Genomic DNA, 56,778 nt, shown 5'->3' with positions numbered 1-56,778 from the left:
TTGTAAATAATTGCTATATTATTGGACATATATTAGAGCTAGAGAAACTGTGGATATGATTTGCTTGTTCTTATTGTCCAGGGGGATTATTAATAGCACCACATTTCAAGTCCGAACTGTTCCTGTTTGGATGGTTAAGTTGTATGGTCATCCAGTATAGCTACTGTCAAGTCAACAACAACCCTTGAAAATTCTCTCCCATCGGCACCTCTGAACTGAAACGCATCACAGTACAGACTGGGGGTGTTACTTGAATCAAAGCATTCAGAGCCGTCTGCAAGCTGAAAATTCAAAACTTTTTCACATTTTTCAAGTTGTTCAGAATCAGATTCTCGCTTTTGACCATCCCACCACAGTCCTACAGTATTACATGAAGTGTGAACTGAGCAATATCTTTTAAAAATATTTTGATCCTATTTTCTAATTTTGTTATTACTTTATTGGTTATCCATACAAGTAAAATGAAATTAATTTTAACAGCCTTTGAGATATAATTTACATACCACGAAATCCTTTCATTTGAAGTGTTTTTTCTTTTTAGTAAATTCAGTGTCGTACAATATTATAATAGCTGGATTAATTGTATTTATATAATAGAAATCATTTCTAACTTGAGTTTCCTGTAACATGAATGATTTAATGCACATACACAATAACATCCCCAAACACACAATCCCTTTCTCTCTCTCAGTCTCTCTCTTTCAATTTTGTAATAATTTATATGTCTCAGGAAATGACTTCATCTAAACTCTTAAAAATGTAAATGGAAGTTATAAAATAATTATATTCTCAAATATGACAGTAATTTAGTATTTTTTTTTTCAGGACACACTCCATCTTATATTTTCTTGAAAAGGGAGAAAATATGTTCACAGATGAGATTGCTCTCTCCTTACAATGCAAGAGAAAAATGATACCTGATATGTGATGATTTAATTACACAGCCTGGCCCAGCAGAGTTCTGCCTCCAAGGTTTCTCTTATCACTCTCCCTCAGGCATTGTGCTTCATCAGCCAACTACTCAAGCTTTGTGGTTGTTACTAAGTAGACATCCTACCTTGTCATTTAAAGTCATTTTCTATGGATTATAAGAGAAGAAAACCCATGCAGCTGCTGGGACTGTAATAGGCCTTGTTTTCCCATAGACCCCTTTGGTATTTGCCACAGCTCAACATTCTAGATGAGGATTCTGGGCTGAAATTTGCTGGTCAATTTCTCCTTCATTACAGAACCCAAAAAGGACACTATCATGGCTTGCCCTGAAATTACTACCACCATGTTCTAATAGATTTAACTTATAATTAAATACCTACTTACTAATATAAGTGGAATTTCTAATATCAATGAGACAAAAAAAATTTTTTTAAAAACCAAATTAATGGCAACAAATGTTAAATACTAACTTCTCATCAGGCTTAATGTCCTAGATCACAGGCCACAGTCTATGTTCAAAATCAATGATAGAAAGCAGTACCTGGAAGAAAGTAAAAGTTAGAGACTTTTCTAGAACCATTTAGCAGAAAGCTATAGACACAGAGTTTCTGATCTCAGAATTCAAGGAGTAATTTCCAAACTTTTCTATTTCCAGGAAGACCTATAATTCTTCAAAAATATTGGGAATTTGGAGAAATGATACGTTTAGAGTATGGCATATTTTCCCAAATAAGAATATCCTTATTATTTTAAAAAGAAAGATTATTATTTGAACACCCCCAAACATTCTCAAAATAAATGACTATAAGTTATTTCAATTTCGTTTTACTTAAAACTTACTATGCCTACCTATTTTTCTCAAATAAGAGCATATCCTCATTCAAAATGGCATGGTCTATCATATAGGCAATGGACTGAGAAAAAATTTCCTAATTCTTTACCTAACTCAAAATATTGATGAAAACAATCCCAAACTGAATACTAGAATTTAGACAATAAAATATGATGCAATGTTCTAAGGAACTTCAGAGAGTCTATGTTCTTATTTTGTCCCCCACTCTTAATTTGTTTTGTGGCCTAGAGAAATAATTTCCTATACCACTCTTGTTCCTCGAGCAAACCTGAGAGAAATTCACCTTTATAACCACGTGGTAAAAAGTAATAGTAAGAGAAACCAATTTAAGGACTCAAAATACACAGGTAAGCTATTGATAGATCTAATCTGCAGTGCTCAGATATTACAGCAAATGGAGAGATTATCATTACACCTCTCCCCCAAATACATTTATAATTCCCTGTTGACATTATATACTTTCTGGTATGATTCCCTGTTGACCTCACATATTTTCTGGGGTTTGGAACGTGACCAGCCTGCTCCTGGTCTACTGCTCTTCTAGGCCCAGGGAGAAGGCAGAGACAAACCTGATGCAAACTCCAGGGGAGCTGAGACAAGGACACAAAGCACAGGCCTTCAAAAGCACAGGAATCAGAGCTCCACTAGGGGCTCAATGTTTGGAAACAACAGGGAGGGCTGTATTTGTTCCTACCTCATCCACATCTCAACCTTTCTTTTACTTCCCCAAATATTTTGTTTAGTTTTTTATTTTTTTAATGACTTCGCACTAAAATAAAAGTAGCAAGAATAGTATAAGAAACTTTCATATGGCTATTCAAACCAGCTTTGTCAATAGCTGTCATTTTAGCCACATTTGCATCATCATTCTCTTTCCCTCTCTCTGTAGACACACACACACACACACACACAAACACACACACGTATACACACACACTTTTTCCTTGAACTATCTAAGAGAGTTGAAGACATGTTCTTTTATTCCTAAATACTTCAGTGAGTGTTTACTAGAACAAAGATAATAATTTATATAACCATAGTATACTGATCAAAATCATGAAATTTAACACTGATACAATTGTTATCAAATCTATGAATTTTGTTCAAGTGTTGCTCCTTGTTATGAAGTGAATGTCTGAATGTGTCTCCCCACATCTTATTGAATCTCTTGCTCGTTCGCTCACTCTCTCTCTCTCTTTCTCTCTCTCTCTCTCAGCACGAGCTAGAAGAAAGGCTATGTGAGGACACATTCAGAAGGCAGTTTTCTTCACTAAGAAAGAGGCTCTCAGCAGAAACTGAATTTGCCAGCACCTTGGTCTTGGATTTTCCAGCCTCCAAAATTGTAAGAAAATAATTTTCTGTCATTTACACCACCCACTATACGGTATTTTTTTTTTATAGCAGCTCAAACTTATTAATATACTTATGGCCCCCCAAAATATACTTTATTGCAAATTTTTCTGATCCAGCAGCCCATCTTCCCAGAACTATTAAAGCACTTTGTACCCCTTATTTTGGTACACAGAAAGAAATACCAGGTGTTTTTTTCCTAAGTTTTTCACATATATATGTCCATCTTTCTGGGAAAAAAATTTTTTTTTAAAGATTTATTTATTTATGCATACAAGAACTGGGGTGTAGACCAGAGGTGCGGGGGGGTAAGAGGATTCACCAGAGACAGGATGGGGAGCAGAACTGAAAGGGAGATCTACTGAAATACACTGCTGAGGGGAGCAGTGGGCCAGACCAGAAAGGTCTGTTGTGCCATATAGGTTGCTCCCTGCCCAGCTGGGGATCGAACTGGTGCTGCAGTGGCTGGTGATAGCTTGATAGCACCGTCTTTAATCCCTGCGCCACCAGGGAGGGCCTCTTTAGGGAAATTTAAGCAATATGAATCTTTACTTTTGTTTTATGCACCTGTGGTTTCAACTCATGGCCCACACAGGATGTACTCAATGAGCATTTGTTGATTGGTTAAATGGGAATAAATGTGAGTTACTAATTGCAATACAACTTGAGGTCAAGAGGCACTGAGTAAGCAAATCTCTGGCTTTTATCATTCTGTTGCCAAAATAAACTTCTATTGTTTGAGGGGAATAATACAAGTGCATATAATATTTACATGTATTCATTACTCTATTAAAATAATTATTTGATCATCTTTAGACACATATAAGTTTCCCAATTCCTTTAGAATAAATTTCAATGTCTTACCAAGATTTTAAAAACCCACAGGGTTTGACCCTGATGTGCATTTTCACTGTACTATGTCTTATTCTGCACTCTACAATTGAACCAAAGTTAGCCAAGTGTCATTCCCTGTGAATATCTTCAACTTTCCATTCTCCAACCTTGCCTCATTCTTGTTTACCTGCTTAAAATGCAATTCCTCCATAGTCGCTGATCAAAATTACCCTCAAGCATTGGAACCTAACATTGGAGTAAAGCAAAATTCAATTGATCTCCCATATATGCATGTATACATTTATTCTGCATATAGTTATTAAGTTCCTACTATATACCAGGGACTACACTACAAGGCTGAACCACAGCAGTGCATAAGACAGATGATGTTTCCTGCCCTCCTCATCGTCCTTGCCTCCCTCTGTTAGTTGGACACTATTCTGAGAATTTGAGCAGGTTTCTGTTTAGAATGACTTGTTTTCCTGGTTTAATAAATGTTGATCATTTGGCCAACAAGCATGCCTTGCCTTTGTTGACAATTCCATAGCTGATAGGTATATAAGTATTCATTTTCTCATTTCATCCTAACTCAGAGATTAGTAACAAAGATATGCTTGTTCCCATTTTATGAAAGAAGAGACTGCAATTCAGAGGGGTTATAAGTTAACCGATTTAAGCTGATATCTAACTTAGGATGAGGCCTCTGGCCTCCTGACTCCTTGTCTAACTTCACCACCTCCAGAAACCAAATGTAGAGGAAGGATAAACAATATTAGCTCTATTTTTCTAAACAAGAAAACTCATTTAAATGCAGCAGATATTGGTATATCTTGGCAAATACAAGTAGCCTAGTGGTATTTGGTAAAAACTTCAATCTTACTTCTTCTACCAAGAGAATATAAATTAGATACTAATGCTTTAAGAAAAAGTAAACCATTTGCCAGAATTTAATCATTATTACTGATAATTTGGCATTGTTTAAAACTTTGGCCTAAACTTAAAACTTGAACATCTAATATTATAATTTGTTAAATCAGTAAAAATTCAAAGGCAAGATTTTAAAAAGAAAAAAGTCTCTAATAATTCACAAATTTTAATTTAACCACTGCTAGCTTGAAAGTATTTCCTCTCAGTCTTTTATCAGGCACAAAGGTTTTACATTATTGCCATTATAGTTCTCATACTCTGCTTTTATTTTTTCACCTCATTTTCTATTTATACTTTTCTGAGTTTCTAAATAGTCTGAAAATAGAACAGGTCTTGGGATCAAAAATTCCAAGTTCAGAACATTGTCATTTATCACCTATCTGCAAGGCAGATAAAGGTCTTATGGAGCCCATAATTTTTACAATATGGGGCTCCCTCTTTAAGGATACAAAATTGAGAGCAGAATCGAAGATTTTTTGGAATGAAGAAGGAAATCACAAAACATTTCTGGAATCTGGAGGTTTTGATCTTTTCTTCTAAGATTTCTTCAGGCAATTTACCAGAAATGCTCATGTCCCCCTTTTAACTACCCCCCAAATCAGTCACACACACACACACTGTGTGACTCCTACACTCATAGGGATCCATGTTAGTGGGGATTCTGAAGTTCAAGCTGCATTTGCTTTACAGTAAGGTCACCTCACCTCTGCCAGTAAAATCTTTGTATAACTTTTCTGGTCCTCAGTTTGTTCATCTATAATGGAATCACAATAGTTACTTGCAAAGCATTGCTCTAAGGAGCAATGAAATAATGCAGAAACCAGCAATAGAATCCACGGGGCCCCTCACAGGCTGATTATTACCCCCTTGACACCAATGATGGGGAGGTGGAAGCTATGTATGGAACACGCTGTTCTGGCTCCTTGTGGAGCCCAGTTCTCTTCTGCTTAGGTTTATTGTGATAGCTCAACAATCTATGTCTGCCTTCTTTATGTCACTCTTAATGGATTTTTAGACTGGTAGATTTTGTTCGGTATTACAAAACCTCTAGCTAATGTATAGCTAAAATAGGAATTAGATAAGCTACACTTTATCTGGGTTTTCCCCTTAATTATTTCTTCTAAAAACAATGTCTAATAAGAACTTTTTTTTTTTTATGCATTGAAGCAATTAGAAAATGTTAGAGGATTCAAGAGGTTCAACTGCTCTGACCTGTGAGCAGACGGCCCATTCATAACTTGGTAATTTTTGATTCAGAGCAGTCTCAGCTGAATCTCCTGCCCAAGCTGGTCTCTGTTAAAACAAAAGCTTGGAGATGTGTCAGTTTTCCGCCCCACTGGAGAAGCACACTGCTCAGGGCTGGTCTTTCTGGTGGCCTAATTCATCAGCGGGACTCACCACCTTCAATGATTCAGCTTTTACAAATCTCTTGAGGGAAATCCAGTTTAGCAGGATATAAATGCTTTCTTCCATACCACAGGGGCTCTGCCACAGTCATTTTTATCTTGTTGGTAATCTACAAGAATTTCAATGAACTATTTCTTGCTACTACTTCCTTACTAGGAGGCACCCTTTTTTGTGGCAATTTTTCCAAAATGCTACAGAAAGTCTAACTATGAACCCTGAAAGTTGTCATTAAATCACTTATTCCACAGTTTAAAACAGTTCCTTCCAGGGACCAATTTTATATGGTTGCATTTTATCTGATATCCTATAGGCTCTGGGTTGTAATAAGGATAAAGTTTCACAATGTTGCCTTTGCACCTGTTGATGTATTCAGAGAACTGAAATCACCAAGAGCTAGTAAGTTCAAAAAAAGCATTGGGGCAATAAGGGTACCAAGGAATCACCTCCTGTAAGCATCATAGATTCAAGTTTCCTAATGTATTATAGGTACCAGAATTGGGTAGTGGCGATCCACAGTGATCCCTGATCCACAATGATCCTCCCACTAGGCCAGCTCTCCTCAGTCTAAGTATCTTCTATGATCTGTGTCAGCTTCCACCGCTAGGATATTTTTGAATACTGCATGCAGCACTGGGCACAGAATTTAGTTGATATGGGGTCACAGGCCTGGAACTGTTCTCTCTTCTTTTTCAGCACAGAGGTTTATTCTGGGGTGTTTACTCCCGTTGTTAAGAGGCTTTACTCAAGTGTTCAATTGTTGTCTTGGTTTTAACTATAAGGAGGGGGGACGGGGAGGGCACAGGTGTTTTGACTATCCCAGCCTTCTTGAGTAGTCTCGTCTAAGAGGAGGCACAGGTGATCCAAACTGTGTCTCCTCACCAATTTAGATTCCAGATTTTCTGTATTGAGAGCCCAAAGCTGAAGCCAGTAATCCTTGCTGTGCACATGTGCTCCCACAGTTCTCCAACAGTGCACCCTCTGTGTTGGGCAGGAACTCTGCATGCCTCCTTGTCCAGTGCAGTGCTGAGTCTCAGGAGTCCCTCATAAGGGCACGTGCCCCTGAGACAGCAAGTGTCCCTCTCTCTTGCGTTCCCCACAGCAGCTGTCCCTCTCTCTTGCAGGTTGTACTGGAAACACAATTCACTTACAGCTTTTCCTATTCCTTTACCAGTCTGCTGCTCCTAGTGTGTACTTTGGTTGGGCATTTTTCCTTCAGCAGCTTTTGAATTTATTCTGCTGCAACCTGGTTGTACACAGGACAAAGGAGGAGGGGAGTCCAGTGTCTTCACTCTGCTACCATCTTGCCATAATTCTTGTAGGGTAAGGTAAAAAGTGTCAGGCTTTTCTGCCCTCCCGCCATCAGGATAGATGATGGATCCTTGTGGTCCTGAATGCATGCCTGATGGCGGGCACCTGGAGTAGGGTGTGGGCATAGGTAGATGGGATTCACCTGGGCTAAGACTGTGCTTTTTAAGGTCGGCGTCACGGGGACACCAGCAGAAGCCAAGAAGCCAAGAACAAATAGAAGCCGAAGAGAAGCCGAGAGAGAAGCAAAGAAGCAGAAGCAGAGGCCAGAGAGCCGAGAGAGTGCAAATTTGCTGGGGGCTGGGAGGACTGCCAGTCTCCCGGCCTCCCAGCACCCCTAGCTGCCGTGTACCTGGTAATCCCAATAAAGACCTCCAAAAAAAGGCACTGAGGACTCTGACTCCTCCTTTACCCGGTCTGCATGGGATCCTAGAAAACCTGCACTGTGTCCGTTCCTGCTCTACAGGGACGTTTAAGGGCAGGAATGGCCACTGAGCAGGTTTTCTAGGATCCCATGCAGACCGGGTAAAGGAGGAGTTCTGGAGCCCTCAGGGGTTTTTGCAGGTCTTTTATTGGGATTCACCAGGCATATGGCAGGCAGGGGTGCTGGGGGGCCAGGAGGCTGGCAGGCCTCCCAGCCCCCAGCAGGTCTTCACTCTGGGCTCTCAGGCCTTCTCTCAGCTTCTGCTTCTCTTGCTTCTCTCTCGGCTTCTCTTTTGGCTTCTACTGGAGTCCCTGTGACGCTGCCCTTAAAAGCCCAGTCTCAGCCCAGGTGAATCCCATCTACCTATGCCCACACCCTACTCCAGGTGCCCGCCATCACGCATGCATTCAGGACAAGGATCCATCATCTATCCTGATGGCGGAAGGGCAGAAAAACCTGACATTTTTCCTTATCCTACAGGACACCAGCAGAAGCCAAGAATGAACAGAAGCCGAGAGAGAGAGAGAGAGAGAAAGAGAGAGAGAGAGAGAGAACCACAAGAGAGCAGAGAAGCAAGGCCACGAAGAAATGCTGGAGAGCCCAGATAGAGTGAAGACTTGCTGGAGGTTAGGAGGCTTGCTAGCCTCCCGGCACCCCAGCACCCCACCTGCAATATGCTTGGTAAATTAAAGACCTGCAAAAGCCACTGAGGGCTCCAGGATTCCTCCTTTACCCCGTTTGCTGGATCAGAAAACCTGCACTGTGTCCATTCCTGCCCCTACACCCACTTCAATCATAAACCTATGTAAAGACCTGGTCTCCCCACCTCACTTGGACAACTAGAAGGACCAGCCAAGCTTCAGAGTTCTCCGTGGAGTAGCTGGGCCTTCATTGGCACTGCTTTGTAGCCCAGCTTCTCTCTCTGCCCAATCCTGCTTCCTTCTCTTCCTCGGGGGCTGATTACAGGAGCACTCCCTAATACATTCCTGCAAGCTAATCTCCATCAGAGTCTGCTTTCTAGAAAATATATGGCCTACCAGGTCTACCCCATCTTCAGGAGCCTTCTCTGCCCCATCTTCCTCCACCTATCTTGCTACTGCAGTCAGGCTGCCTTAAGGTCTTTGAATACGGAATGTTCGCTCCCTCTATGGGGTCTGTAACTGTGATTCCCCAACCCTCTTTACCTAGTTGTCTCCAACCTAACGATCTATATGCTCTCACTTCAAACATAACGTTCACCTGAGGAAACTTCACTTTGTTTTGTATCGACTTCTACTGGGACTGTTTTTCTTTTCTTAATAGCACTTAAAGTGCTATTCCCCTCCCAGAATGTAAGCATGGCAGCAAAGCTGCTTATTTTTGTGCACTACTGCATCCTTTGTGTTTCGTATAGTTACAGGGGCTATGCTAAGTGCTACACACTCCACAAGGAATTTTGTTGGAAGGATTAAGTAAAATAATGTATATCACTGGCAGATGATTGCAGCTGCTACACTGTATACTCAAACTTTTAGCCTATGAACTTTCTGGGTGGTACAAGACCCCAACAAGCCACCTAGCCCCAACAATTCTCCATAGTATGGGGAGTGCGGGGGGCAGAATCCATAATATCTTTGAAGTGACCCCCCATCCCCTTAGTCACAAATGAGCATCTACAAATCTTAGCTATTGGATTTATCTCTTTTGGCCAGAGATGCCATTTCTGTCACATGTGTATAGTCTTCCCTTCTAGAAAGTCCTATCTTCCTTAAGTTGTCATGTCCTGTATATCATATTATATTCCCAATACCTAGAACCAGGTACAATAAACACAAAATTAAATAATTGGTTGTTAGTTGAATGAAAAAGTGCTAACTGTATTGGGGCTTAGGAAATATCAGAATCTCCTCACATCTTTTGGGCTACATTTGGCAAAATTATAGTAAATCAGAATAAAGCCCATCTCCCTCCATCCCTCCATCTTTCCCTCCCGCTCTCCCTCTCGCTCCCTCCCTCCCTCCCTGTGCAGGCCAGGAAAATCCACTCAAACCAGAACATTCTGTACTTGGAGCTTAAGTAAGCACACCAGGTCTAAGAATTTCAGAAATAAGAAATATACTATGCTGCTATTAATCCTGAGTTTGCTAAAATTCAGCAGCTTTTAATGTACTCATGCTAAGATACTAAAAAGTTTTCAAAAATACTCTTCCCGGGCCTCCCAGGTGGTGCAGCAGTTGGGCGTTGGGCTGTGGAGCTGCCCGCGGCCTCTGCAGCGCTGGTTCGATCCCCGGTAGCCGGGCGAGGGTCCCACATGGCTCGCAGACCTCTCCTGCCGCCTGCTGCTCCCCTCTGCCTGTTCTGCTCCTCGCTCTGGCTCTGGTGGGTTCTCTCACCCTCCCGCGCTTCTGACTGTACCCTGTGCTTGTATAAATAAATAAATAAATAAATCTTAAAAAAAAAAATACTCTTCCCAACACAAGTCAGCCATGAATAATTTTTTTCCTGGTACATTTGATCTTGGTTTTCTACCCACATATTTCACATCTTAAACATTATCTCTTCATCAATAAAAGGGGGTTGAGGGCCTCCCCCGTGGAACAGAGGTTGAGCGCTGGGTTGTGAAGCTGCCCGCAGCCTCTGCAGCACCGGTTCGATCCCCGGCTGCTCCCCGGCCACCGGAAGAGGGTCCCACATGGCGCGCAGACCTCTCCTGCCGCCCGCTGCTCCCCTCAGCAGTGGATTTCATCAGTCTGTCTGTTCTGCTCCCCGCTCTGGCTCTGGTGAATTCTCTTACCCTCCCGCGCCTCTGACAGTACCCACTGCTTGTATAAATAAATACATAAATCTTAAAAAAAAGGGGGTGACAAGGAAAGGGAAAAAATAAAAGTTCTGATGGAATTTCCACTTGGCTCATTTTACCCCCCAATACTTAATTTTCATATCTCAAAACATCCTCAGACCTCTCTGGTGGCTCAAGGGGTTAAGTACAGCACTATGAAGCTATCTGCAGCCTCTGCAGCATGAGTTGGATCCCTGGCCAGCTAGGGAGCTACCCATATGGCACCACAGACCTCTCCTGTCTCCCCCACTTCTCCCCTCAGCAGTGTTTCAGTCAGTCTGCCAGCTCCCCACTCTGTCTCTGGTGAATCCTCTAGCCCCTCACCCTCCACACCTCGGCCTGTACCCGAGTTCTTGTATGCATAAATAAATCTTTAAAAAAAAATCTTAAAAAACTATCGTGTTTTAAATTATAATTAAAGGTCTGATTGACTGCAAAGTCTATCACTCTACAAATGGATAAATTGAGCAGGAAATTACAGTTATGAGCTAAAAGATTTTAATGAAATACAGTAAGTTGACTACAAAACTGGTTTCACGCAGATAACTAAGAGCTATTCTAATCTTCTGCACAAAATTAATATCCCGTGCCTCCCTGGTGGCACAAGGAGTTAAGCACCAAACTATGAAGCAATCTGAAGCCTCTGCTGCACAAGTTCAATCCCCAGTCAGCCAGGGAACAACCCACATGCGCAGCAGACCTCTCCTGTCTCGCCTGCTATTCCCCTAGAATTGTACTTCAGTCTGCCTTTCTGTTCCCCTCCCTGTGTCTGGTGAATCCTCTCATCCCTGCATCTCTGGCCTGTACCCCAGCTCTTGTATGCATAAATAAATAAATTCTTTCAGTTTAACACTAAGATTTCCTTAACACAGAACCTATAAATAGCGACTCACTACTCTTCAAAACACACAGTATAGTGGGAAAGTTTTACAGAGCCCTAGGATCATGGGGAAATGATTCATAGATATATGTGCTAAAGTTAAGGTTTTAACAGGCTAAGGAGGGAGATAAATAAAAGCAGCCATGTAGAAAGAACATTATAAACACCGGCATAAAAGTAGGGGGCATGAAACATATTTGTTGAATGCATAATTTAGGATGCAAGTCACCAGGCCCAGATTACAAAATAAAGAATAATCATTATTTAGGCAACAGCTATGAAAAATCCTTAAATAGGAGAGATATGTGTGTTTTTATATTTCTTCATGCTTACATATATGGAGAGAATGTACTTTTTTTCTCAGGTTATATTTCACACTGTAAATTAAGAGACTTGCATTCTGGTTTCAAGTATCTGGTTTCACAAACTTGATATAAGCCATTTTCTGAAAGTATGCTCATCTTTAGTGGGTTAATTCATCAGATTTCCAAGCCTGGGAAGCTAAAGGTAAAATCTGGTTGAAGAATCACCAAGGCAAATAATACTTTACACACACACACCTGGGTGAATCAGTTGGTTTTACCCAAGTGACACCTTGATGCCACCAGTTTCCTGGTATTTCTATAAAATGGAGATCAGAGCAATTAGTGCAATAATCCAAGTAAGAGATGAAGGAATGGAATTAGAGCAATAGTTGAGAATTTATAACAGATTTCAGTTTAGAAAGTTAGGGAGGGGGAGGAGATTTCTCACTGGGCAATAGAAGGGAAGGCAACTTAAGGTGTTGACACAAGAATTGTATGGAAATATCTAAAAGTCAGTTAAAAATATAACTCCGAATGAGCTCAAGAAATACAAGCACTGCTATTTTTTGAGAAAAGGTCAATTTGTTTTAACATAAAGTCACCTGTAAAGAAAAATCTAAAGGAGAAAAATTTAGGCCTTAAGAACAAAATGTTGGGATAAGTCATAAAGGTTTCAATCAATATCATAAAACAAAGTGAAATGAGCAATGCCAAATCAGTTGTACACAGATACTTTATTTTTACTGTTTATTTGTATGTGAACATTGTATGCAAGATTTTCTTACAATGGGAAGGTTTTCCATCCATTAAAAAACTCAATTTAGTCAGGGTAGTTGCTGTATTAACTGAAATGCAGTACTATATATGTGTAGTCAGTTTCCATGCAAGTATAGCTGCTACATGTTTGTCTGGCATTTATATAACATACTGAAAGAAATTCAAATGAACACAACAGTATAAAGGTGACTTAAGATGCCTGACATGTTTAACATTAAAAATTTCCTTGCAAAAAGCAACAAAGCAATTAACTGGAAGATTCAACCAATACCAAATATATACTATGTCCAAAAAGCCCAAGCTTATCTGTCAATATATTACATTTGAGATAACTTAATGCTCAAGCAAAATTATGCTTTAAAAATATATAGCTCTTCCAAAATATTAGACTTTGGTGATTGGAGACTATGTACATAAACCAGCAAGGGGCTACACTAAAAAAAAAAAAAAAAAAAAAAAAAAACCATTATGTACTATTAGTTCAAGGTAACTGAAATTGAAATGATCCAGTATGATTTTACTACAATCATTGGTTTTACAAAGTGAAATTTCTGTGAGAAGTTCACTAATTAGGAAGCAATCAACATATACTTAACAAACATGCTAAGACTCAAATTGGTTCATCCATTTGTTATCAACAAGGCATAATCTTAGTACCACACATTTTCCTTACTTCTCACTACATGTAACATGCAAAAACCAGCAAATGGATTTAAATAGCTTAAAACCCTTTTAAGGTTTATTGTTCAAGAGCTAGGAATTAAAATACTTAGTATTTCCATTTCTACTAACATAAAACATCAGAAAATCTTAAGCTGTTTTTTTTGTTTTCTTTTTAAGGCATAGTATTTTGGTATTTGCAAGAATTTGCCTGGTAATGGTTGATTCCATTAAGTTAACTTGAGAACTTGCCATCATTTGCTTTTTATCTTTTCACACAGTGCAAGTGGTGGTCGCTCTTTCCTTCTCTCATAGCAGCAAGCCGATTCTGCTATTTTCTATAGCAGCATACTTCAGGAGTGGAGAGGGAGAGAGTGTGTCAATTATAAATAATTAAAACTACAGTGTACAATTCTATTTACCTGTCAGTGTTTAAATTGACAGCACACCATTATATGTTTCAAAAAAAATTACATAAAATCTCTACACAAAAGCAAATAAAGATATTCTTTCAAAAAGAAATAAAATAAGTGCAAACAGCTAAAACAGGCAACTGAAGCAATTGTTGTAACCTGTGCAGAAACACAAAACACTTACAAAAGGACAAAATATTTTTATAAATAAAAGATAATGTTCTCTACTTCTGAAACATTGAGTAAATGTAGTAAACTAAGTGCAGACTGTTTTTAGGGACCATATTTTTAAAGTACCATATTTTTAAACAAAATGCAAAAATTTCAAACAAATATACAAATCACCAGATTAATTTATATGACCCCCCATATAATTTAAAAAGAAAATATTAAATTATTTAGTACATTTTTAGAACTACTTTATAACCAACATGATTTAAAGGGCATAGTGCAATATTTAGGTAGATGTGACATACAGTATAGATTTTGTATTCTTTGCAGCTATAACTCACTACTGTCTCATACTTAAAAGTCAAAATTGTTCTTTACTATGTCAGTTGTAATATGAGGCAACAATACTGGCTTCTAGAAACTCTCTGTATAGGTATAAATATCTACATTTAAGCTTTTAAAATGAAAATAAATTATAAAAACAGACTTCTTTCCAATTTACAAAGTTTTCCTGCTCCTACATACTGTACAATACATTCAACAAAACTCTCAGCTCTTCTGAGATTTATGAAAATACTGACTCTTTTACTAAGGAAAAAACACTTCTCAATGTTTTTGTTTAGTACTATATTCAAATAAATACATTTTAACACTGTAGTTACTTTTACTGTTTTTGAAAAATACCGTTAGTAGTGCAATTTTCCATCCTTCCTTAAATTCCTTTCTATGTGTTTCTTTGTAAATGGTAGCCTATGTAGATCAGCATGAGGACAAAAAAGTACTTCATAAAACCATGCTGCTTCCCCATACATAGACTAATTTCAGAAATCATATATACTTACAAACCTATTTGTAACCAAACCGCAGCCATCAAGAGTAGCGACACCTATCTTCTGAAGAAAAGATATGAGAATTGACTTTTAGAAGATCATAAACATCCTAATATGACTTTTCCATCCTGTTCTTTAAAAATCATTTTAAAAAATCTTATCTCTTAAAAAATATATTATGAAACTGCCTTCCCCTTACTTAGTGGCTTGGCTTTCTGCTGCCCAATATGAAAAAAAGATGCAAACCGTTTTAGGGCTGTATTAAAACTTTAAAAACCATTCACAAAAATTTCATTGCAACCTAATTTAGCATCGTATACATTAAGGGAGTGGAGTATTTCATCAGTTTTAATAACAATTACAATATTAGAGCTCTTGAAGTGCTGCTGGTAGCTGTATAAGTACTCAAATATCTTCTTGCTTGTTCAGTCATGATAAGCTGGTCTTCTGTCTTCCCATACACCACTGTTTCCCATTCACAATTTGACTAGGAAGAAAATATTAATAGTGATGTGAAAATTAACTAACTACCCATAATACTGCATAATTAGGGTTTTAAAAGTCAATTACTTTATTTGATCATAACTACTGTAGAAATATTTTGATAATGGCATTGATTCTTTTTAAATGTTAAATTTAAAAATACATATTGAAATATTTATAATCAATTTTCTTAAAGTTCATTTTTCAGCTATCTATATTGTATAAAGGCCTGTGAAAGCAGTTTAAAAGTTTTACCCCCACAACATCCCCCCAATCAAATCAATCTTAACATGGAAAGAAATGTCTTTATTGCTTCAACATTTTGCAAAATATTTAAAGAGAGGATGCAATGTCAAAAAATGAGCCAAAGATGCTTTATGTCTTACAAATTAGGAAATAAATTCATAACCAAAGTCAAGTTTACATTTATTTCATCATTTTTTTCCCTTCTTACAAAGGTTACTACATTATAGATAATACCTGCTCTGTAACAAATTTTTCTGAAAAGTTTTGTGTTAAATGCTGGGAAATCAAATCAATTTAGACGCATGAAATGAATGTTGTACATGGCTCTTTGAAGAGCAGCAGCTCAAGATAGAGATGAGGTGACCACATTTGACAGCTAAAGATGTTTTCAAGGAAAGCTTAAATGTTAGGAACGCCAATGCTGCCGGTATAAAGAAGAAAACTTCCCTTCTCAATTAACTCTAAAATTCTCTGGGTTGAACTCTTGAGATAATGAAGTAAAAAAATTTCCATCTTTCATTTGCAGCTACATACTAGGTACTTAGCTCTGGGGGAAAAAAGGATTTTATTTTACAATTTCTGAGCCAAAAAATTCACTGGAAACAATTATACCAACAAAATCAAACTAAAACTGCTTCCAACCACTTACTCTTCCTAAACAGCTATTAAGACTATTAATACTTATTAGGAGATGAGGTTCCAGAAGGGACTTAGATATTTTCAGTTTAAAAAAGAAATTGTGCTTAAGAAATCACCAGAAGAGTCTGTGGCTACAAATTAAATAGTTTAATTTATATGTATACCCTGATGATGAGTCTGTGAAAATTCCAATCTAATTTGAGGGACAAAATAATGGTGACCATTTAGTTACTGTAGTCAATTTTGAATTTTAAAAAATGCATAATTTGTGACCAATAAGTCCAAAGTGATAACTGAATAAACAACAAAAAAAAAATCAAATCACTAAAAGAAATGCAGAAATCCATACCTGAAGATTCTTTTCCAATGTGACAACTTTGGAAGTGTTAGGGTTTGGTTTCTTTTTATTAAATGTATATGTTTTGTTTGCTGAATTTATATCTTGTTTTTCAGGAGTCGGGTTGCACCTATTGTCATGTATTTCCAATAATGGTATCATTAATAAAGATGTTGTAAATATATTTTCTGACTACGAGAGGAAAAAAGAAAGAGGAAAAAAAATAACTACTTCAAAAATGGAGACAAACTGAGGGGCTACTGAGTAAGTGGTAGTGGAAGCCCTATTCATTTCCCTCCAAGAAAGCTTTTGGCTCTGATATAGCTTCTAGTAATGTAGTAAAATTAAGTATTTCATAAATGAATCAGAGATAAGTTAAATTTAGCATTTTCAGAATTGCCATTTTTTGACATCATACATAAGAGGGCTTACTCCTCTCAAAACAAAAAAATATAAAATACAAGAAGTAAATATTCTTTATAGCTAATAGTTTTTCTATGAATTAGGCAGAATACTACTAAAGGGGACTTTTCATAAGTCTCTAATGAACTGGCCACATAACAAGTAACAAACTAGAACTTAAAGCAACTATTAACTAAAAAATTCTTTACAAACCTGCATCTCTGAAATGTCTTCAGTCAACAGTTGAGTACCTGGTTCTTCTTTTTCCCAATTATCTAAGACTAGTGATTTTCTTACTTTCTTCACAGGAGTATGCTAAAATAAAACAATTTATAATAGAAACTTTATGGTAATGTCACTTGGACACATTATGGCTTCTATTAACAATAAAACTAAAAGTTACCTCTTGCTTACAGCTTTTGTAAGTAGATTCATCCTCCTCTTTAAGAAATATGTCTGTTCCAGTTTCTTCTTTTAAAACTTCCCGAATATCTTCTTCCAAGAAGGCAAGTGGCTGTGACTAAATTGTTTTAAAAATTTTTTTATGTCTTTTATAGCAATTTCCTTTCTCCCCATATATAGAAACCTATTTTTCATAGATTCTCATCTCTATATAATTTTCTTCCCAGTTCCTATAGATACCTAACTATATTAAATAATCAGTTTTATAAAAAAAAATAATATTACACATTATAGGCACTGGACAAAGTGAAGAAAGCATGGCACTTCTTTCACTTCAGGCTACTAACAAAAATATTCCATTTTGGGGGAAGCTATTATAGTTCCTGCTTCAATCAGGATCTTTAGAATTAAACAGACAAGAGATTACTTACCAAGCATTTTTATATAAAAATAGGAAATAAAGAAGTAATCAGGGGCCTCCCCGGTGGCGCAGCGGTTGAGCGCTGGGTTGCGAAGCTGCCCGCGGCCTCTGAGGCGCCGGTTCGATCCCCGGCTGCTCCCCGGCCACCGAGGAGGGTCCCGCATGGCGCGCAGACCTCTCCTGCCACCCGCTGCTCCCCTCAGCAGTGTACTTCGTTCCTTCTGCCTGCTCTGCTCCCCGCTCTGGCTCTGGTGAATTCTCTCACCCACCCTCCTGCGCTTCTGACTGTACCCAGTGCATGTATAAACAAAACAAACAAACAAATAAAATAAATAAATAAAAAACATGCCTCTATTAAAAAAAAAAAAATGGAGATCCTTGTTTAAAAAAAAAAAAAAGAAGTAATCAGGACTACTTTAGCTATTATTCTTTTACTGTACTCATTAGGTGTGTCATTATTAATTAATATGTTTCTTACCATTAAGAGTGTGAACTACCTAAGAGTACTGATCATATCTTTTTCATCTGTACCATTCTTTGTACACCTAGCTTTAAACTTAGAGCTGAGACAAAGTGTTGAAAAAGTGCAAGCATGCACGCATGTGGGGGGTGGGAAGGGTGGGAGTACAGGAGGGTATGTGTCTTTGTATTGGAGTGTGAGAGGGCAGGTTTACTGAAAGACAGAAACTTCAGTGTGAGCTGAATAGTTAAACAGTCTCAAAATTTATATATCTACCTTTATATTAAATAGCTAAGCATACCCCATAGGTCAAAAAAAATAAATTATATCAAACACCTACTACCATAACAAAATTCTGCTTAAAAACAAATATATATAATCCTCTCATCCCCCACACGTCTGGCCTATACCCCAGTTCTTGTATGCCTATATAAAAATAAATCTTTAAAAAAAAACCTCATTTCTTATGTCTTATTGCAAAAATAATCATTTTTATTCAATTTAAATGTTGACCAAATGACCTGAGGCACTGTGAAACTTTCAAATGCCTTCAAATAACTGTTTATTTGTCTTACACCAATTAGGCTACCCACCCCTATGGGAGGAACCATATCAGACAGAGTCAACATTATATCCTCAAAACCTAGTCAGTGCCTGGCACCTATTAGGTACTCAGTCAATATTTGCTGGATTAATGATGATTTTTTTTTTATTTTTCTAAAGATTTATTTTATTTTTACAAGAGCTGGGGTACAAGCCAGAGGTGCAGGAGGGTGAGAGGATTCACCAGAGACAGAGCAGGGAGCAGAACAGGCAGATGGACAGAAAGCACTGCTGAGGGGAGCAGCGGGCAAGACAGGAGAGATCTGCCTTGCCATGTGGGAATCTCCCTGGCCGGCAGTGAATAGAACCCGTGCTAAAGAGTCTGTGGACAGCTTCACAGTGATGTGCTCAACCCATTGCGCCACCGGGGAGGCCCTAATGATGAATTTTAAAAACAAACAGCAAAATACTGAAACACTTTAGTTAAATCAATTAGGTAATTTGATGCAATGGAATATTACACAAACTTTAAATTATGGAATAAATATATACATTTATTAATGTAATAATAACTTATTTAAAAGGTTACAAAGAGTACATAAAATGTGATCTCATTTTTGTTATGTGTATATGCATAACCAAAAATCTAGAGAGTGCTAGAGAGATTGTGACTGTTCACAAGAGTATAGAGCTAAGCTGACAAAAAGACTTGACCAATCTTGTATGTACCATTTAAAACCAAACTTCCAAAAACAGACTAGAAGATTTGAGAGTGTGACATGGCTTTAGGTGTTAAGTTGATTAAATCAAGTAAGCCAGACTTTATTAATCTATTCAAAATGTGACTAAAAATAGAACATAACTAAAGTACCCTTGATGTAACCAATATTTTAAATATATTTTATTTCTAATGAACCTAATTTATCAAAAATCTGTATCAGCCTAGAATTTGAATGCCCATGGCTCATCTAAAGTACTTCAAAGTTTTATACACACATACACCCACAGAAAACACTTCTTACCTCTATTAATTCATAAACTACTATTGCTGCCACCACTATTACACAATAGCACCAACTAAACACATACTACTTGAAATCCAGCACCAATCCCTTTATTTCTATTACTTCATTTATCTTCACAACCCTCTAGGATTGTTTTATAATCTCTACCACATAGAAGAGGAAACTGAAATTCAGAGAAGTCTCCTGACCAATCAGTTTCATCGATATCATTAGGAAAGTATATATGTATACCAAAATATTAAAATATTTTATTCTACTACAGGTAACCACAACTAAAAGGTAGGTTTCTATTAAAGGTACCTACTAAATGCAAAGTTTTAGTATTAAAAAAGGGTTACAGTGACACTTGATATGCATTCTCTAGATGATACAAGAATTCAGTATAAGTCAAGCAAAGATTTATTTACAAATCAAAGGAAAAGATTAACATAAATTCAAACACATAAATCAAGAGATAAAATTTTTTATCAGAGAACATCTTTAAAATGTGAAAAATTAAGAAAAATCACAATTTATGTTTTATTAAAAATCAGGAATATTCTTTAAAAAAAAAAAAGTATACATACCACAATTTTAAGAGGTCCATATTTTTTCTCCTGAGCAGCAAGTGCATTCTTAAAAGGAGTAGGAGTTCTTGGTGTGGTACCCAATATAGATCTTCTAATAGTAGGTGTTCTAAACCTATCCAATCATTTAGATATTGGTATTATAGTCAAAATTTGATTTCATGAGTTAAGGAAAGCAAAATCATGATTAAAGTACACACTCATTTTTCTGCACATATACAAGCTTTATTTAAACATTACAGTGTATTGTAAAGAATGCCTGATAAAACTAATTCTTATTCCAACCCAATTATCTAAAAAACAGCAAAAAAGACTAATATAGGAAAAGTACTAAAAATGTTATTTTGCTTGAGATCAAAGTTTTACATTACATTTTGTTGGTTTTCAGTCTCCTAGAGATAGAATAAAAGGTGGTGTTTTTTTTTCTTATTCTGAGTCCCATATGCATAGGGATTATGATCAGTGTATAAACAGACAAAAAGCTAATCTACTCTTAAAAGTGTGCTCCCTTTTTCTCTAAAAATTATTTAATACCTACTTACCCCACATTCTCCTTTTGATCTTTGGGAGTTGTTTCTTTATGAAGAGGAGTTGTAATGAGAACTTTCTGCCCACAAATAGGGGTTGATGTAAATGAAGGATTCTCTATATTAATTTGTTCATTTCCAGGACATGTATTGAAAAACTGAAAAAGAGAGTTTAGAGATATTTTCTAGGCTGGCAAAATCCCTACACAATTATTAAACTGATAATTTTAAAAAATTATTTCCCCATTCCTCTTGGCAAAGAATTATCGGTAATACTACATTTATATTTCACTCAATGTAAATTAAACTCCGTAAGGGCAGGAATTTTTGTTTTGTTTATTACTGTTATAAAACACAATACAGGGGCCTTCCTGGTGGTGCAAGGGGTTAAGTCTCAGCACTATGAAGCAATCTGCAGCCACTGCAGCAAGAGTTGATCCCTGGCCAGGGAGCTGACCCACTTGGCCCAGCAGTGTGGGTCATGGCTCACCCACTGCTCCCCTCAGCAGTGTATTTCAGTCAGTCTGCCTGGTCTGCTCCCCACTCTGTCTCTGGTGAATCCTCTCACCCACCCACTTTCCCCCACCCACGCCCTGCAACCTCTGGCCTATATCCCTGCCCGTATATGCATAAATAAATAAATCTTAAAAAAAAAAAAATACAAAATTTTTTTTAAACAGGGTATAATCAAATAGGAATCTATAGATACCACTAATAGCTCCTGTAATAAGTTTTATTTTATTAATAAGCAATCATAAGTCCCCTTTCTATGAGAATATTTTGAATTCAAAATTTCATATAGTGCTATATGACAAAAATATAGCTACCTGGCAAATTTGCCTATTTATTAGAACACAGCTCTGACAAGCTTTGAGCAGTCAAAATTGATATCAGAGTCCACTTTCCAAATGACACAAGTTATTCATTAGATCTTAATTTACTTACAACTGTGAAATACTGCTTTATTTTTGTAGCCAACAAATTAGAAGCAGTGGTAGGAAGAAGTGATAACTGCTTTAAGGTTACTTATAACTGGAATGAATTCTAACATCCCTTTCTGGTTCCTGATATCTGCAATACATTTAACCCTGAAATTAGCAGTCACTCTCTTAAAACCCTGCAGAAGGGTCCACATTTATAGGATGCAATCCAAAGTCTTTGACAAGTACATAGATCTTCTGTAGTCATGTCTCACATTTCCAGTCACTTTACACCTAAACTTTACACTTAAGCAAAAGTTGGCAGTGTGCCCAAATCTGATTCTCCTTATGAGGATGCTTTTTAACTCTGAGGCTGGGGTGGGAGTTGGGGGAACACTATTCACATTGTAGTCTATGTAAATGGCATCCCCTAAAGCATGGGGTGGAGAGAACACAGTGGTTGTATACTGCCAAATCCTACTCATCTTCCCAAAGTCAAAATAGTAATTGTCTCCAATAATTTCCAGGATCCTCCAAGTTTATTTGACCATTAAATTTTCTTATCCCATAAAACTTTTTAACTTCTGTCAAGATACTTTCAAATAAATACCAGTTCCATCTCTTTCTAACTGTAACCTTGGACAAACCATTTAACTTCCGAATTTCATTCCACCTACCTCCGAAGGGTCTTTGAAAGAGAATTAAAAATGTTTAGCACACAGCCAGGAACACTGCACTCATTAACAGGTAAATCGCCCTAATATAACTATCTGCTGCCCAAAGACATAACTACAGGAGAAATAGGTACTTTCAGATATCCCTGGAAAACCTTCTGACACATGAAATCTTACAGTAAGCAATTATATACAAACACAATATTCATCTTTACGATTTAGCAAACAATAAACTGCTAATATATTAAAGATCTAATTTAATCTATCTTATCCACATTTGGAAACATAAACAAAAACAACACTACTACCTGTGAAGGAGAAAATGGTAGTGTTTTCACCGGTGTGTGTCTTAGTGCTGTATTATTGCCGTCATTGAATGACCCGTCACCAAGTTCATTGCCTGGGGACTGACCCACTCGCATTTTTCTCTTCTTTCGGAGAATGGTTGGTGGGGTGCTAAACTTGGTCACGTTTGGTGATGTCAAAGGAACAGCCTCACTGTCTGAACCATTACAACTGTTTTTTTTCCCTTCAAGTACAAGACTAACGTTAAATTGACATTCCATGGTTCCTTCGTTGTGTTGAATTCGCATTAGTTTAACTGGGGTGGATTTCACAGGAGAAGTAGCAGCATCAGAAAGATCAAAACTGGTAACATCACTCCACGCTACAGGATCCTGCAATAAATTATTAACTAAAGTAATTCTATCACCTCTTTAAATCTGATCTTGAAAGAAGATAATATTAATAGTTAATTACTCATTTTTATCAGTAGAAATAGACTTTTCTTGCCCATCATTTTTAAAGCAAGACCATTTGAGAGGAAGAGATTATAGTTTTATTAAAACTCCAATTTGCAACATTCCAAAATAATATTTCAACTAATCCAGTAACTAAAGCTGAATGCCAAAGTATTTTAAATTAAAAGGAACACATTATTTTCAATAATTATCAAAGGGTACAATTATCATATATTCCACATCTGAAAAAATACTATCACGCTACATAATCATTAAGTAATGTATATGAAACACCTTCAAAACAGTCATACACTTTAATCTAGGAGATTAGTTTAATTTCAGGACATAATTAAGATTTTGCACAAAGCTTTATGTAATATGTTCTATAATTTGTAAAACTGAAAAACTGTACTGTACACCACCTAAGTGTCCATTAATAACTATATATTGGATAAATTTTGTTACATTCATATCATAGAATACTATGAAGCCACTGAAAACTTAAAAAACAAGAAAACATACATGTTCATGATATAATGTGGAGAAAAAAGTCTACAAACATAATGCATAAATGTATATTGGGTTTAAAAATATAAGCATACAAGATATGCAAACCACCTAAATGCCCCAGAACTGATGAGTGGATCAAGGTATGATATATCTATATCTATATAGATACAGATATATACACAATGGAATACTACTCAGTTATGAAAAAAGATAAACTCATGCCATTTTTATTAACATGGACAGAACTAGAAGGGATTATTCTAAGTGAAGTGACTCAGATGGAGAAAGATGGTTTCACTTATATATGTAATCTAAAAAAAAAAAAAAAAACAAAGGATCAGATAAAGACAAACTGTGAGAGACCTACCCTTGAAAGTAGATGGTAGATATGAGACATTCAGGAGAAGAGATGGGGAGAGAAGAGGGGAGAGTGGAAAACAGAGGAGAGGGGAACACAATGGAATATGGTAAAGGACTGTGGGTGCTTTGGTGGTGGAAAAACTACGGCAATCTCACCTGAGGGGAGAAGCCCTATATCGTGAAAAAATAAACAAGGATGTTTAAAAAATAAAAATAATAGGGGCCTCCCTGGTGGTGCAGCGGTTGAGCGCTGGGCTGCGAAGCTGCCCACAGCCTCTGCAGCGCCGGTTAGATCCCAGGCTGCCGGCGAGGGTCCCCGCATGGCACGCAGACCTCTCCTGCCACCCGCTGCTCCCCTCAGCAGTGTACTTCAGTCCCTCTGCCTATTCTGTTCCCTGCTCTGGCTCTGGTGAATTCTCTCACCCTCCTGTGCTTCTGACTTTACCGAGTACTTGTATAAATAAACAAATAAATCTTTTTAAAAAAAAAAAAAGAACATTGGCTTTAAAAAAAAAAACCAATAAATTAAAATATAGGCATATACGTGTGTTTTATATGTATCGAACACAGCCTAAAAGGAAATACATCCAATTATTAACTCTGGGTTTATGAAGGATCTTAATTTTCTTCTTTGCAGTTTTCTCTAGTTTCCAACCCTCTCTAATATAGTTGTATGATTTATGAAATAAAAAAGTGAATTGTTAAAATTTTAATTTTTAAAAATCTGTACAAAGTTAAAAACAATGCTATACAAGGTATAAAACTGAGAAAGAATATTTAAAAAAAAAAAGCCTTTGCCAGAAGTCACTGCAAAATAGAACAAAAGTTAAGTATGGTATGCAAAGTGATGCTAACCATAAAACTGGTCAGGGTCCACTAAAGTTTCTGAACATCAACCATGTCACTAAAAGTAAGTTTTTGATAATTGTGATTTCAAACTTACAGATTCAATAAGTTCTAGAGTCTCTGCAAATTCTGGGATGGTCTGTAGAGAGGACAGCACAGCATTTGCCTCTACGGCCAGGAACTTTGTGGGTGAATTCTGCTGCGCAGACACAGTCTGATTTTCATCCATACTGTAAAACTCACTAGTGTGCTCCTCGAGGCTATTTAGAGTATTAGACATGGTATCATCCATGAGGAAACTACCAGACCAGCTAGAAAAGCTTCCAGGCTGCTAAAAATACAAAAGAAATTTGAGTATTATTTTGTCATTCTCAACCTAAGCAAAAATTTGGATTTTTAAGTAGGAGATTTTTTTCTAAAACAACATATTTCACAATATATCAGCTAAAAATATACTGACAAATATACGGTCCCTTGCAAAATTGATATAAATTTTTTTCATTAAACCTTGTATCTTGACCATACTTCTTTTTTCTAACTAATTTTTTTAATCTATAATCATGGCGAGATAAAACAAGTATGAATATACAATATAAACCATAAACTCCTAGAATCTGGCCTCTTTCTACCTTTTAAACTTCATCTTCCAACCCTCTTCGTACTATAGTGCTTGCAATTCCCTGATTAGTTAGTCTTTGACTCTGGGGTACAAGTACTGCTATTCCCTATCTAAAATGCCCCTCATCCCTACCAATTGACCAGGGAAACTTTTAAGATACAATTCAATATTAGAAAATATTCCATCTGATTATATACTTTCATCTGTTCCATTTACAGCAGTGTCCTAACTCATCTACCTTGTTAATACACAATCATATCCTGTCTTTTAAGTCTGAGCTCAAATTCCCCCATAGGCCCTCCCCAGAGTATCTAATTATTAATTAGACAACTCTCCTATGTACTCCCAAATAACTTTGTGCCATAGTTTATCACATTGTATCCTGTTTCTTGTCTATGGTCCCAATGCAGAGTAAATCCTCTAAAGTCAGGATCTGTATCAGATGTACACTGAGCAATTTACTTAGCATATGATTGTAGCTTCCTAATATCTCATTAAAAAAGAGACCTCAAAGACCCATGATTGAGAAACAACATGTATTTTGAAAGTTATTAAGAAGACTGAACCCTAAGAGTTCTCAGTATAAGGGAAAAAACATTTTTTTCTTTTTCCTTTTTTTGTTACCTATATGAGATGATGGATGGGATGTTATCATAGCAAACATTTCACAACATACATATAGCAAATAATTATGCTATACACCCTAAACTTATACAGTGATATATGTCAATTATATTGCAATGAAACTATTGGAAAAAGAAAAAATATATAAATAAATCTGCTCAACATGGGGCCACAGGTATGAGCAATCAAAATGTGGCTAGTGCAAATGGGAGTTGAATTTTAAAATTTTATTTAAAATTAAATGTGGTTTTAGTAGCTACCATAATGTAAAAAAGCACATTTCCCAGGCCATAGGAAGCACTCAGTAAATGGTACCTATTACTATTAAAAAATCAAAATTACTAGAATGTGCTAGAGATTCATAATAACAAAATACTATGTTTCAAATTAAGGTGGAAAGTTTTCAACATTATTGCATAACAAATTCCACATGTTTGAAAGATTCCTAAAAATAAATTAAAACAATCTTATATCATAAGCCTAGTTGTCTTCTGAGTTTACAATCCCTTTCTGTAAATAGCTTCCAAATTATATGTATTTTAATTGAACTTGCAGGTGGGAAAAAGATTTAAAGAGAGACGTTACTGGACCTACTGGAAAAAATATAGGGTTGCAATCAATACATACCTAAATCTGAATCCCTAACAATAAACCACGAGCTAGAACATAGTTAATGTAAGAATAACTAAGAATACATATAAAACACCTACAATAGTGGAACATAATGGACACTCAGTTAAAACAGCAATTACTGTTCTCCACATAATTGTTAAGAAGAATAAACTTTATATGTGTATGGAGTCTATTCTACTGAGGGTAACAACTTTACTAGACTCTCCAATCTCCTTCTTCAAACAGATATTGATGAGAATCAGCTTCAGAAAGCAAGTTAAAAAGATTGGTAACTTGTCTCCCTTTCAAAAGCAAAAGGCCCATCTATCATAGCCTTCTTAACTGAGGTAGAATGATTACCATTTACCCTAATTTAATACTCCTACCTACTCTCATCAACCCAATCTCAGACAATAATTTTCAAACCTGGTTACCAAAACCCAACATCCATATAAAAATTTCTTTAGAAAGCCTAATATCTAAATGTCCCCTTTTACCATACTGCTATTAATTTTTTTCCAATTTACTGAAATCTAAACATAGTAAATAGGAAAAAATTTTCAAAGACAACAAAAGTAATTTTGGAGCACATAAATTTGTACTCATCTATTAAATCCTTTTACAAACTTCATTTTTTTCTATTAAAGGCATCATTACATGGAATGTCAAAAAAAAAGAAACCAAAGCCTAATCTAAACCACAGCTTAAGTCAACTTGACATTTATGACTCAAGAAGCATCTTAATACAGGATGTTGTAAAATACGTTCAAAGAGACGCATATTCTACCAGGCAACCTCAAATTTGCAAATCAGAAACTATTTTAAGTCCATATTAAATCTGAAGTCATACTGAATATGCTTTCCACTTGTCAACATGAAAGTCAATGTCAATGAAAACAGTAAAAATATATAAAGCATAGAACAGTAAAACCTAAACATTTAAACTTATTTCTTACTGATGGAACTCGCTTTCTTCTGACTTCATTCTCAGCTGACATAAGAAGCAATTCAAGTTCCTTTATTTTTTTTTCCTTATCAGGATCTTCATCAACAAAGGGTTGCTAAAATAATTAAGTAAAAAGACAAAAACAGGTTACTAAACTAATTAGTGAGCTACTTAATTAGCTACTTAGTAATCAGTGTTTTAATTTTTTATTTTTTTTTATGTAACATAAAATTTTTTCTCTAATAAAGTCTAACACTGATAAATTCCAAATATGCGCTATCACAATTCCTTTGTTATTTAATGAGCTACTGGTAAATATTTTCAATTTGAAAGAAAAGATTTCGGAAATTTAAATATATTTTTAAAAACTTATATTGTTATGTTTGGAGTATGTTTTAATTTACTGAAACTTAACACATACATATTCTATCCAATTTAGCAAAAATGTGTTCATTCACAACATGAAACTTTAAGTTGGAATAAAAAAACTACCTTATTGGTGCTCTTAACTACGTTACATTTGTACAATTTACGTTTCTCAAACACACTTACCAGCTTTTTCCTGTAAGGTTATAATATTCAAAGTAAACAGGTATTATTTACTTACTTTCAGTGCTTATTGAGATGATATTCAGAGAGAATTATTTCTGTTCTAGTTTTGTTTCATAAATAAGGAAAGAGGCATAGACTTTCAAAAATACATTTCCAAAGCATTTTTGGCTGGGGGGGGGGTGGGGTAGTTATAAATAAAAAATTACCTGAATAAAAGCAGAAGTCTGAACATGTTCTACACAATTGCCTTCAGATGACACATATTGGTAACCTGGGATCTAAAAATTAAAACATAAACATCATAACATGCAACATTATATACATTTTTGACTCTGAGGGAAAACACAAAAACTCTACCAATATAGCATTAAAAACTCAGAAAGTAGCTTATGAACTTTTAAAATGTATACCTATTATAATATATCCAATAACTGCATCTTTCTTAGAATTTACTGATTAAAAGTCATTGACACTTAAGAAAGACCTATCTTTTCCCAGATGAAATATGAAAACTACTTGACCTAGATTAACCAGTCTTCCTACTACCTACAACAGCCATCAAATATTTTTTAATCAGCTATTAGACATTTTGCTCTATCTATTGGAAAAGACAAAGCAATTGTGTTCCTAGCTTTCAGAAAAGGATCTGATTCATATGAAGCACTCAAAAAGACATCTAAAGCAAGTGTTTTAATTTCGTATTTTCAACTCCTACCACCACTCCATGCTAATCTCTGGGTAGAAAGATAATGAGAACAGAGGCTTCTTCTGTTATTTGCCTTAGAACATCAACCTTTCAAAAAATCAGTAAAATAAGGTAAACAATTCTTAAAGTATAAGAAATATCCTTATCTTTACAACATATTTTTAGATCATTGAAACACTCCCCTGGCCCAATAAGTTTTTAAAATTATCTTTCTATGAGTTAAAAAAATAAATTTAAATAAACTTTCTAAGCTAGAAGAATGTTTCAGTTTATGCTGCTGAAATCTAGGACTCTAAAGAAAAATGTAAAGAAACAGACAATAAAAAACCTTAAGGTATTATGTATCAGTAGATAACTCACACTGTCATCACATTTTCTAATTTGTAAATTAAAAATGCCATTACTTTTTTTAAGCGGTTCTTTTAAAATTATGTCTAAAAAATAATGTCCATCAGTGGACTTAACATAGAATCTGAAGTCTACTAACACAGATTTTTAACACCTAGTCAAATTTTATCTTTTGGAAGATAATATTAAATCTTGACTCACTCTTCATATCTTATGTGACAAGAAACAAGAAATGCTCAACATGAAAAATGGCATGAAACAGGTAAACAGGAAAATATATAATGAACCTTATAAAAACTCCTAAGCTAATTTCTTGCAGGTAGGAAAATTCACTCTAAGGAAACAGAGCTTGCCCTATTCTGAGCTTAGGTAATCTCTACTCTGAAGACCCTAACAGAGACTGAAGCCAATCTACTGATTGGTATTTAGAAGGAAAAGCAAAGCAGAATGCCAAAGACCAATTATTTATCACACTTCTCAAAATGATGGCTTGAATGATTATTTACTATTTCCTCCTTTAAACCATTTTGTATACATTTACATGTTAAAGACAGGCAATATTTCAATAAAACAAAAACTTTTTAAAAAGAAATTATAATAGATTGTAAAGCACAGAAGACCATTAGTTTTTAATCCTAAATGAAGACGCAAAGAATGATAGTATTAAGAAATGCACATACTACGTTTCTTAACTAATGAAAGATTATGAAAGGAAACATCTTAATGAGTTAGTTTCCAAAATATTTAACAATCAAAACAACAGACATAAACCTCCACTAATGGTTTAGCTGTTAGTTATAGCCTGTTTTTATTTTTAGTTTAGAAATTTAAAAGTCTATATCCCCCTTAATACATGTTGTATTTGCCCTATTAAGAAACCAAACACCTTTCCATATAGCAAGGAAGAAAATTTTAAAATAATAAAGGTATTAAAAAAGTATGTGCCTGAACAGGTATGTAGAACTGATTCTGGGTTTGCAAATGGTCCATAGTTGCACAAGGTTTGTGTTGAAGTTTAGTTGAAGATCGTTCTGATTTTATTCCATCTTGTAAGTAACCCTCCTGTTCCACTTTTCTTCGCATAGTAGAATTCCAATGATTTTTGATAGAATTATCAGTCCTAAGAAATGAAAGTGTATAGTTTTAAAAGAAAGTATACAAAGTGCTTAAAACAAATTTTAAGTGGTGAAATTAGATACTTTTTTAATGTATGTCTATATGCCAGGCATAGTGGCAAGCACTGAAGATTTTATAAAAGTGAGTAAGGCAAAGAAAGTCCCTCCTCATGTAGCTATCATTCTTACCAGCAGCATGACAGCATGGAAGGACAGAAAAATAAGCAAAAAAAAAAAAAAAAAAAAGAAGAAGAAGAAAGAAAAATATGCAAAGTAGGATAAGAGAAATAGAGTAATTCTGATTACATGGTTCAGGGAGGCATCTGTGAGATGACAGTCAAGCTAAAAGCTGAATGACAAGAATGAGTCAGCCATATAAGAGTAGAAAAAGGTCATAGTGACGGTAAAGGGCTAAAAGTCAGGAATAAACATGGTCATGAAAAGTAAAGTACGAATTACAGAATCTCAGCATACTTTTTTCACTTTTTGGAACAAACTATCTATGGAAGAAAAGTCCATTGGCTCCCTTTTTATAACCTATGGCTCCCTTTATAAAAATGTAAATCTTTACAATTACTTGTAGTATGAATTCCACCCTTCATAAAGTATACAATTACTGAAAAACTACTTTATGTTAAGGTACTAAGCTAGGTTTTGTGAAGAGTAAGAAAAGTGAGATTGGAAACACAGAAGTGCCCAGATTAGGTTCAGTAACAGATGAAAACTTAACACTATGCTCTAATTTCCTTATCTATAAAACAAAAACAGCAGTCATATACAGTGTTAAAAAACAATGTTACCTCGATTAAAAAAAAATACAATAAAAAAATAAAAAACAGCACTGTTTGCTCTGCATATTTCACAAGCATATAAAGATTAAGAATATATGTAAAAGCACTTTACAAACTATGAAATACCACATAAAGATTATGGCAATAAAAAACAAATGCATTATTTCTGAGTGAAGTACAGATTTTCCCAAGGTTTTTGGTCTACTGTATCATAGACTATTAGGAAATATTTGAACCAGTACAATGTGTAGTATACTTACTACACTTGTAGTATATATCTCTGCTTGTGGGGGAAATTTTTTCAGCCACATGGATGAATAAACTACTCCATGACTTGATCATACCATAATTAATTAAGAATTGAATTTTCTGTAATCACTTTCATAGCAGTTTGTTTCGGTGAGTGTACTTGTTATTTTCCAATCTTATGCATAAAATCCAAAACAAAATAAAGCTTGTCAATTTAGATTCCATTTCAGTCAAGTGCATACAAAGATCTGCACAATTGGCTTTGATATATAAACATGATTTTGGGAGTGTAGTAAATGTTCATATAATTTAAAAATCCATCATTTTATTGACTAAATTGCTGCTATAAAATATATCATTTAAAAAGCAATTCTATCCCTCACCTCATAGTTTATTACAAATAGTCCCAATGGGTTGCTTGTATTATGCAGTCTAATATTTAATTACAAATAAAAATCACGGGGTGCTTGTAAATATATTTAATAGTGACACAATAATGATCAAGATTAAGTACAGGGGCCTCCCTGGTGGCTCAAGGGGTTAAGCACCGCACTATGAAGCAATCCGCAGCCTCTGCAGCCTGAGTTTGATCCCCAGACCGCAAGGGAGCAACCCACATGGCACAGCAGACCTCTCCTGACTGGCCCACTGCTCCCCTTAGCAGTGTACTTCAGTCAATTTGCCTGTTCTGTTCCCCACTCTGTCTCTGGTGAATCCTCTCACCCCCCACATCTCTGGCCTGTACCCCAGCTCTTGTGTGCATAAATAAATATATCTTAAAAAAAAAGATTAAGTACAGAAAAACATATATACATTTATATAAGCACCTTCCAGGAAGTAGTTTGGCAATTTCTGCCCAACGATTTCCCAATCTTTTATGTGCTTCATAGATGATCCTGTCCTCCTCTTCAGTCCAGGAAGATTTCTTTACCTCAGGATTCAGATGATTATGCCACCTTTCTCTACACTGCTTGCCTATTCTTCCCTTTAAATGTTTTGCAATTAAAGACCATCTTTTTGGGCCATATTTCTGAACTAATTCAATAACCTAAGAAACAGAAAAACAAAGTTTAAAAAAGCATTACCTTAATATACAAATATCAAATCATTATATTATATAGGTGAAACTAATATGTCAATTATATCTCAATTTTTAAAAAAGTGTTACCTTAACAGAATTTTAAAACATAAAAAAAAACCCCAAGATACTACTTTTTACATTATCTTATGAGTTTCTGTTTCCTATTTCTACAGGAAGTTAATTTCATATATCCTTATAATGATAATTTCATATATCCTTATAAAATCACTAATCATGTGTTGACTATTTAATTTCCAGTCCCAATTCCTGCCACTGCTAAGACACTACTTTTTAAAAAATGTATTAAAGTCAAGTCACAACTATAAACTTAACATAAAAACAATTCTAATAATAAATATTACCTCAACATTCACCAAGTTCAAAAACTGATCCCAGATTTATCTAAAATACAAGATACTAATTAAAGTGACTTGGAATTTTAGTTTTCATAATTTAAAATAACAGTAAAGGGCCTCTCCGGTGGCGCAGCGGTTGAGCGCTGGGTTGCGAAGCTGCCCGCGGCCTCTGCGGCGCCGGTTCGATCCCCGGCTGCTCCCCGGCCACCAGAGGATCCCACATGGTGCGCAGACCTCTCCTGCCACCCGCTGCTCCCCTCAGCAGTGTACTTCAGTCCTTCTGCCTGCTCTGCTCCCCACTCTGTCTCTGGTGAATTCTCTCACCCTCCCGCGCTTCTGACTGTACCCAGTGCATGTATAAACAAAACAAACAAACAAACATAATAAATAAATAAAAACATGCCTCTATTTAAAAAAAAAAAAAAAGAAAGAGAAGCAAAAAAAATAAAATAAAATAAAATAAAATAACAGTAAAACTGTTGAGATTTATGCATTTTCTATTCTTTTTTCTTAAAAAAAAAAAAGAGCTTCAGCTAAAAGCCAAATAAATGGAAGCAGGAAGGATATACAGTTACTATCTTTTTATTTCTTCCTTTCTCAAACTGAAAGGATACAGATCAAATATTTCAAAATTTGTCATTGTCCATCAAGATCAGATCAAATGTGAGCCTAGTGAAGTAACTTGTTTTGCTTTGAGTAGTAGGAAGAATGTTCTAATTCCCCAAATATTAACAACTTTTATGTTAAATAAGTGCATGAACTAAAGGGCTATTCCTAATGGAGGACAGAAACTCTCCCATTCTCAGCTTTTATAAAACAAAGAATTATGATCGTTTTGAAGTCATCCAACCCTTTAGGTACAGTTGCTCTGATATCTTATTTGAGGGTTCATAATAGGTCATGAGAGAAAGTTAAGAATACCGACACTATATATCATGCTATCAAATAAAAAAATTAAATTCTGTTTTCTAAATGTTAGCTCAGTTTCCAATAAGAAACTATATCTAAGCTGTAAACATGGTAACCAGACTGATAACAAGTATTTTGTCCATGCAAAAAAAATCTCATATATATAACATTTGGTTTAACAATTGAGAAAAAACAATTCAAGACACTAACCTTTCAGTTCTTATACAAGCAGTACTAAGAGAATAAAACCAAAATGATTTAAACATGTTTTATAAGTTAAAACAACGTATTAGGAGATATCCAAATTGGAAAGAAGAAATACAACTGTTGCTCTTTACAGATGTTATATACTGATAATCCTACAGACTCTATCAAAAAAATTTTGAATTAATCAACAAACTTAAGTAAAGCTGCAGAATACAATATCAATATACAAAAATATGTTGGATTTATATGTACTGATAACTATCAGAAAGAGAAATCAAAGTGCAAAGTGCATTAAAAGGAATAAAATACCCAGAAATAAATTTAACAAAGGAAGTGAAAGATCTATACACTGAAAATTATAAGACATTAATGAAAGAAATCAAACACAAATAAATGATATTGTATGCTCATGGATTATAAGAAATGTTAAATTGTCCATATTACCCAAAGCCATCTACAGATTCAATGCAATCCCTATCGAAATTCAAATGACATTTTTCACAAAAACAGAACAACCCTAAAATGTGCATGGAACCACAGAAACCCCAAAAAGCCAAAGCAATCTTGAGAAAGATAAACAGTGCTGGAAACATCAAAAACTCTGATTTCAAACTGCATTTCAAAGCTACAGTAATCCAACAGTATGAAACTCATATAAAAGTGAACACATGGATCAATGGAACCAGATAGAAAGCCCACAAATAAACCCAAGCATATATGGACAGTTAATTTATGGCAAAGGAATTGAGAATGGAAAAAGGGCAGTTTCATCAATAAATGATGCTGGGAAAATTGGACAGTCAGCCTGCAAAAAATGAAGATGGACCATGATCTTACTGAATTAACAAAAATTAACTCAAAATCAATTGAAGACTTGAATGAAAGATCTGGAACCATAAAAATTCTAGAATAAAACGAAGGCAGTAAGTTCCTTTAATATTAGTCTTAGCAATGATTTTTTGACTCTTACACCAAAAGCAAAGGCAACAAAAGCAAAAATATACAAATGGGGCTTTATCAAACCAAAATGATTCTACACAACAAAGGACACCGTAAATAAAATGAAACGGCAACCGACTGAGAGAAAGCATCTACAAATCATACAGCTGATAAGGGTTAATATACAAATTGTATATAGAACGCATACAACTCAATAGCAAACAAAAAAATCTGATTTAAAAAATGGGCAGAGGATCTGAACATTTTTCCAAAGATATACAGATGGCCAATAGGTATATGAAAATATGCTCAATATCACTAATCATCAAAGAAATGCAAATCACAATCACAATGAGCTATGATCTCCTACTTGTTAGAATGGTTAATATCAATAAGACAAAAAATAACAATTGTTGGTGAGGATGTGGAGAAAAGAGAAAGTGTGTACACTGTTTATGGGAATGTGAATTGGCACAACCACTGAGGAAGAACAAAATGGAGATACTCCAGAAAATTAAACCTAGAACTACAATATGATCCAGCAATTCCACTTCTGGCTATTTATCAGAAGAAAACAAAATACTAAGTTTAAAGATACCTGCGCCCTCATATTCAATGCAGCATTATTTATAATAGCCAAAACATGGATACAACCTAAGTGTCCATCCCAGGATAAATAAAGGAGAAAATAATTACATATCTATGTAATATGTATGTGTGTACACACACACACACACATATTGAGAGAGATTATTCAGTCATAAAAAAGCTGAAATATTGCCATTTGTGACAACATGGAGAGACCTAGAGGTACTATGACAAGTAAAATAGATTAGAGAGATAAAGACAAATTCCATTACATATGAAATATGAAAACAAAAGCTAAGTTAATAGATATAGAGAACAAACTGGTGGTTGCCAGAGGCAAGGTGTATAGAAAGGTGAGTAAAATGCGGGAAGAGGTCAAAAGGCACAAACTTCCAGTGATGAAATAAGTCAGTCAGTCATGGAGCTGCAATGTACAGCATAGCAGTTACAGGTAAGAATTCTGTATTATGTATTTGAAAGTTACTGAGAAAGTAAATTTTAAAAGTTCTCATCACAAGAAAAAAAATATAACTAAGTCTGGTGATGAAATGTTGACTTAGACTTAGTGATCATTTCACAACACATACAAGTTTCAAATCATTATGCTATGACATCTGAAACTAATACAATGTTATATGTCAATTACATCTCAATAAAGAAAAAAAATGCATTAGGAAGAAAACAGCTAGTCCAACTACACAGTGAAAATAAAGAATAGGAACACGTTACCCTCTGATCTTCTTCTTTAGTCCAGGGGCCTTTTATCAATTCTGGATTTAAAACTTTCTGCCATCGATGCTGGCATTGAAAATCAGAACGATTCTGAAAAAATTTAGATCATTTTTTGTTACCAAAAAAGCAAGTCAACCCAAACTTATGTCTTCTAATCTTAAGAACAAAGTCTTCAAAAATAATGCATTCAATAACATATATTTTATATGCCTGTGTTCAATTATGTTTTTTAATTAGTCATTGGCATGGCTTTAAAACAATATATATTTGAAATTAAGGTATGTATCTATATACTAAACCTTACAACACAGCAAGCAGCAAAGCAATACAGATTCTGCCATAAACAAATGTATCTAAAATTGAGGAACAGCAGAAAAGTATGTGTCAGACATAAGAATTCAAAGAACAGAATAGTCTGGATTCTTGTAGTGCAGCATCACATAACCCCATACAATTCAAAAAGCCCTAATGGCATTACTAGACTACTGTCATGGTAGTTACAGGGTGTTCATAAATGATGTCCCTCAAGTTACCAAGAAAAAACTATATATAGATATACACATATAGAAGATGTGCATATTTTTTATATATATATATATACACACACACACACACATATTATCAGTTAAAACACTTAAACTTAAGAGAAAAATGAATTTATCAGGATAAGAAAACCTAATGTAGAAACATTCAAACTTCAAAAATGATTAATAAATGAAGCTTTATTTTAGTCAATTAATAACCTGCTAATTCCTATGTACTACAAGGCTGTTGATAGTGATACTTACTCATTAGTTATAAAATTAGTCCATATAGAAGATCAAAGATCGTTTAGATATAAAGGGATAAATACAAGTACTTTGTTTACCAATTTCTCTGTCTTTATTACCTATTGGACTTCAAATAATTTTTCTTTTTTCAAATTAAGAATCTTCACTTATGGCTTCTATATAATAATGCTGATCCAGTTTAAAGTTACCATGTTCTTCAAAATAATCAGGTTGTTCCTACGTGTTCCTGTAACACGCCTTTGTTCACATTATTTGTTGTTATAACATTGAAATTGAGCTGATACAACTAATATAAATACCTTTCCTAATTTACCTTCCTTTTACTAAAACCTGCTCAATCTCAGGAACTGTACCATACATCTTATGTTATTTAGAATTCACTCAAAATTACTAGAAAACAAGTATGATTATTTACATATTATAGATAAAGGGACCAAACAGTTAGTAGAGCTAACATTTGAACACAATTCAGACTTTCTCTGAAAGTTATGCTCTTTTCATTATTTGGTCTTAATTTTCAAGATATGCTAAAAGGACTCATGACAATATAGAAAGAACATAGATAACATGGCTTCTGAAACTCAAAGTAATCAATACAGAAATTCAAATATGAATATTATATCCCAGTATTTACACTGCAGAAAGAACAGGTTAAAATACATGTGAAAATACACTATAAATTACAAAATTACACACTAATGAATAGTACTTGAAAGCAGTAGTACAGTGAGTGGTATTATTTTTTAAATCGACATGTTACAAAATAAGTACTGTAAGTCAAACTTTCCAAGAAATCTTTTTTTAATTTTCTTTACTAGCTATTAAAATATCTTAGTATACTTCGCATCTCTTAAAAAATGTTAACATATATCAACAAATATTTATAAAGCCCAATCCAAACTTAGTATCTTTTGTTCTACAATAATCCTTTTAGGCCCCTAGATAAACTAATTACTAGAAAATGAGACTTCTAAGCCATTGGCAACTACATGAGGACCAGAACAAAAGAGATGTTCTTAGGAAGGAAATCTAAATCTAAAGTAATGCAGACACAATTTTGAAAAACAGCAAATTAACCCAATGGCCTAAATCTTTCATGTTAAAAATATTAAAACAATATTTCACTTACTTGAAGATGACTAGCAATTAGAGTCCAATCATCAGTTCCATGTTGTTCAACCAACTTCTTTAACTTATCATCCTATTAAAACAGGTATGAAAATTAAGAAAGCTCTCCCTTACCCTAGACCTGTGTCCCTGAATATAGACAAGTCTCCAATTCTTTCATGTCATATCTAGTGGCCATTTTTAGAAGGACTGAAGTCAATATAATACAAGTTCTCCCATTTACTACAGAGTTTCTGTGAGAGCCCCCAGCCAGCTATTCATGCCTCTGGTTAAAGAAAAATGATGTGCAAGTCATTTGATGGATTACTTGTTCTCATGTTTTGTTTTTAAATTATCTTTCTTATTTATAATGTTCTTAGTCAATAAATAGAAGTGTGAATTAGTACATCTTATCAAATGATTACCTCATCTCTTGTCCACTTTACTCTATTCCAGAGTTTCTTCAGTCCTTTTTGTTGTGGTACTTCATAATCATGATCAGCATATTGAAGGTCATCATCCTCATCCTCACTTAAAAAAAACATAATTGTGAAATCAAGAATCTTATTTAAATTTGTGAATTTAATCATAAAACAAGTGAAGAAGTCACTCAGACTTAAAGATATATTCAATGAGATTATTCAAAACATAAAATAATTAAGTCATACTATGGAGAGCTGTTCTCACTCAGAAAGATGAGGCTAAATATGCCACCAGGGACCAAGTGATAACTTTTATACCACACTAAGGACTTTGGCATTTATTCTTTGACCTTTATCATAAAGAGTTAAGAGAATTAAAAACAACAACAATTATTTAACTAAGGGAGTAAAAGACAAAGCATCTTGTGTTTTTAAAAACAACCACTGGCAAGGAATATGGAGAAATGGACAAAGGAAGACCACTTAGTACTTGTTCACAATAACCCAATAAGAATTTATTAGGGCCTTTATACTTATACAATTTATATTGTATAAGTACAATATATAGTCAGGTAAGAGACAGAAGAAATGATTCATAAACAATACTATAAAAAAGGGTTAAAATATGTAGAAATAATCTGAACACGCAAGATTAAGGTATAGTAAGCAGCAAAATAGTATTAAGGTAGAAACACTTAAATGGAAAAACATTCAGACCAGATCTATGGTTAGGAAAATAATTATTAAAGGTTATCTATTAATTTATAAATTAAAATTAAATGAATAAAAATACTAAGTTCAGAGTGAATAAGATAACAGAACTCAGATGAAAAAAGAAAAAATAAACAGCAATAATAGCCAGAAAATTTAAAAGAAAAATAGAATTAGCATTACCCAATATCAAAATACACTGCAGGGGAAAAAATTAATAAAACAGAATGGTACTGGCACCTGAACAGAAAACAGATCAATGGAACAGAATTCATTCAGAGATAAAAAATTTCATATCAGAATTTGGTAAATTATTGTAGTAAATAGCAAATCTTTGGATGGACTTTTTAATAAATGGTGTTGAGATACTGAGTAGATATTTTTAAAAATAAAGCTTGAGGCCCTCCCCGGTGGCGCAGCAGGTTGAACACAGCACTGTGAAGCTGTCCGCAGGCTCTGCAGCACGGGTTCAATTTCCGGCCAGCCAAGGAGATACCCACATGGCATGGCAGACCTCTCCTGTCTCACCCGCTGCTCCCTTCAGCAATGCTTTCAGTTCTTCTGCCTGTTCTGCTCCCTGCTCTGTTTCTGGTGAATCCTCTCACCCTCCTGTGCCTCTGGCCTGTACCCCAGCTCTTGTATAAATAAATAAATCTTTAAAAAGTAAATAAAGCTTGAGTACTATTTTTAAAAAATTCAGATGAAACCAATATTTTCATTTTTTAATATTAAACCATCGTACTACTAAGAAAATGGGGTAGAATTCTATGTTTTACATCCTTGACTGGAAGAGCTCTAAATGCAATAAAATACAAGAAACCATGAAAGAATAAGTGGACTAAGATAAGGGTAACAGCAATGGAAAGAATATGAAACTGGGAGATATTAAAAAGAAACCAAAAGATATAAGACAAGGGCCTCCCCTGGTGGCACAGCGGTTGAGCACTGGGCTGCAAAGCTGCCTGCAGCCTCTGCAGCGCCAGTTCGAACCCCGGCTGCCGGCGAGGGTCCCACATGGCGCGCAGACCTCTCCTGCCATGCCCGCTGCTCCCCTCAGCAGTGTATTTCATCACTCTGCCTGTTCTGCTCCCCACTCTGGCTCTGGTGAATTCTCTCACCCTCCCGTGCTTCCGACTGTACCCCAATGCTTGTATAAATAAATAAATAAATAATAAATCTTAAAAAAAAAAAAGATATAAGACAAGGGAGGAGGAATCACAGATGATGCCAAAATTTCTGGTTTGGGGAGCTTAAATAAAGCTCTTCCCTCAAATAAGGAACAGAAGGAGAAACAACATTGGAAAGAAGGAGCAAATGGGGAGAATAGTTTTGGAATAGCTGATTTCAAGGCACTTGAGACATATATTTAAATATTGAGAAAAATATATCTAGATATTCTAAAAAAGCGATGTCCAATAGACACATAGTAACAAGCAATACATGTAATTTCCTAGGTCACATAAAAAATAGAAACAGGAAAAGGTAATTTTAATAATATTGTTTTAACGCAATATATTAAAAATTATCATTTTAGCATACAATCAACATAATCGTCAAATATTTCACTTTCCTTTTATCTTAGTAAAGTCTTCAAAATCTAATGTATATTTATAGTTACAATTCAGATTAGTCACATTTCAAGAATTTAATGGTCATGTGTACTGACTCTCCTATTGAACATAGATCTAGAAAGCAACTGAGGTCTAGAATAGATACACAGTTTCATCAATCACTGGCATACCAAGAACAGAAGCCATAAGTATGACATCCTCTAGTTGTGATAAATTAAAGTATTTTGAGTAGAGAATTACAGATATGAGTATCTAAAAATAACATAAGCTAATATTTATTTAAACTTTCAAGGATTATATAGTGTGGAAGCCTTTGAAATTTCTCTTTTAAAATCCCCAGATCATCAGAGGAGAGCAACAGTATTCCCATTTTGGAGAAAAGGAAATTTTGTCTTAGAAAGTAATTTCTTGCTCACAATGATACCTAAATATAGCATGACTGAACTCCAAAACCCACTGCTTAACCACTGTACTACAAACACTAGAAAACCAAGGAAGAAGCTACCATGCTAGAAGATACTAAAGAAAAATCGAAGTACATTTTGAAATCAGAGCTATGTCCTAGTTCTAACTTCACTCACTTTATATCTCTGCATGTACCAAATTTTCAGGGTCTTGGTTTACCTGTTTATAAAATGAGAATACCACCTACCTTATTGTATTGCTTTAAGGGTAAAACTAAATGAGAAAAACATTTATAAAGTACTTCATAGAAAAAAAGTACTTTTTTCTTAGTAGTCTTCAAAATCTAGTGAGTACGTATACACATAATATTAGCATTATGTGCACAGACTGAATGCCTAACAATATTAAAAATCAGTTTGTTTTAATAGACTCAACTCTTTTCCAAAAATTCACTCTGGTTTCAAACAACAGAAGTATGATTTCTTTGACTATAATGTAATATATGTAAATATATATATTATGGGCACACTTCCTAATAATAACATAGTTTTAATTTTACAAAACTAAAAAATAAAGGCCTAGATTTAATATATACTGTCAACTTTTGCAGAAATTTCTAATTTCCCTTCATTTGTCATTCCAGAGGACCAAAATTCTTCCTGACAGAGTGAAAAAGACATCAAGATCCCCTTTCCCTACCTATGATATTTATCTAACTGCTTTAGTTCCATAACTTCAGTATTGCAAAGTTCTCTCCTTAAAACCAATCTCTACTTGTTACAATATGCCAGTCCTACTTCCATATGCTTGTTTTGTTAAGCTCTCCCTGCCCAAAAAAAAAATTTAAAGAAAATTATTTTTATTATTTATAGTCATCTTCAGCCATCAGAAATATCACCTAATTAGCCAAGATTAAACTGATAAACTGGAGATCCATTGACTTCACAAATTTCTAAGAATGTTACTAAAATCAAATAAACACCATTCTGAAGTTTGCTGTCCAATTTGTATGTAACTCGTGGCATCTACCATTTCTTCTTAATGTTTATCACCCTTGCCAACCTTTCTAACCAAACAGTAAGCTCAGACAGAACTACAAAGACCAAGTCTAAAATGTTCATCTTTCAGAACCAAGAACTGTACCTGTCACTAAAATATCTACTGCTTTCCAATTACCTCACTCCCTTGCAACCCAATCAAAACTTCCACTTCTCTCACTAAAGTTGATCTCAAGTGAATGAAAATTTTTTAGCAAATGAAAAGACATCTAGGAAGAGGTGAAAAGTATTCCCATTTGTTAAGAAAGGGACTTCAAAATCCAAAAACAAAAGAAGTGGTAGAATAAGAAGCAACACCTGCTGAAACAATATTTAGCAGAGAGGGGTTCTGTGGGCTGCCTCCTAATATTACCTTACCTTTCCTAGTATCCCCACCACTTCCTATATCCACTTCCTACTTCCCAAAGATTCTTCAGTTGTGCTTTTCACAGGCCCCCTTTTTCTTCCTTCCCTTCAGTTCCCAACAGCTTCCACAACAGCACATTTAAGACTACTTTAAAAATTAGGTTATTTAGAGATCAAAACAACTTGAATTTTGGGACTTGGCTATATAGAGTTCTCAGAAAAATATCTATATCACATCTAATATGTATGAAATTCTCCTTAAGGTTCTCATCAAAATATTTTAAGGAAAGAAATGTAAAACTGTTACTTTGGTCAAAAGACTAGTTTCCAAGGTGTAAATTTCTTGAAAACTTGTTAATTTTAACTTTAAAACCTGCCTTAACCACATACTTGATTTGTGAGAAATTTCTATTTCTACATGAGGTGTCACTCTCTGTTTGCATCAGTAGTCATCAGTTTTAGAGTGATACAGTCCAGTCAATGTTCAGAAAGCTGGGTTTTTTGAGTGAGTAAATGTAAGGGTATAGTAAAGTAGAATTCTTAGAATAATCTCTCTACCACTGGGAATTTCCTAGAATTTATCCAGCTAACTACTAGTTAGTTTTAGCATCAAATTACAATATTTGTTTATTGAAAAGATGATGTAACTTTTAAATAAGCATGGCAGAAAAAGAGCCTACAAAATGATCAGTATCACTAGCTACGACATTCGCCAATTACCTATAATTTGCCCAGAAAAAAGGAAAAGGATAAAACCTCAAAAGAAAGATCAGCACTATTCCACTTTAATCATTTCACAATGAAAAAGTCTCATTACTTAATGAGACTACAATACTTCTGTATTATAGTAACCAATGCTAGTAATATGTATTAGTTTTGTAAAATCAACTTCCTGACCTCTAGATAAATAAACCACTTCTAGCCTAGGGTTACTAATCTGCAAGAAAGCAAAACTAGGTCAAATTATTTCTCCAATCACAAAGCAAAAACAGAAGTTGTAGGGCCTCCCCGGTGGCGCAGCAGTTGAGCGCTGGGTTGCGAAGCTGCCCGCGGCCTCTGCAGCGCTGGTTCAATCCCCGGCTGCACAGGAGGAGGGTCCCAAATGGCGGGCAGACCCCTCCTGCCTCCTGCTGCTCCCCTCAGCAGTGTACTTCGGTCCTTCTGCCTGCTCTGCTCCCTGCTCTGGCTCTGGTGAATTCTCTCACCCTCCCGTGCTTCTGACTGTACCCAGTGCATGTATAAAACAAACAAAACAAAAATAAATAAATAAAAACATGCCTCTATAAAAAAAAAAAAAAACAGAAGTTGTATTTGGTCTCTAAATCTGAAGTCATTATACGGTTTCCATAATCATTCAGCCAATCTAATCTTTTAAGTCAAAGTAAGATATTTATTCTACGATTTCCTAATATTAACCTAAGTATTATATTCAAATAGATTTTTGTAGATTATGATTGAAAAAAGTGATTAGAGTGAATATGAAACAGCAAAATAAGTGCACACACACAAATTTTATGACTCATCAGGCCAGGAAAATGGCTAAGAAACTTTGCTCTGGGGTGTAAGCTAAATAGGAAGTGACAGTCATAACTTTTCCTGTGAAATAATATGCAAACTATTCACACTTGACAACATTAAGACAGTGGGGTAAAGTTCAGTTTTAGGACACCAGTAATACCACCTAAAAGGAGTTAAATGTAGTCACAGTAAGAATTTGAGAATTTTTTTAATTTATTTTTATTTGAAAAGAAACTACCAGATTGAAATGAAATATCAGTAGTTCCATAAAACTTGCCTTAATAAAATCAATTCAATTTGATCACATTTTAAATCATAAACCCATAAATTCTAAAACTTTTATCATAATAAAAAAATACACCTTCATTAAACTGTCTTGACAGGGTAACGGGCATTTTAAGTCCAACTGAATTCAAAGGTGAAATTTCCCAAGTTGATTTAATAAAGTGAAATCAGGCCGCCCAGTGGTTAATATGATGTACTGCACACATGACAATTTTGTTTCCTATTCTGGACTGCAAACTAGCATTATTATATTAGAACAAATTCGACTTTTTTAAAAACCATTATACATAGCCAATACTGATAAAAATACTGAAGGGAGTTCTACATAACTACCTATAAATAAAAACAATGCAAGGACATATCTTTTATTCCATTAGTGTGCGTATACTTTTAAATGAGAAAAGATGACCGATTACAAAAGGGTCCAAAACAGAGAGAAAGCTGAAATATAAAGTTTTCTTGCTTTCTCAAAAAAAATCCCTAATGACAAAACTGATTAAAAAATAACTTTTCACATTTCAGTATTCTTTTATCTATAACACCCATTTTTTTAAACAACATACTAAAATTGCCTCCGATACACACACACACACACACACTACTGAAAAAGATCTTCTAATTAAAAAAACTGGTTTTTATCTGTAGTAAAAACTACAGTCACAGGTTATCTCAACATGTGAATACCTAAATCTATTACTACTAAGATAACTTTCCTAATTTCTAAATGTCATTTATAAAGTTTATAATAAGGGTAGGACTTTTGAAAACTATCTTTACTACTTGATACATAAATATGCTTAAAAATCAAATACATGTTAATGACAGATACACCAATTTTAGTATTGCCTGCCTGAAAGTTATTTCACTATAACCCCCAGTGAGATCTAAAACTATTTAAAATCACAATCTTAAATGAGACTTTTATTTATATAATTCTAGATCAGAGATACTACAGTTATCTTAAGATCTGAAGAGTTAACATTTATCAGCTGTGTCATACCTGAGCTAACAGTTTTTCACTTTTCAGATAATATAGAAATAGTACAGGATTTATGCCTGTGGTCTTATGCAAAACTCTTCTACAGCAGACTGGTTTTCACGCAAATACTTAAATGGTTGTATAGTGTTCTTAAATTGATTTATTTCCCTTTTCTTTGAACTATAATTAGGCTCATATTTATTATTGAGATATTTAGACAAAAGATATGAAACTAGACTTAGCCCAAAAAATACTTCCCTCTTCAAAACATTTCATATTCTATTATCTTCTAAGAGCAATAAGTCATATTTACCTACACAACAAATATTAACAGAGTATGAAACACATTCAAGAATGAAGACCCTAGGAAATATAGCATTCAGAGATGATTTTTCACTACATTCTCTAGCTTCACCCCACCATGTTTAGTTACTCCAGACCTGTGGCTCTAAATCCTTCTATAATACACAGTTTAATTAACTTATATAGCTGACGAGTTATAGGTCAACAGTATAATTAGTGCTTAGATCTCAAAGCTCACAGTAATGTCAATAAAAGAAAATAACTTACACAAGCAAATTCATCATTAAATAATTTCTTCTTCTTAGTCTATTACTATGTAGCATACACAAATTATGAAATGGAAAGACAGGAAACCATTTGGAGAAGATAAGGTTCTGATATTCAAACATCCATATCTAACCATAACTAAATGCTAATGACAGCATTAGCCAAGAAACTGTTTTAAGATTAACATCAATGTTTATAAATAGATCATGCCCCACAATGACTGTAAACGAATCTGCTATTGAATTGATAGATTTACTTCTCACCTTGCTTAATGAAGACATTTTTTAAATTTTGTGTATTCAAAAATTCTACAGAAAAAGCCTCAGCAATTAGAACTACACTAGCTTTTAACATCTACCTTTCCTGAAAATTGAGTCTTGGGTTCTTGATGGTTGAGAACAGTGATCCTCACTCGGCGATTTTGCTCCCCAATTGATATTTGACAGTATCTAGAGACATTTTTAATTGTCATATGCAGGTAGCATAGTGTTAGCATCTACTGGCCAGCGACGTTGCTACAAGTCCTCCATAGCACGGGTCAGTCTCCCACTACAAAGAATTACCTGATCCAAAATAGCAATAGTGCTAAAGTTAAAAACTCTTCTAGAGAGGTGGATTGATGTGTGTGTATACATTTGTTCCACCTCAAAAATCTGCCCTATATTGTAGTTGCTACAAAATAATGAACAGAAGCTTAATTACATTGTTTTCTGCAAAAAATATCTTACAAACAGCAGATATTTAATAAATAAGACATCAAATACTATGAATAGTTACTGCCAATTTTTAACAGAAATCTGCAATGAATGAATCAAGTACTAAATTTCAACCTCCAATTAAGATTTTGAGCCTGCTGATCTAGATAAAACCATTTGGAACATCCATCAAACATCTTTTCAGGTTTTTTACAATATTGACAATTAAAGAGATACCCTAATCATCTAGATGTTAATACACATTAAGAGCAGTTACTAAAGCGATTAATAGACACACGAATTTATCCTCGCACGTTGGGGGGTGGGGGGGAAGTGCCCTATCTCTGCAATATTTAGATACAGTCAGAGCCAATCACGGACACTCAGAATAGTAAGTGAATGAAATACAATGTTTTATTTTAGGATCAAACTACTGGTAGGTAGTAACAGTGTGACATCGTCCCAGTAGAAGATATTTTAAAACATATACATAAAGCTGAGCCCAGGGTTACGGTAATTACAGAAAACATCAAAAAGTTCCTCTCTCAATTATTTTCCATACCTTTCCAGGTGGCAAGTTGGCGGAGGAAGGGGGGGGGGTGTAGGGGTGTGGGGGGTCACGCCCAAGTTCATCACAGAGCTCTTATTTTAACTGGTACAGTAACTTAGAAAATAAGAGTCCCTCCCTGAACACGAAATATTTTCCAGTCGCCACCATCACTCCCATCCGTAGAGCGCATTCCCTGAAATCTCACAGCAAGGTTACCTGGCAAGAAACCTCCCACCAGGAAGTAGCTAGTAGAGACTGAGCGTCTGGACGAGCGCTGTGGGGAGAACCGCCTCAAAAAAGCAACCTGGGCATGTTACTCACTTTCTGCGTCTTAAACACGGGTCCCCAGCTCGCCCCACTTCCCGGCTGCGCTCCGGCCACACCGGCCGAAGCTGCTGTGGAGCAGCGGCAGGGGAAACCTCAGCCCCAGCTGGGGAGGGCCTGCTGGGGAAGCGGCGGGAGGGAAAGAGAATCTGAGTCGAGAGCGCGCCGACAGGCCTGGGCGAAAGGGATGTCACACCCACCTGCGCGACCTCTTCGCCATCCTTCCAGTACCGCATAGGCGCGGGCTGGGCGGGGACGCAGTTCAGCCTCCTCCAGCCTCAGGCGAAAGCTCCTTCTCCCCAACCCTCCCGCCGCTCCCCAAGCTCCCTCTGCCAGGCGGCCGAGCGCGGAACGCACGTCCCCGGTTGGGCCGGACGGAGGGACTGAGGGGCGGACCGCGACCCGCCCCCGGCCCGGAGCGCCGCCACTAGCCCTGGCCTGGCCGGGTCAGAGACGCCCCCAACATGTCAGGAGGCGCGCTCCCGCCCGCCGCCGACCCCTCCCGCCTCTTCTCAGCCCCTCTGCCGCCGGCCCTGAGCGGCTCTGCCCCGGGAGCCGACCCCCGCCCTCTCTCCGCAGCGAGCAGCTCTGCAGGGCTCGCAGCCTCCTGCAGGGTTTTGTCCGCACCGCCGAATCTCGCGCCCAGCCTCCCTCAGGAGCCGCCGTTTGAATCTGCGCACGCGGCCCCGAACCTCATTGGCTGCGGCGGCCGCACGCGAGGGGACGTGGGCGGGGCGGGGAGAGCGCGCGGGACTGAGGGCGGGGCTGGGGAGCTGGAAGCTGGGACTGGAACTCGCGGGAGTCGGGGAAGGAGCTGGGAGCAGTGGGCGGGGCCGACGCCGAGTTTGCGGGTCTAGTTGTGACAGGACCCGGAGCGTGCTGAGCGCCGCACAGCAAGGGGTCGAGGCGCCGGGGACCCCGCGGGGCCTCCTGGGAAAGCGAGTTCCAACGCTCGCCGAGAGGCGGACCCGGAAGTGGCGGCGGGAGCACAGACTTTCCCGGGTGCGCGGACGGCTCCCGGGCGGTTGGGCGGCCCAGCGGGGTCCGGCCTTAGAGGCTTCTCGCCCACTGCAGCTCCTCTCTCCTCGGAGGTGTCCCGCCTCCCTTGTGGGAAGGCGCGGTCCTCGGGCTTGGGACAAATTAACCTTAAGGTTTGCGCGGCCATTATTGTTTAGGCAAACATAGGAGCTGTGTTTGCAGAGACACCTTACTTACTGGAGCTATGAAGACGCTGGCAGGAAACTGAGTATCAGAATTTGCAGGAGCGTTAACAGGTGAAAAAAGTTTTTAGCTGGAGATGTGTAGGGAACGGAAAAGAGAAATAATCCAGGTCTGTAGCTGGTCTTCAAATACACTCCCACCCCTCTCCACGGCAGAAAACTGATGCGCGCGGCAGAGGCGCACTGATCGGAGAACTGCAGGAAGACAGCTCGGAAATTCGGGCACATCGATGAATACGGTAGTCAGCCATAGGAGGGGACCTCCCTTCGCAGGAGAGAGGGACGAGGGCGCCTGGCAGTTTCACCTCCCCTAGGGGTTTCTAACTGCTCAGTTCAAGTGCATTCAAGTCAGTTTACTGCAGTAATGATCAGCTATGTAAGAATCCCAGTTTGCAGGGTAATATGCTCTACTGCATAGAGCCCTGAACCAACCACGTGTTAATGCAACAAACTTACATTTTGCTATTTTGAAATTTTACGCATCAAATTTTGCAAATCAGGGATGCAGGTGCAAAAGTGAAATAAGAGGAGCTTGCATGCAGTGCTTGCAAAACTTAAAAACATCTGTCTTGTTATAGTTCCTTTTTATGGGTTCTGGGAAGGTAAAACAGCTATTTTAAATCATTCCTTAGTGTGTGGCTGGTTTGGAGCTGTTTTGTTTTTCAACCTAATTTGAAAAGTAATGCCATGCGAAGACTTAAAATTTATTCCTGTGTCACACATTATTTCGCTTATTTGTATCCTAAGAGAAAGCAGAGCTTCTGCTATACTGTAGGTTAGAACCAATTTTATACAGAGTACCTTTTTAGAGCTTGACGGCTGGTATTTTAGATTTTGGTTGTAAACCCCTTTATATTACTGATAGAGGAAAACGTAATTCCTCAGAGAATACAACATTGCAAATACATTTAAATCATTTATAAAAAGACACAATGGAATTGAAGTGGCTTGAGTCATTTAATACACATACGCATATGTATCATAACCTGAGAGTTGGATTTTTTTGGTCAAACATTTAACAAAATAATATTTATCCAGAGTATATAAAGTACTCTCATAATTCAATGAGTAAAAAAAAATTAAAAACTAGACAAAAGATTAGAACAGAATCTTCTCCAAGAAATATACAAATGGCAAATAGGTCTCATGAAAAGATGCTCCACATCATTAATCATTAGAGAAGTGCGAATTAATACCACAATGAAACACTATTAACACGTCTATTAAAATGAGAAAAAAATACTGACTATATAAGTCTTCGTGAAGATGAAGATGCTGACCAAATACAACTTCCAGAAATTGCTGATAGAAATATACATGGTACAGCCATTTTGAAAATAAATGTTAATAGTGCCTTTATTTGTAATTACCAGAAACTGAAGACACTTAAAGGAACATTCTCACACATTTACTTTTCAACTTCCAAGAGTCTGTTTTGAATTGTTTATTAAGCCTTTGCAAGTTTTTCCACTGAAATATAGAGAACTGAATACCAAGACAAAATGGGATTTAGGAATATGTTGAAAATTTATTTTAAAAATATTTTATCTTTAAGAACTCATGCAGGGCCTCCCCGGTGGCGCAGCGGTTGAGCTCTGGGTTGCGAGGCTTTCCGCAGCCTCTGCAGCGCCAGTTCGATCCCCGGCTGCTCCCAGGCCACCAGAGGAGGGTCCCACATGGTGCGCAGACCTCTCCTGCCGCCCGCTGCTCCCCTCAGCAGTGTACTTCGGTCCTTCTGCCTGCTCTGCTCCGCTCTGGCTCTGGTGAATTCTCTCACCCTCCCGCGCTTCTGACTGTACCCAGTGCTTGTATAAATAAATAAAAATAAATCTTAAAAAATTTAAAAAAGGAAAAAAAAAACTCATGTAAAGTTTTTTCTACTCCATGGCAGATAGATTTGTATTTTTATTATTAAAATAATAGAAAATTATATACTAATTTACTTTCTTGTTCTAAATGTTTTAATAACTTCATTATTATTAAATAAACAAGCAGGAAGTTGCCCCCTATTCATCCATCATATGGCTGCAACTACTTTTCCTCCTCCTGAAATCAAAGACCAAATACTAAAAAGGTTTGCTTATGTTAGTTAGAAAAGCTTATGCTAATTTACTATTGTACCTAAAAGATTATTCCTTTTTTTTTAATTGTAGCTTTTTTTGAAATGAAATTTAAAAGTATTTGCCATTCATTTATAAAACCCCAATTTGGGAGCACTACTTAATACCTCAATGTGTGCACGTGTTCACTTGCCCTCTACGGAACCTTCAGTGCCAATACACTATCCATTCTCCCATCTATATTCTCCCCTCCCCTCTAGTAACCACCATAGTTTTCACAGAGCCTAAGAGTTATTTTTTGTGTGTTTTTTTCAATTTGTTTTCTTCAGTTATTTCTATTTCACAAATGAGTGAAACCATAAGGTAATTGTAAAAAACTGTATTTTTTAAGAGTTGAGTCAACCATTCCCCTAAAGGGATTTTTGTCTATTTCATTTATTGATACCTAGTCTTTAGAATAATGATATCCCCAGATGCTCAGTAAATGAAAAACCATAGATTGAAGGGGGAAAGGCAAATAAATACAATAAATACACTCACAAAGATGCCAAAGGTACCCACTAAAGCAGATTTGGAATACCATTTTATGACTAAGGTAGCAAAATTTTTCTAAATCCTGCCAGTAAGGTTTAAATAATTCCTGGATGTTATTTTTGAAACTGGTATTTCTGTTAAAAGCAATACTGAGCAAAAGCCACAAATATGTGCATAACCGTTGACAAATTTTATCTTAAGAATATATAATTAAATACATGGGAGTGCAAACTGGTCCAACCACTATGGAGAGCTGTGTGGAGATTTCTGGACCTACTAAACATAGAGCTTCCATATGATCCAGCAATTCCACTCCTAGGTATTTACCCAAAGGACACAGAAACATCAATTCCAAAGAACACCTGCACCCCTATGTTTATAGCAGCACTATTTACAATAGCTAAGCTTTGGAAACAGCCCAAATGCCCAAAAATAGATGACTGGATCAAGAAGATGTGGTACATATATACCATGGAATATTACTCAGCATTCAAAAAAGATAAACACATGCAATTTGCAGCAACATGGATGGCGCTGGAAGGGATCATGCTCAGCGAAATAAGCCAAAAAGCAAAAGAAAAATACCGGATGGTCTCACTCATAGCAGGAATCTAGAAAACTTAAATAAGGGACCAGAAAAATGAATAACTATAAGAAAGTGAAAATCAAAATCAACAAGCAACTATAAACCAGAGACACTTTTTGGGGGGTGGGGGGTGGGAGGGGAGGGATTGGGGTCAGAATGGGGCATTTGCAATTGTATGGGGGAATATAAAAATAAAATTTATTATTTAAAAATAAATAAATAAATAAAATATACAGAGAGCCTAAAAAAAATAAAAGAATATATAATTAAATACAAGCTAAAACGATGAGCTTGGATACTTATAGTATATTTCATGAGAACCCAGTTTGTAAACATTTATATTTTAAGACTATTTTAAAAGGATTCATTAGCAGAAAACAATTATACAGCTTGTATAAATCATAAAATTTTGAGGTAATGCCATTAAATAGCAATTACATTACTTTCTATGTTCTTTGTATGAGTTCATCATAGGTAATATTCACAACTTCTATAATTCTAATGGCCCTGTTAGGCACGTGCTATTCATTTTGGGCATTTCATAAATGAGAAAAAGCAGGCATCAAAAAATTAACTTGTTCAAGGCTATACAGTGGCAGAACTAAGATTGGAATTACTGATAGAACCCAAGCTCCCATTCACTCTACTCCCTTAATATCTATGGGCATTCAGCAGTAAGCATAGTACAGAAGTAATATAGAGGTAGTAGGGTGTAATGCAAAAGATCTAGTACAGAACTACATGATTAGTAAGATATTAGTATGATTTCCAAAACAGGGTGGTAGACTATTGATGATTGATGATGGGAGAACTATGGTGACCACACCTGAAGGGAGAAATCATGTATTGTCCAAAATTTAACAAAATGTAAGAAAAAAGTACTAAAAATGGAATAAAATGAGCTAACAACTATGCTTTCCAAAAAAAAATATTTTTCAATGGTGAAAAAAAACAGGTGTTTGTGTTTGTGGGTGTCTAATATTCTAGAAAATTTATGGAAGACACATCAAACTGTTTAATAGTGTTTTAATATGAAGAAATGAATGAGATGGATGCAGGATAGGCTTTAGCTTTTTATCCTATGTACTTTTCTATTACTTGACTTTTCTTAAAACAAATCATGTTTTTTAATTTTTTTAAATGTTTTACATCATTGTTCATTTTTAAACAATATTTGCTTCCCCCTCCCCCCTCAGGTGTAGTCCCCATAGTTTCCTTCATCAGTGCACCCGTGCACCATCACCTCAGTCCCCTGTGCTCCTCCATAAATATTTTTTAATTAAATGAGTTTGTGCTAAACCCTAAAAATTGTTGAAAATCATAGAAGAAAATAGGAAGAGAAAGGTATCTAAAACTTTTTCCAACACTGATAATACTAAATAAATGTTTTGGCAGAAATGAAACCATATATTATTTTCTCTGGAAACAAAAATCAGATTTAGAACTATGTCTTAGATGCCTAAATATTTGCTCCAACCACTCTCTCCCACCACCAATATATTATGCTAATCTCTACAATTGAGGATGTTATTTTAAATTTGGTGGAAATTAGAAATCATACCGCCTACCATAAGCAACTATAGAATTCTTAGCTGGCTTTTAAGGGTAAAAATAAGACTGGTTGTACTGCAAGAAAAAAAAGTCTATAACAGAAAATGAAGTTTTAAAGTAATCCTGTTTCAACAATATATTCCCTGCTCTACCCTTTCATGGTAGAGAGAATAATGACCTCCCAAAGGTGTCCATAGCTTATTCCTCAGAATTTGTGAGTATATTGTCTTAATGGCAAAAAGGACATCGCAGATGTGATTAAATTAGGGATCTTGATATGGGGAGAATAGTTAGGATATCCAGGGGAACCCAAAGTTATCACAAGGATATTTAAGAGCAGAAAGAGAAGCAGGAAAGAGTCAGAGAGATTAGAGGATGCTATGCTATTTCATTTGAAATGGAGGAAGGGGTCACGAGCCAAGGAATACAGGCCACTTTTAGTAGCAATATAAGTCAAGAAAATGGATGGTCCTCTAGAATCGCCAGAAAGGAACACATCCCTACTGATACCTTGAGTTTAGCCCAGGGAGATCCTTCTTGGACTTCTACCCTCCAGGACCTTAGGATAAATTTGTGGTAATTTGTAATCTACTACATTTGTAGTCATTTGTTCCTGCAGTAATAAGAAATTAATATGCCTTTTCTGAAATGTTTAACATTTTTGGCCTGCAATAATAAAAGTAGAGTACTTTCTCTTCAAAAAGTAATCTTTCAGAGTTTTCAAATTTTAACCCTTATTTATAGCAAATGAGCCCAGTTCAAATGGAAGGCTAGCCCTCCAAGTTAGGAAAGAAGATAGTCAGGGCATTAAAAAAGAGAAATAATTTACCAGCATACCACAAAATCTTTAAAGCAAGATTGTAACTCATCTGTAGGAAACATGGTATCTGCCGGGATATGAATCTCCAATTATAAGCTTTCTGTCTCTACTTTGAATTTTATCACCTTCACTTTATTAAGGGACAATAATCTTTTGTTTCCAGCCTCCCATCTTTTAGCCTAGTATATTCAGGCACACCCAAAGAGGACACTATTGGAAACTTTTGGGGAGAATTATGGTTATGAAAGCTTATAATGGCATTTTGTGTGGTGGGACTAAGAATGTAAGTGTTGAAATATTTGAGACAGTCTTACACAAAAAAATTATCCAAAGTGCCATTCAACATTTAACCAGACAGTAACATAAGTGAAAAGTCTGATTATAATTATTTAAGCCTAGAACCGACTGCTTTTTACATATAAACACAAGTACACAGTATTGGGAGTTTTTTGCACTGTTGTAAATACACTTAATATTTATAGAAATGCAACTACTATGTAAACCAAAAGAATACTTTGTTCTGTTCAGACTTGGAACCAAGAACTGTTTTCCTATTTTATTTTTTTTAAAGATTTATTTACTTATGCATACAAGAACTGGGGTATAGGCCAGAGGTGCAGGGGGGCGGGCAGGGTTGAGAAGATTCATCAGAAACAGAGTGGGGAACAGATCAGGCAGATTGACTGAAATACACTGCTGAGGGGAGCAGTGGGTGAGACAGGAGAGGTCTGCTGCGCCATGTGGGTTAGCTCCCTGGTTGGGGATCCAACTCATGCTGAGGTGGCTGTCCATAGCTTCATAGTGCTGCAACTTAACCCCTTGCACCACAAGGGAGGCCCCCTGCTTTCCCATTTAGAAGATCTCATCACTGTAGCTAACACAGTCAAGATTTTAAGACATTAATATGGCCCACCAATACCTGTCTATTTTTTTTTTGTAGATATTGAGTCCATAGTAAGTCTTAATGTATCACCTGGATTAATTGTGCTTGTGACAGATTTTATTATAAAGATATCTGATTTTCCTCCACATTATTGCTAGAGCATTAAATTGATTTTTTTTACTGCATGTCAGTTATTATGAACTTCATTCTGGTACGATACAAGGAGTAGAATATGTTGGCAAAAGTCACCAAAACTTGCTAAATCCAATGGACACTGAAACCAATCTATATTTTGCCTGAACTTTCTATATAGCATTTGACTCCATTACTCACTTTTTTCTTTATTTTTTTTAAAGATTTATTTATTTATATGAGAACTGGGGTACAGGTCAGAGGCGCAAGAGGGTGAGAGAATTCACCAGAGACAGAGCGGGGAGCAGAACAGGAAGAAGGACCAAAGACACTGCTGAGGGGAGCAGTGTGCAAGGCAGGAGAGGTCTGCCACGCCATGTGGGTTTCTCCCTGGCCAGCCAGGAATCGAACCCACGCTGCAGAGGCTGTGGACAGCTTCACAGTGCAGTGCTCAACTTGCTGTGCCACTGGGGAGGCCCTCACTTTTTTCTCTGAAGATTTATTTTATTTATGCATCCAATAACTGGGGTATAGTCCAGAAGTGTGGGAGTGGCGGGGGGTGAGAGGATTCACCAAAGACAAAGTGGGGAGCAGAACAGGCAGATCCACTGAAATACACTGCTGAGAAGAGCAGTGGGCGAGTCAGTAGAGGTCTGCTGTGCCAAGTGAGTTAGCTCCCTGGCTGGGGATCAAACTCATGCTGCAGTGGCTGCTAATGGCTTCATTGTGCCAAAACAACCCCTTGCGCCACCAGGGAGCCCCCATTACTCACTTTTAATTGAAATTTTCACCCCTTGCTTTCTATGACATCACCTCCAGATTTCCACCTCTCAACTCCTTTGCAAATCTGTGCTCTGCCTGCTTCTTAAATATTGGCATTCCCTAATTAACTCTCTTCTCACTCTACACTCTCCTCCTAGGCAATTCCTATGATTTCAGTCATACCGTATGATTCACAAATCTTTACTTCCAATCTCAACTGAGCCTCTCCTGAACTCCATCTCTCCTCCATCTGGAAGCACCAAATACCTACATGTCAGTGTACAAAAATGGAACTCACTTTTTATCCATCAACCTATAATTACTTCTGCATCTTTTTAAAGATTTATTTATTTGTACAAGAACTGGGATATAGGTCAGATCCGTGGGAGGGTGAGAAGATTCACCAGACAGAGCGGAGAGCAGAACAGGCAGACTGATGAAATATACTGCTGAGGGGAGCAGTGAGGCGAGACAGGAGAGGTCTGCTGCGCCATGTGGGACCCTTGCCGGCTAGCTGGAATCGAACCAGCACTGCAG

General features: G+C 36.1%; 1 protein-coding gene across 1 annotated transcript; it reads right to left on the bottom strand.

Annotated features, from left to right (window-relative positions):
- Nucleotides 1-15,083: 15,083 nt before the first annotated feature.
- Nucleotides 15,084-47,929, bottom strand: MYBL1 (MYB proto-oncogene like 1; the record flags this gene model as incomplete). The annotated part of the gene is made up of 16 exons (XM_084230145.1): nucleotides 15,084-15,374; nucleotides 16,605-16,784; nucleotides 17,208-17,309; nucleotides 17,398-17,514; nucleotides 20,412-20,526; nucleotides 20,954-21,096; nucleotides 22,841-23,209; nucleotides 25,086-25,319; nucleotides 27,800-27,904; nucleotides 28,548-28,619; nucleotides 30,341-30,515; nucleotides 32,378-32,598; nucleotides 36,360-36,452; nucleotides 38,283-38,354; nucleotides 38,686-38,787; nucleotides 47,894-47,929. 16 exons carry the CDS (start codon nucleotides 47,927-47,929, stop codon nucleotides 15,246-15,248), a joined length of 2,265 nt encoding a protein of 754 aa, XP_084086271.1. The 3' UTR covers nucleotides 15,084-15,245.
- Between the last annotated feature and the right edge of the window lie 8,849 nt (nucleotides 47,930-56,778).

The sequence above is a fragment of the Talpa europaea genome, assembly GCF_964194135.1.
Source record: "Talpa europaea genome assembly, chromosome: 3".
In the NCBI taxonomy this organism is placed as follows: Eukaryota; Metazoa; Chordata; class Mammalia; order Eulipotyphla; family Talpidae; genus Talpa; species Talpa europaea.
This window is presented reverse-complemented; position numbering and strand designations above follow the sequence as displayed.